This window comes from Pelobates fuscus, chromosome 10 (genome assembly GCF_036172605.1).
Source record: "Pelobates fuscus isolate aPelFus1 chromosome 10, aPelFus1.pri, whole genome shotgun sequence".
NCBI lineage: Eukaryota > Metazoa > Chordata > Amphibia > Anura > Pelobatidae > Pelobates > Pelobates fuscus.
The window spans coordinates 74,206,218-74,276,785 of NC_086326.1; the positions used below are offsets into that span (position 1 = coordinate 74,206,218).

The 70,568-nt window shown below is 44.1% G+C and overlaps 1 protein-coding gene across 2 annotated transcripts; it reads left to right on the forward strand.

Moving 5' to 3' along the window:
- The first annotated feature begins 8,810 nt into the window (after nucleotides 1-8,810).
- Nucleotides 8,811-45,928, forward strand: ANXA7 (annexin A7). 2 transcript variants are annotated; one of them, XM_063434326.1, is made up of 14 exons: nucleotides 8,811-8,920; nucleotides 22,632-22,677; nucleotides 27,382-27,553; nucleotides 27,709-28,050; nucleotides 29,729-29,769; nucleotides 30,941-30,958; nucleotides 37,179-37,284; nucleotides 37,362-37,456; nucleotides 37,737-37,850; nucleotides 38,522-38,692; nucleotides 40,187-40,357; nucleotides 41,140-41,215; nucleotides 44,494-44,606; nucleotides 45,384-45,928. In XM_063434326.1, the coding sequence occupies exons 2-14, from the start codon at nucleotides 22,633-22,635 to the stop codon at nucleotides 45,504-45,506; spliced, it is 1,587 nt and encodes a 528-aa protein (XP_063290396.1). In that variant the 5' UTR covers nucleotides 8,811-8,920; nucleotide 22,632; the 3' UTR covers nucleotides 45,507-45,928. The 2 variants fall into 2 exon arrangements, with proteins under 2 accessions (XP_063290396.1, XP_063290397.1); XM_063434327.1 differs by lacking the exon at nucleotides 30,941-30,958.
- Nucleotides 45,929-70,568: the final 24,640 nt, after the last annotated feature.

Here is a 70,568-nt window from a genome sequence, read left to right on the forward strand (position 1 = left end):
CAGACAGGCAGACAGACAGACATACAGGCAGACAGACAGACAGGCAGGCAGGCACACAGACAGACATTCAGGCAGGCAGACAGACAGACATCCAGGCAGGCACACAGACAGACAGGCAGACAGACAGACAGTTAGGCTCACAGACAGGCAAGCACACGACAGACAGACGGACATTCAGGCATATCCAACCTCCCTGTAAGAGTTGATCATATTGTTCACCCATGTAGAATAGAAAGGTTACAATGTCCTACTCCATTAAGACCCACGGCTTCTTCTGCAATTGCTTCCTTTTTAGCTACTTCTGAAGAACCATGCAGATAGAGGTGGTCCGTTGCCCACTTTTGGAAGAAGAATGAAATAAGCATTGCTCCCAAGGGCTCTGTCTCTACTGGGGAAGAGAGGACCAGCTTTTGTGTAACTGTCCTATTCGTCAGGCTTCACCATCCATTAAGACAAAAGTTGCAGCAATTATGGCATTTCCTAACACAAAGGAAACCTTATCCTCTTCTGCTATATGTGGTTGATAGGACTCCTCATAAAATGGGAACATCATAACTTAAAACTGACTCTGTCTGCCTCCTAATTGACCAACATACAGAAACAATTTGTCTAGACAAGTGATGGCGAACCTATGGCATCGCCCACTCTGCCATACCACGCATGGAGATCGGCTGATTCCAGCCTCCGACTCACCGTCTAAGTAGAGATTTTCTCTGTTAAGCCATAAACCCCAAATGATTGTCGCACAGAACTCAGTGTGCTGCAATGCCCGAAATGCCAGGTCGACCACCAGTGGTCCCATTAGTTGAGAAATACTAGAGTATGTCATACCGTTACGTTAGTTATGTTTTAGTTTTTTATAACAACTTATATTAGTTATGTTCTTTTTAACAGTTAGCATGAGACACGAGTCTAACTAATAAGCTATTACAGCCTGAATACTAGCATATCTGCATATCTTGATAATAATCTCTCCTCTGACAAACTATACACAGTCTAACGTTTAGACATGCATGATCATCCTGAATGTTACTAACCCCACACTTATGCAATTGCATCACTAATGTTACCAAAAGCTAATCCATTTTTTTTACCTTACTTTAACAAAAAATAGTGCAAAGTATCTCCTTGCCATGACTATGTACTACTACGTATGTTCAAATATGTCTGTTGATGCTGTTGTGGCAACACAAACTTGCTTGCAACTTCCCGCACTGCAAAAATAAAAAAAATCAATGATTCTAACTGTGCTATATATAATAAAATAGTGTACTAGATAATATACGTGTGTCAGATGTGAATGACAAAACATTAATAGTAAAAAAACGATTTAAAATTAAATAAGTATTAAAGTGCTAATTATATATTTTTTATGTGAAGCAGAGATAATTGCAACTAGCCATCACTTTAGGTGACAAATATCAATGTATAAAGTGAACCTAATAGTAAAGTGTAATAATTAGCTAATAAAAGTGGCAGTGCCAAAATAACAGACAATACCATGCAAAAATATCTCATAAATGTGAAGAAAACATAATAAAGTGCTAATTACGTACAAGAAAGTGCAATTACTTAGCATAAAATTAATGGGTCCAAGGACATGCAACCAAATCTTAATAGGGATTGATAAAGGAAGCATACATTACAAAAACATCCAGCCATTACTTACTTACTTTTTCCTCCGATTTCGGTACCTCCCCTTGCATAACGTCAGGTCCTACACACCTTTTCTCCATATCCACTGCCTCACCAGTTTCTATTTCTGAGAGATATAAAGACTTTCAAGATGTATTCAATGAAAATAGTGCAGATCAATTACACCCAAGACATTCGTATGACTGCCCGGATAAATTACTACTGTAGGTACTTACAGGAGTATATTCCTTTTTTGGATGCAGAACTGAGACACTTCATGGAATAAATTTCTGACAACCTGCCAAGGGAACATATCAGGCCCTCAACATCTCCAACAGGGGCAGATATTTTCTTCATTGGGAAGAAAGATGGTGGCCTCCACCTTGTGTGGATTATTGGGCCTTAAATAATATTACTATGAAAAAATGAAACTCTCTGCCATTGATCCCTAAGCTCCTAGAGAGGTCTAGACAAGCAAGCATGTTTACAAAGATCAACCTATCAGGAGCTTACTACATAGTCTGCATCTGCAAGGGAGACAAGTGAAAGATGGCTTTCATAACTAGATAATGGTATTTTGAGTACCTCATGCCCTTTAGGCTATGCAATGCCCCAGCCACTTTTCAGCAATTTTTAAATAATGTCTTCAGGGACATCCTGGTCACGTTACTTATCTACCTAGATGATATCCTGATCTTCTTTTCTTCCCCAAATGAACACTTTGACCATGTAAAAATAGTACTCCTTCTCTCTGCAAGCATGGTATTTATGCAAAATTGTAAAAATGCAGTTTTTAAGTGACATGCATGGAATTTGTAGGCTACCTACATCATAGTCCTTACCTGTTCCACAATACCCTTCTGGCAGGCCATGATGGGATTACACAGACATTAGAAGGGATCCATCACTACTTTTGGTGGCACACTCAATTGTGAGGTCTGTGCTCAAACCAAGACTCCAAGAACTAAACCGGATAGTCTCCTCCAGCCTTCATCTGTGTCGACGGTTTCTTGGTCAGGTATCGCCATAGATTTCATCCTGGAACTACCACAATCGCATAAACAAGATACCATTCTGGTCATCATGGATAAGTTCACCAAGATGGCTCACTTAGTACCCACCAATGGTCTTCCTACAGCAGCCAAGAAAACTTTCTTGTTCTTACATGAGGTCTACCATCTACATGGCACTCCACGATCCATCATCATCGACTGAGACTCTTCCTTCATATCTTGTTTCTGGTCTCATTTCTGTCGACATCTTAGAATCCAAAGTTATCCATCTTTGACATTCCACCCCTAAACTAACAGTCAAATGGAAGGCACTAATTAGACCTTAGAACAATACCTCTATTGTTTTACCACCTATTTACAAGATAATTGTTTGCCACTGCTTTCCAATGCAGAATGTTCATAGAACAATCATATACACCAATCAAATAAGTGCTATCCATTTGTTGCAAATTATGGTTATCACCCCAATGGCCTTCCTGACTTACCCTGTCCTAACACTGTATCTGATGTAGCTCAACAGTTGGATGAGCTCAGACAAGACATCTACTGCGCCAAATCATGGTGGATGTGCAACAAGATTACAAAGGACATGCCGACACCAAATGGCACCTTTCTATGTGTCTGGAGAGAAGATTTGCCTGTCCACAAACAACATTTTTGAGCCTACCTCTTATGGGGCTTTGTGCTTTGTCTTCCCTGGTTCCTGCCCTTCCTTCAGTATTATGACTTCCTGGCTTTTGACCTTTGACTTTCTCTGATTGTAATGCTAGTCTACTCCCGTATTGTCTTCTTTTTCTTCTATATTAAAGGCCCCCGAGCCCCATCGGTCCTTCAGGGGACTCCGTGTGCATCTAAGGGCCGTGACTGTAAGGAGTTTGCTGTTCCGCTGCAGTTGAGTTTATCCCTAAAACAAACTAACTGGTAGGTTGTTACAGACGGCAATGAGTCTAGGCACCGAAGCAGCAAAGTGTCCTTTAAAAGTAATTCTGTGCATTGTGAGTTATTCACTAAAGGATTACAACAAGCACCAGGACCACTTTAGTAATATGGAATGTTCTTGGTGCCTAAATTCTGTATGTGCAGCGATTAGCTGTGAAACGCTGCACATACTGAGTTTAACCACTTTGCAGCAATGCTTTCCTACAGGAACAGCCTAATGAGCTTGTGGCAGTTGCCACAAATGCACATTATTCCCCCTGATGACGTAGAAGGAGGCAGAGCACCGATGGAGTACAGAAAGGTTTTTATTTTAACACTTTCTGGGGGCATGTGGGAGCGGGGGCAGAGGAAACTATAGTGTAAGGCAAGGGTTCCCAATTATTTTCTTACATACCAACATTGTGGAACCCCCCCCCCCCCCCAAAATTTTTGACATACCGTAAACCTGTTTTATGGTATATATATATATATACTCATTTCTACAGATAGTAAACAGATTGTAGTACTTAGGAGCAGATGTGCTTTTGTTTGTAGAGTTGGTATTTGTATATAATTTTTTCATTTTAATACAGGGGTGTGTTTGTATGTAATGTTTGCATTTGCGTGCAGGGGTGTGTTTAGATGTAGTGTTGGCTTTTAAATGCGGCTGTACATTTGTGTGTAGCATTAGTGTTTGAGTGAAGGGTATGAGTATGAGTGTTTGTACATAAATTTGGAAATTTCATTCAGGGGTGTTTTTGTATGTAATGTTTGTGTTTGCATTGGTGTGTTTGCATGGTGTGTTGGTGTTTGATTGCAGGCATGTATGCACATGCACTGTACCACATACATACTTACACAGCTATACATACACATTAACACACATATAAACACAATGACACATACACACATACTCAGATACAAACAGTGAGAACATACACACACCCCGACACACAGATACACACACTGGCACATACACACACAACAATACACACATACAAACATATACACACACACACAGATACACACACGTGCACATATACACACACACCTTGACACAAAGATACACATACTGGCACATACACACAGGGCCGGACTGGCCCACCGGGATACCGGGAAATTTCCCGGTGGGCCGCGGCACCTGGGGGCTGCGCATATATGTGCCACCGGGTGGCCGGTCCGGTGGCACACTCATAGGGGGCCGGCCGCGTTTCAGGCTGGAGCCGCCGGGCTGAGTGGCAGCCTTGCCGGTCCGGCGGCACTTCTGTCATTGATGATGCTGAGGGTGGAGGAGCATGTCTACCATGCTCCCTCGCGGTACCCACAATCCCCAGCACATTATGCTGTATCAGTATGATGCTGTGCTGGGGATTGTGGGTACCGCGAGGGAGCATGGTAGACATGCTCCTCCCCCCTCAGCATCATCAATGACAGAAGTGCCGCCGGACCGGCGAGGCTGCCACCCGGCCCGGCGGCTCCAGCCTGAAATGCGGCCGGCCCCCTGTGACTTCTCTAGGTAAATGGGGATGGGGAATAGAGAGATGGTGGAGGGAGAGGCACAGGGAAAGTGGGGAGGAAGGGAGAGACACTGGGAAAGTGGGGAGGAGGGAGAGGCACAGGGAAAGTGGGGAGGAAGGGAGAGGCACAGGGAAAGTGGGGAGGAGGGAGAGGCACAGGGAAAGTGGGGAGGAAGTGAGAGACACTGGGAAAGTGGGGAGGAGGGAGAGGCACAGGGAAAGTGGGGAGGAGGGAGAGGCACAGGGAAAGTGGGGAGGAAGGGAGAGACACTGGGAAAGTGGGGAGGAGGGAGAGGCACAGGGAAAGTGGGGAGGAAGGGAGAGACACTGGGAAAGTGGGGAGGAGGGAGAGGCACAGGCAAAGTGGGGAGGAGGGAGAGGCACAGGGAAAGTGGGGAGGAAGGGAGAGACACAGGGAAAGTGGGGAGGAGGGAGAGGCACAGGGAAAGTGGGGAGGAAGTGAGAGACACTGGGAAAGTGGGGAGGAGGGAGAGGCACAGGGAAAGTGGGGAGGAGGGAGAGGCACAGGGAAAGTGGGGAGGAGGGAGAGGCACAGTGAAAGTGGGGAGGAAGGGAGAGGCACTGGGAAAGTGGGGAGGAGGGAGAGGCATAGGGAAAGTGGGGTGGAGAGAGAGGCACAGGGAAAGTGGGGAGAAGGGAGAGGCACAGGGAAAGTGGGGAGGAAGGGAGAGACACTGGGAAAGTGGGGAGGAGGGAGAGGCACAGGGAAAGTGGGGAGGAGGGAGAGGCACAGGGAAAGTGGGGAGGATGGGAGAGACACTGGGAAAGTGGGAAGGAAGAGAGGAGGGAGAGACACTGGGAAAGTGGGGAGGAAGGGAGGAGGGAGAGACACTGGGAAAGTGGGGAGGAAGAGAGGTGTGGAGGAGGGAGAGGCACTGGGAAAGTGGGGAGGAAGAGAGGTGTGGAGGAGGGAGAGACAAAGAGGGAGAAATGAGGGAGACACACGAGGGAGGGGGAGAAAGAGGCAGAGGGGGGAGAGAGAGACTGGGAAGGAGAGGGGAGACATTGACACAGTGGAGCAGTGAGGGGGAGAAAAACATACAGAGTGACTGGGGGGAGACAAAAAGGCACACAGAGGGGCTGGAGATAAAAAGAGACACACATAGCACATAGGGGCTGTATATATCACTGGTGGATGGGGGGGCAACGAGGCAATTCCCCCCCCCCCCCACAAGGCTTTCCCCTGCCGGCCGATCTCCCTCCCCGTTCCGCAGGCACCGTGCGGGCAGCCGGCAGGGGAGGGAGGAAGAGAGGACCCGGGGAGCTCTAGCAGCCCCCTGGGTCCTTCTCGCGTGAGCACAGAGCGTTGCCGCAGTTTCCACGGCAACGCTCCAGCTCTCACGAGGGTGAACTCTAGCCCTGGAGCTACGGGCTAGAGTTCACTCTCAGCACTGCGACCACCAGGGATTCACATCTGCTTAAAATAAATCTGCACTTTTGTTTATTTTGAGGCCTATGAGTGCGCTTTTTACTTTATTTTTTTTATTTCAAGTTATCTGTTCTAACACTGTATCTGCACACTATGCTGGCGCAACGCATTATGGGGCTGGTAAATATTTTTTTTCCAGTGCTGCTTTTAATTCCCAGTCCGGCCCTGCATACACACACATACTGACACACACAGATACACTCAGTGACACAAACACCTTGATACACATACTGACACACACACAATCTGACATACATGTAGTTTTTATATTTGCAGCCACCCTCCTGTTAGCTAACCTGTTGTGTCCAGGAGTGTGGCTTGCTTGGGATCCTGGTGACGTTGGCTGAGGCTAATGGGAGTAAGTATGCAGCTAACTGCCTTTTCAGCCCCTTGAATTTGTTTTAAACACTGCCTTTTCAGACCCTTTATTTTTTTCCCTACTATTACTCTTTTGTCTTCTTGTTTTATGAAAGCATTTAGCGGTAACATCATTGAGGATACAAAAAAGTGCAAAAATTAAGAAAATTAAATGCGTCAAAAAGACAGATTATTTGGGGGCACTATTTTCTTTTTTATGTTTTTTTTTATAGGGACTTAATTTATAGATGCCTTTATAGTATTCATAGGAGATTATATTTGTGGTGTATAGGATCTACTTGTTTCGTAGTCTACCTTTGGATTTCCTATTGATATACTGTGATGATTGTTGTGCTGTACTGTTTTTGTATTCTATTACATGTATACTATTGGTTATATACTTGATGTGTTTTATATAGTGCATAATAAAGTTTATATTTTTATATTTCTGTGCGCTCCTGTACATAATACGTACTTCCAGTATAAGTATTTGTATTGCTCTTTGGAAAAGCAGTTTTATGCAGTTGAACACGTTATAGATACTTGATTTAGTTAAAGGGAAACTCCAGTGCCAGAAAAACGATCCGTTTTTCTGGCACTGGAGGGTCCCTCTCCCTCCCACCCACCAATCCCCGGTTACTGAAGGGGTGAAAACCCCTTCAGTGACTTACCTGGGACAGCAGTGATGTCCCTCGCCGCTGTCTCCGCCTCCGCGACGCTCCTCCTAGTGTTTACGTCGGCCGGTGGGCGAGACTAATCTCGCTCACCGGCCGAGGAGACCTAATGCGCATGCGCGGAAATTCCGCGCATGCGCATTACGTCTCCCCATAGGAAAGCATTGAAAAATCATTTCAATGCTTTGCTATGGGGTTTTGAGCGACGCTGGAGGTCCTCACACAGCGTGAGGACGTCCAGCGACGCTCTAGCACAGGAAACCTGTGCTACAACCCAGGAAGTGACCTCTAGTGGCTGTCTAATAGACAGCCACTAGAGGTGGAGTTAACCCTGCAATGTAAATATTGCAGTTTATGAAAAACTGCAATAATTACACTTGCAGGGTTAAGGGTAGTGGGAGTTGGCACCCAGACCACTCCAATAGGCAGAAGTGGTCTGGGTGCCTGGAGTGTCCCTTTAACTTTTTCTAGTTTGCCCTCCTTTTACAAATTTGTCACATTCAATGTATAAAACGTATAAAAAAACAGATGCAAACGTTTCCAACACAATTTTCTACCACTGTTAGAGTGGCGGATTTACCGTGACAGGCGAAAGTGCTCCTTTTTTTTGTTTTAATGCGCAAAAAAAAAATAATAATAATAATTCAAATTGTGAATGTACCTTTCTTTTCTAGTGATATTATTAGTTTATGTTGTGAATGTCCTAAATGTAAAAATATATTCAGAAATCTTCTGATTGACAGCCAATTTCTATGGTAATCTGAAAAACAGAATTTTTTGCATTAACTCGGGTATCCGCTCCAGGCTGGAGTTTCCCTTTAAGGCAGGCTTCCCCAAACCCCGGCCCTCCAGATGTTGCTGAACTACAACTCCCATGATTCTATGAATGAAATAGATAGGCTGAGAATCATGGGAGTTGTAGTTCAGCAACATCTGGAGGGCCGGAATTTCGGGGGGAGCCTGCTTTAAGGTGTTTGCGTGTCTCTTTAAATGTAAACACATAACCAATATTAGGAGCTCTGATTCCCTATCTTTCCTGCGGTGCAGCCACATCCCTCCCCCTGGGGCTCCGCGCCCCACACGTTTCCATGGTTACCACCCTCCCTGCCCTCAGCACCTATACCGCCCACACCCTGCCAACAGCTCAGTAACAGCCCTCCAGTAAGCCACGCCCCTACGAGCCTGCACGAACGCGACGTCACTAGTGGGCGGTGTCTTGTTATGGGCGAGCCCGGCCCCTCCCCTTTCCTAGCCCCAGGGGCATTCTATATTGCAAACTCCATCTTGGCAGAACCTGTCTCCGGAGCCTCGTCCTTGCATTGCGGCATCTGTCAGTGACGCACGACACCCCACCAGGTGAGGTTCCCCCCACTATCCCTCTGCGGGTCCGCTTCTAATATAAAATGGGTGGTGGTGGGCCAGAGATTGACCAATAGCTAGACACATTTTCCTTTATGGAACTACAACTCCCATGATGCTCTCCCAGCCAGAGTAGTGCATTATGGGAGTAGTACTTTTACAGCAGTTGTGGGTATAACTTTTTGGCCTGATTTAGCTTTGGTCCAATCCACTGTGATGGTGACAGGAGTGTGAAGGCAACTTTACTGCCCCTTTTTACTTCTATAACTACAACTCCCATGATGCCCGTTCCTCAAGACAGGGATCAGAGCATCAAGGGAACTGTAGTTCTGTTATATAACTTTTTTGGCTAGCCCTTGTCCAGTGTGACCCACTGTAGTGCAGGAAAGAAGAAGTGAGATTCTAGCTTTATCTGGTTTGCTGTTTTCAGATAAATCTCCAGAACAGTTTTAGTTTAACATTCCTATTTTTTGTTTTTACTGCATTCCTGCCTGGCTACCAAAGGAAATGTAATTTACAACAGCCAGTGGTTAGTTTAAGGGAGGGGGGTCATCTGGTATAAAACTACAGATACCTTGTCTGCTTGTATTATTGTTATTGTTGCTATTAGATTTTATTTTTAGCAATTGTTCCAACTTATTCTGCAGCGGCTTACAATTGGAGGAAAACAGGCGTGTAAGATACACATGCCATTATTATTAGTACTTCTATAGAACCAACATATTACTCGTCTCTTTACAATTTATATAGTGGGGCTATTATAACAAGTAACTTTTATTTTATTTTTTTATTGCTATTTATAAAGCGCCAACAGATTCCGCAGCGCTGTACAATTAGTGGAGAAACGTACAATATACACAGACAAATACAAGAGGTAATTGATTGGAAAAACCATGTTGACAGACTCTGGGTGTGAAGAGAAACATGGTAAACAAGCTTACAATATGGAAAGATTAACAAAAGAACATGGCGCACGTGTAAATTCAGCAATTCCTGCGCTTTTATACAAAGTACTTAGATCGCTCGTGAGCTTACAATCTAAAGGTAATAATGGGGAGTAGAGAAAATAGGTTGCAAGGGGTGTTTTGAAGGTGAGGACCATAGATTAGAGGGCATATGCAAATACCATGTTAACCATGTTAAATCTAGGAATAGTAGCTGGAGATTGACTCTCATTCCTACCCAGTGTTTGTGTTGTCCAATGTTATGCCATGGTCAAGTATCCTGTTGTAAAAAGTGGAGGGAGTTGCAGCGTTAAGTTTGTGCAATAGTTGTCAGGGTTTCCGTCAGCTTATTTCCAGTCATGCCTAACCACACCCAAAAGGTTACACTGATTCCCCTAGGGTGGATCGAAGTTGTGGAACGTGTTTCTGTGGGTCTGCTCTTTGGAATTACAGCCCCTATTATTATTATTATTATTATTAATATTTTTTTTTGCATTTATATCATAAATTGATGATATACATTCCTGACATGAATGTTGTTTATTCACTTAAATGAAATGAGAAGAATTGATGAGAACTATGAAATTTAAGAAAACCATAACAAGGCTGAAAAATAGCCAAGCTTGGGAATGTCTTTTTTTTTCTTTTCACATTGGTTATTTTGGCATGCGATTTGTAAATGTATAATGAATTAAAAGATAAACTCCTGTCACCTTTTTGTGATTCCATTTAATTCCTCTTAAACTCATGTGAATTAGCACTGCATGTTTATTACAGTGTATAAATACATTCTTCTGTTTGACTTTTAGATTCTACTCTGACTCTAAACAAATACATTGCCATGGCATTTGATAACTCACACATGTACCATTTTTCTGCATATCCCAAATAACCTTAATTATCTTGTTTTTCTGTTTTTCTTTCATTACGCTTTAACATCTATTCCTTGATTTTTAGCACAAACAATTGGCTAATCTTTATGAAATACTCATATTGACTATGCTGTTGTTCTACAGAGATTCTAACAGTCAAAAAATATACTGAGACAAATTAGTCAGGCTTAACCTGCCTCTTGTGCCTTTAGTAGCTGTCCATATGAAAGTCACAACTACACAAATGGTGTACTAAAACTCCATTATTTCTATTAGATGGCATCAGAGAGGCAGTTTGGTTGTTGCAGTGCTGTCTTTCAGCACATGTGCACTGGCCTTTCAGTACTTTTCTAGGGGGAAAACATTGGATTGGCTGAACCCCGCAATCTCGATGTTTCTCAGCCAAGAAGGTGGGACCAGCTGTCGACAGCGCAGCGTGGGATGCAAGGTGAGTTAACTTAAAGGGACACTGTAGTCACTATAACCATTTAATCTCTTTGAATTGGTTATAGTGCCTGGAGTGCCCTGGCACTGTCCCTTCATTCAGTGTTGTACAATGTCTGTGCAGTATGCCACAAAATAATAGTCCCTGGCCACCCACAGTCCCGCCCCTTCTTTATGTGCAGCTAAGGCAGAGATTACACTACCTTGTTGTCATACCCATTCATACCGTCAGTTGGATGTCTGACAGGCTAAAAGCAGACAGCTGCCCATTGCTGCTCAGGCGAATACTTCATTATTAGCCAAAGCAGCACAGAGGGGACGGACTGCCAGGGACTCTTGTTTAGCATTAAAACATTAAAAACTGTTTAATGCTGAAAGAAATGATGGTACCAGACACTATAACCAGTTTAATGAGATGAAGCAGATACAGTGTCAACGGTATCCCTTTAACTCTCATGGGTAAGGCCAAGTCACCTAAATGGTGACTAAGACACTATGCTGCTAGGAATACACATTGGTATTCTTGACACTGTAGTGTTCCTTTTAAATACGCTTTTAATGGCTGTTTTACAGAGTCTAGCTTAGTTCTCACAGCTAACATCCATTTCATTGGAAGAGTATAGCACTGGAATTGCATGTGCTTTTTGTCCCCAATGCTCCTCTATGAGGGCAGTGATACCTCAAAGCAGAAGTGCAGTGGAGGTAACCACCACCTCTTTAATTTCTTGCCTTCACTGCATAATTCTCCTCTGTATTTGCTGAGATGCTATTTACTAGGGTGAAGGAACGAGGAGTGGAAGTTTCTTGTCCCTTCACCCGGGTAAACACTGTCGAAGCACTTACTAGAGTTAATGCTGCAGCAGAGACAAGTTAAAAACACATTGCCTTCCCTCCAGTTCAGGGTGATGTCAATGTCCCATGATGCTCGGATCTGCACTGAAATGCTGCATGAGTTCATATGTGCTCAAACACTTCTTCCATAGTGTCATGTGTATACATGTCCTTTAGTACAGCATTTTGATGGTTTAAACTAATTTGCATGGAGGCTCTGGCTGTGCTGGAACAGCAAGGCAAGTTTTGTTTGTGTATGTAGATATAGAGAGAGAATTTCTGAAAATCGATGTCACAGCCCATAGTTAAATTATGCAATATTCTCTAATGATGATGTTTTAATAAGGACAATACTATACCAGATTGGCAAGGAAAAAAAACATGGAGCCATACATTGCAATATGTTAAAGGAACACTATAGGGTCAGGAACACAAACATGTATTCCTGACCCTGTAGTGTTAAAACCACCATTATGCTGTCTGCATAATATGGCCATGACTGGCAGGCGGCCTGACTTGCATTCATGCCAGGCTGACCTTCTCCTCTGGCAGATTTTTTGGGGGGCATGTTTGCCTCTTTGGGCGGTTTTGGTTATGTGATTCGCATCAGTGGCCCACCCTTTCACCACACCCACCAATATCCTGGTTCACCGGACCTGCTGTTAAGGGGTATGGATTTACTTGAAAGATGAAAGTGAGACTTAAGCAGAGATTATGTATCTTTCTTACAGCTATATCCTGTGAGTTTCTCTCCAGCACCAACAGATACATGACGATTTTGAGGTATAACTGTTTTAGTGTATTCTGTAGATCCAATTCTATAATTAGGCCCACCATAATTATCAGCACCAAGCCCAATGGGCTCTTAATCTGGCACTGCCTTAGAGAGTAATGCAAACACTGACATTTTTCATAAATTGCAATGTGACTATAATTACCAGAACAACTACATTAAGCTGTAGCTGTTCTGGTGACTATAGTGTCCCTTTAAAAATTAAAAGAAAAGCACATTTTGTGTGCATGCTGGGAATCCTGGGGGCTGATTTATTACTGAGGTCATAACCTGCTGTAGAAACAGAAAAGGGGTGGGGTTTGAGAAAGATAGGCAAGTGATTTCTTCATAAAATTCAGGAATTTTAAAAAATATCCCAAAACTATAACACTAAAGTTGTATAACGACAAAAAGTTGTTTAGATCTTAAAGGAACACTATAGCATTAGCAATACAAATGTGTATTCCTAACGCATTGATTAGGTGAGTGGGCCCCTGCAGAGGTGACCCGTACCTCCTCTTTGGCTGAGATCATAGAGACCCCACCTAGAGTGTCTTCTTTTCCTTACTCATAGTGTGCTGACAGTGTGTAGTGTGTGTGGTGTGCTCTGGCTGTGTGTAGTATGTAGTGTGTTGGGGTGGAGGAAGTTTTGTGTTTGTGTATTGTTCATGTGTATGCCCCCTATCCTAGAATGCTGATGTATATTGGTTCCTCTGTAGCTATATACAGTACTTGCTAGTTCTAAAAAGTACAATATGCATTTATTTATAAAGCGCCAGCAAATACCATAGCGCTGTACAATGGGTGGACTAACACACACATTCCATTGTATTTTAATGTGAAATGTCATGAAATCACTGGGGTGTGTGTGTTTTGTGGTCCTTTCCTTTCCCCTCCCTTCCATTTTATTTTATTGTACTCCCAGGAGTTCTTACGCTGGGAAGGTTGCTTTTTGTTCCCACAGCCAAGATGGAACCAACCCACTGGCTAAATTGCTCTATGCAAAATGGGTAACATTTCACTGGTGCTTCCCCCTCCTAGAAAATGAGTTCTGGAACAGATGAACCAAAGGTAGCCACCTGCAGCTGCTAATCCTCTGCTAGAATATGATTGCTCACAGGTGTCATGAGTAGACAGCTGCAGGGCTACGTACCCTCTCTTTACATTTAAATGAGAACAGTAACTTTTCTTTATTTGTTTTTATTAAAATGAATGCTCTTCCCACCCTCCCCATGAGGTATGCAATGTTGTGGATGTTTGTGGGACATTTTGCTGCAGTTTGCTTCTTACCTGGGTCCTTGTTTGGGCCCATAGTGTCCTGGAATGGCCAGTGACAAGCATCAGAATCTGGCACCTGGTCCCAAAGTGAAGTAAAAAGCAAAGTCTAGCTGTCTTGCCACCCTGATTGAGATCAGTAAGATTTATGATTTTAATGTGTGGTAAATCATTGCACTGCACCAATCAAATGCTGTCCTGGAGCAACATTTGATTGAGGACCCATGTGACTTTTCACATGGGGAAGACAGCCACTAGAGCAGTGAAATTGCAAAACTGCTGTTTTGCAATGCAGGGTTAACACTCTAGTTAAAGTGGTGTGTGCCTTCAGTTGTCCTTTCATTTTATTTTCACACCTCAAATACATACGTTAAATATAGGGACCATTAAACCTATTAAAAATCAGTGAGATGTAGACAGTTGTCTGATTTAAAAATGGCATGTTGCTTATTAAAGAAAATGGTCGAGCTGCTTATTTAGGGATTTTGAGGAAACTTTGCATACTATTCAAATGATGATGTGCTGTAACATAAAGCTTTGGATGTCTCATTTCATATTCCAAGTCCAATTGGCAATGAGGATGAAAAAGCAAACTGTAGCCCGTCTTTGCTTTAATTAGCTTGAATCTCTAATCTAATCCTCTTTAAAAGCTGGTTCCTGGAGAGGGGGAAGTGCAAAGAATGCACAAGTCAATAGAACTGTTCTGGTCTTTTCTTGTGGTGGTTGGGGGAGGGAGGATAATGAAAGTAGAACGGGACATGTTTAAAGGGGCACTATAGGCGCCTAGACCACTTCAGCTCAATGTCCCTGTCCCCCCTTAGTCCTACAATGTAAATCATTGCAGTTTTAGAGAAAATGCAATAATTACATTACAGGACCAAGACTGCCTCTATTGGCTGTCAATCAGTATATTGGATCCCACACTGTAATTGTGAAGTGTGTACTGGTACGCAAGAGGTGGCTACTGCTGGACATCATGGTAGTGGGTGTTGGAATGCTAAAAGTGAGGCGGCATGTATGTGTTTTGTATCAACAAGCAAGAGAATATTGTGTGTGTTTCCCTGTAATCTAAATTTCACTCCATCTTTTTCAAGTTTATTATGAGATCCACCTGGTCTACACTGGTGTTTTACTGCACGGGGCTGTTATTTTAGTTCAAAATGTCAATTTGTTGTTGTTGTTTTCATAGACCCTGCATATTCAAATCAATAGAATATTATTTAGAATCCACATATTTATAGTTTTAGAAACACCATTTTAAAACTCAACTAAACTGTTCATTTGATTGGCAATATCTTTCTATTATTGGTATCTGCCAAACTTGGACACAAGCAGGCAATGTGTTGCATCTCCATTCTTTAATTGTGTGCACTAGAAAACTGGCCTGCAACTATTTATAGAACCATGATGAACCCGCAAGAGATTTCCATGTGTTTTGCAGTGAGAGATATAAATAGATAAAGGATTTGCAATGTAGGGGTCTGGATAAAGTTCTGTTCCTTAAAGGACCCCAGACCCATCTCAACGAAGTGGTTTAGCAGCATTGGCCTTGCCATTTTAGCCCTGCAATGTAAAACATTGCCATTTTGTAGATACGGCAATGTTTGATTGCAGAGCTAAACACACCTGACATCCACTAGAGCAGTGGTTCTCAACCCAGTCCTCAAGTACCCCATAACAATCCAGGATTTAGGGATTACCCAGTTGTGTCTAACCTGGACTGGTAGGGGGTACTTGAGGCCTGTTTTGGGAACCCCTACACTAGAGGGAGCTTCCGATGATACAACAGAGTTAGACTCTGGTATGTTACATTCAACGTCCTCGCGCATTGTATGAGGACATTGAACATTCTCTAATGTTGATCATAGGGAAGCATTGGATTCAGTGCTCTCCTACGAGAAGCATTTGATTGGTCGAGTGAAGTGCTTGCTGTGCACTAGCTTCTCGTCTCAAAAAGAAGCACTGGATTGGATGAGAAGACGAAGAGGAGACTGCCTGCAGAATAATGTCACCAGAGGTGGAGCGGGCAGATGCACGGGTGAGCATCAGAACTGGAAACAAAATAATAATAATAAAAAAAAATTGTATTATGAATTTAAATCAGAAATAGAACACTATAGTTTTAGGAATACATATCTTAATTTACTATGAAAACTTTTAATTATTGCCAGGTTTATGGTATAGACCAGGGGTAGGCAACCTTCGGCACTCCAGATGCTGTGTAGTCTAAAACAACTACAGTGCCGAAGGTTGCTTATCCCTGGTATAAACTCTGTAGAGCAAGCATGTCAAACTCGTTGCCCACAAGGGACATCCTTTGCGGCCCAGCGAGCTGCGAGTACATGCTCGGTGTTATAGCGGAGTAGGCACCGGCTTTCCCCATATTACAGGTGCCTACTCTGCTAAAACTTGCCGGGGAGGAGGGCCAGCGAGGGAGCTCAGTGTTCCTGCTCCTCACTGATCCTTCACGTGCACAGTCTGTAGTGAAGCCTGGCGCTGGAATATGACATCATATTCCGGCACCCAGCATTACTAAACTGCGCAAGGGAGCAGTGAGAAGCAGATAGGACCCCAGGGAGATGTCCCACATCAGCTCCAAAGGGTAGGGAGCAATAAAGTAAAGTGTTTGTTTGTTTGTGGTTTTGTTTGTTTGTGGTTTTGTTTGTTTGTGGTTTTGTTTGTTTGCGGTTTTGTTTGTTTGCGGTTTTGTTTGTTTGCGGTTTTGTTTGTTTGCGGTTTTGTTTGTTTGCGGTTTTGTTTGTTTGCGGTTTTGTTTGTTTGCGGTTTTGTTTGTTTGCGGTTTTGTTTGTTTGCGGTTTTGTTTGTTTGCGGTTTTGTTTGTTTGCGGTTTTGTTTGTTTGCGGTTTTGTTTGTTTGCGGTTTTGTTTGTTTGCGGTTTTGTTTGTTTGCGTGTGTGTTGCATTGGCTGCGACTGGACAGGTACTGGAGGTGCATGGAGGCACACAACGCCACGTCCTATTCTGACGTGACATCAGCGTGCTCCACCTTCACTGGGTTTTAATAAGTAACAGGAGGATCAGATTTGGCACAGGGTGCGGACGGCGCCATTTGGGGTATACCCAGAGGCCGAAGTCGCATACTGGCAGCGGCAATGTGAGTGGAGTCTGCTTGTTGGCTACAGGGGGGTGCTGGGCTTTAGTGGGGGACGACGACTGGGATTTAGTAGAGGGGGGGGATGCTGTGGTTTAGTAGAAGGGGGTGCTGTTTTTTTTTTGGTTTTTTTATACTGTAATTTTCAAAATAAACCTACGTTTTTATGAAAATGTAAGGCTTTTGTTTTTTTGCGGCCCGTGCTAGACTTTAAGTTTGACATGCTTGCTGTAAAGAGTACCCAAATACCTGTTATCTTCCAGCTAATCAGCTGCTCCTGGAACAGGTGGTGTGCATGTGGTCTGGGTGACAGGTCCCTTTAGTTTTAACCCTGCAGCTGAAAACCTACGGAGGGTTTCACTGAGGGTTAATCCAGCCTCTAGTGGCTGTCTCACTGCGTGTTCGGATCTGACGTCGGCAGGGGGTGGAGAGTTCCCCAGCATAGAGGGAGCCCTGCAATGGAGAAAGGCAAGTGGCCGATGGGACACACACACACACCCAAGTTATGAAGTTATGTACCCATATCAATAATGGGGAATACTTAATATTTAGTTATTTTGGTGAAAAAAAAAAATTGCAAAAATAAATTAAAGCTTCTAATATTGGACACACAGGACAACAATATGAAAATGTATACGAATTTAAAGGACCACTCTAGGCACCCAGACCACTTCAGCTTAATGAAGTGGTCTGGGTGCCAGGTCCTTCTAGGGTTAACCCATTTTTTCATAAACATAGCAGTTTCAGAGAAACTGCTATGTTTATGAATGGGTTAAGCCTTCCCCCTATGTCCTCTAGTGGCTGTCTCATTGACAGCCACTAGAGGCGCTTGCGTGCTTCTCACTGTGATTTTCACAGTGAGAGCACGCCAGCGTCCATAGGAAAGCATTATGAATGCTTTCCTATGTGACCGGCTGAATGCGCGCGCAGCTCTTGCCGCGCGTGCGCATTCAGCCGATGGGGGGGAGAAGAGGAGGATCGGAGGAGGAGAGCAGGAGGAGATCTCTCCGCCCAGCGCTGGAAAAAGGTAAGATTTAACCCCTTTCCTCTCCCCAGAGCCGGGCGGGAGGGGGTCCCTGAGGGTGGGGGCACCCTCAGGGCACTCTAGTGCCAGGAAAACGAGTATGCTTTCCTGGCACTAGAGTGGTCCTTTAAAGAAAGAAAAAAAATAAAAAACTTCAGCCTAGTATTAAACACCAATGTTGCCTTTTTGTATTTTTTTTTTAACTTTAAAGTTCAAACAGCCATTCCTTTTTCCTCCCCCCTCATATTGTGGCGCTGTCTTCCTTCTTTCTATTAGAATCTATTGTATGTTGTTTCCCTTTGCCATCTCAACAGTCAGCATGTCATTTGGGGACATCCCTAGTGGGAGTTAACAAACCTTCCTTCTTTTTTGTACACACTGGAGTCATGATTCAAAGATGCAAATAATTAAAATTAAAAAGGATGAGCTGCTGAAATTCCTCCAGCTTGCTTCTTATGCTTCTTCAGGAACTGGGAAGTAGTTGGAAATTTATGAGCCAATTCTGACCCCCTTGTTCTCATTTTATATACTGGCACAATACAGTGATTCAGTTTAACATTTGTGAGTTGACTAATACATCTTTTATTCTTGAATACATTTTTTTTTTTTATTTCCCCTTCACAGATTACTGCAGCTGTAAGCTATCCTGTTACCTGCACCATAACCTCTGCAAGAAGTAAATTTACTTAGGGTGCACAAAGGGACGTTTTTTTGTATTTTATTTCAGAAAGCATGATCTTTCTGAAAGAAATTATGTATCTAGGTGGAAGTAATGCTTAACAGGTTGGGGGGATGGAAGGAGGTGATTTTACTTTTCTTTTGGGTGATCGGAGAAATAAACAAATGCTGGAGGCTCTTTTGTCCCCTTGCATGCTCATTGTATGCATGGTGTGATGGGATTAAAAAGTGGAGTTCTGTGCCGTATCTAGAGATCTATTGCGATATTCCCCTTATACTCGTGTACTACATGTGATTGAGTGTTTGTAGAGTAATAGTGGCTGGCCTTTTGTGTTCAACTGCTTCTTCCTCTTTTAAACGCATATAGAGTTTATAATAGTGCCCATCTTCGCTTGTTACAGTGTCTATGGATGTGTAGTTCCCCTGTTACTTTGTGGTCAGAGAGCTATTGGCTGGCTCTCATACTTGTCATATAGTTTCTAACCCAGCTCTGCATAGATGTGCAGGAAGGGAACACTGTCTGTCATCGACACTTACAAGTGAATTATGAGGGCCAGAAGCCCCCCATCTCTCTCGGACAGTAGACCAGAAGCACACATTTACATATGGGGCTCCCTATCTGAAAAGGGTGGACTTGCTGGATCCAACTCTTCTATGCTTTCGTTGGGCATCTGCAGTGATTACAGGACTGCACCTGAGAAGGACACCTCCAGCCGGTGAGGAGGCTGCCAGGATGGTGTCTCTCCATAGGGAAGGAATAAAGTGAAGAGCTATTTCTTACACATTGAGAATAATTCATTTTGTTAGTTGTACTATGAAGACTTAAAAGGACACTATGGTAACTAGAACAACTAGTGGTTAAATGTAGCTGTTCTGGTGAGTATAGTCAGTCCCTGTTGACATTTTAGTGTAAGCACTGCCTTTTCAGAGAAAAGACTGTTTATATTACTGCCTAGTAACACCTCTAGATGCAATCACAGCTACTACAGATGCTTCCTGGGTTAGTGCTGCACACAAGTCCAAGCATATAGCATAGTAGAATGTCCAGAATGAAAATCACTTGGGTATAGAGAAATGGAAGTCAAATGTTTGTCACAAGTTACAATTCTATTATGTAGGCTGACTCCACAGCTTAAATGCACATTGACTGGAAAGTCCAGATAGTAGGACACCCTTGAACATCAGAACATGCCAGAAGTAGTGGGACATCATGTTCAGGGATTTCCCTTCTTGTTCTGGCATCAAGTGAAATATTGTGTGATGGATTAAACCTGGTACAATGGTCTAGGGCAGATGTAGGCAACCTTTGGCACTCCAGATGTTTCGGACTACTTCCCCCACAATGCTCTTATACCCATAATGCTGGCAAAGCATCATGGGAGCTGTAGTCCAAAACATCTGCAGTGCCGAAGGTTGCCTATGCCTGTAGGGACTGAAAAGACATTCCACTGGCTTATAAGACATTTGCAATACTCAGCTTTAATATTACATGGTGAATATAAGCCTAAGAGAGTAAACTTTATTGCAAAAATTTATTTAAAATGTCCCCTGACAAACAGGGGAATCCTTGGGAAATGCTGATCCTTAACCCTTTAAGAACCGATCCCTGATATACATTAAAGGGATTGCCGTACATGGTTCCAAGGGATCAAATAGCAGAATACTGAATATAACAAATATCATCTTCTCATATACTATCTTTAAGAAAATTCACTCCTTTCCAAAGGAATTTTTAAACCAACTCTAGTGCACAGAGTCTGAAACCTGGAAAAAAATTTTATAAACCAGACCAGGAGTAGTGAATTTTTAGAGTAGACCAAAATAAAAAAAAGGATTACAAAAGTTGTGACCTTAAATCAAAGTAAATTTTCCTTTGACGAAGTCAAATTGCCTGACTGTTCATTGGTGTGCTTTAGAGAGTTAAATGGAGACTATAGTCACCCAGACGACATCATCTCATTGAAGTGGTGTGGGTGCAGTATCCCAGTCCCGCTTAGTCCTGCAATGTCAATCGATGCAGTTTTAGAGTAACTGCAATAATTACACTGCAGGACTAAGACTGCCTCTAGTAGCCGTCAGACGGCCACTAGAGGCACTTCCTAGTGGCTAATGGACTTGGAGGAGGCCAAGTGCCGATCTCGTGCCGAAGGACAAAGGCGCTGGAATAGAGTAAATGACTAAAAGGTTTTTGTTTTAACCCTTTATGAGCCGGGGGCATGAGGGAGTGGCAGACCAGATGGCACTATAGTGTTAGGGATACAAATCTGTATTCCTAACACCAAATAATCCCTTTAACTGCTCATGGGAGCCAATAAATGGCCCACGCTACGCACCTTTGATTTGCAAGATTTACTAAGCTGTGCACCTGCAGTTGGCAATACAAACAAAGGTTAAACTCTGCCCTTTAACTTTAAAACATTTGTTGTCTTTATCAATGAGGAGATGGTACCTGGCAGAAGAAATACTGTTGGCAACTTCTCTCACTTATATGCATAGGTGTGCATGCATAAATCACTAACTGCTATTCAACATTACTAGCCTCCGTTTTGGAAATCTAGTATCCTTCTCTCCAGTGGGAGGGGTACCCAGACAGGTCCATCTAAAGTGGTTAATTGCTTATCCTGAAACGTTTGGGTGGAGAACTCTTAATGCAAAGGCAAAAGGCAGCATTTAGGAAACTAAAGTAGAGAATCAACCGTTTACAATATATACTTACCCAGTGAAACATAATTTGTTTTGGTGGAACTGGGCTATATTTCTTTTTAGCTCATACACAGATCATGTATCCCCATTAGTAAGCAATTGATTGGAGGATCTAAGGAGGAACAGTTGCCCTGCTAGTCTGCTTGCACAAACCCCTGTTGACAGCCATAGTTGGTTTTAAGCCCACCATGCACATTACCTTGTTGAAGAAATTGACTATTCAACATTTTTTAATGGGATTTCACACCTCATATTACTGTTGCAGCTCTATTGACTAGGAATTTGTGTATAGCATTATCCATAAATGCTGCTCAAGGCCTCACTATGTTGGTTCTGTGTTTTTAGCTGATATTTTTAAAGTATGCTCATGCATTCAATGCATTAGGCCTCCATATTAACCTTTTTTAGGTTAAAGGAACACTAAAGTGCCAGGAATACAAAAATTTATTCCTGACACTATAGTTCTAACAGCGTTATTTAGGCACCTCAGAAGAGTAAAAGGTGAGTTTACTCACATTTATTCCAGCGCCTTGCAGGTCTTGTCGCGGCTGGCCCTCCTCCGCCTCCTTGGTGGAGGTCATCAAATTTGATTCTCAGCCAATCCAATGCTTTCCCATAGGAAAGCATTAGGTGGCTTTTGCACATGCGGGGAAAAACGTTGCACTGCTCCAGTCAGCATCTCGACTTGAATCAATGCAGGTTATAGGAAAGGCATATTCCAGGAGCTACTGTTGGGAATAGGTCCATGCCAACCTTGCCTGATAGACCATTCATTCCTGACTAGAATGTGGTGGATGTGATCTGGTGACTTTAAGATATGAATTACTATGGATGTTAAATGAGTCAAACAGCATGCTCACAGAATGTTTAACCATTTAACAAGCATTACGAACTGTACAAGCCAAACTTTTCCTTCCAGATTTTTACAGGCTGCACTTTTCAGTCACTCCTGATGAATGGCGCAAACCAATAGACTGCATATGAATACATTGCTTGGCATGTCATAAAGTGTCTGCGTTCTATTTAATCTACGGTATTTTCTTTCTCTCTGCAGAATGTCGTTCCCATATCCTGGCTTCCAAGGATTCCCAGGGTATCCAGTGAGTATTTGTTACTTCAAATTGTTACACCTGCACTGTATGAGATTTGTCATGGGGTGTGTGTAGTGGTCTAGGACAACAACCAAAATAATGATGATTATTATTAGAATTATAAAGTTTAATGGTGAAGTCTATATATGTGTGTGTGTGTGTGTGTATATGTGTATGAGGGCAAAATATGTACTTGACATACTACAGTAATATACTTGAAAAGGAAATGTAACAATTCCCAGTCATGCTCACCATGAAACCCCAAATAAAAGAAAAATACAAGTTGGAGCAATACTAAAGCATGTTTATGGAATGTTGTGGAAATACAAGGTCCCATTGTAATACCTAGGTACTAGCTGTTCTCACCTATGCAAAGTAGTGAAGCAATTAAGCTACAATTGGTGACAATTAGAATATTGAGGCCCAGCGGTTATAGACCAGGAGTGGAAGACTGCTGTGGTGGTAGATGTGGCAATACCCATTGACTGTAAAATCAAAAAGAAAGAACATGAGCAGGCAGACAAATGCCAAGGACTTAAAGAATAACTAGAAAGATGTTCTAGCCATCATTTTGGCCGTGGGGTGTTTGCCACAGAAAGTAGCGGAAATATGTTGGCCTCTTGGTAACAGTAAAAGGTTCAAAATAGAATGGCAGAGTCCCTGAGTAGATTGCCCAGGAAGGGCATTGAAGTAAGGCACTAGCTATTATTTGGGATGCGGGAGTTGACCTTACCAGACAGCTGCCTAAAGTCTCGAGAAACTGCTAATAATAACCTAAAGTCAGACCATTATAATTGGGATGCTCTATACGAGCTTGTATGGGTCGATCGGTTGGGGAGATTTTTCAGTAATGATGCAAAAAAGTATGTTTTTTTGTTTTGTTTTTTTTTAATTCTTTATTTTTGTTGTGCAGGTGATTACAGAGCATAATCATACGCCACAACAGCGTGCTTTTGTATGTAAACATAGGGTAAACAGTGACATGAAAGGTTTTGCACATTTTTGTTGTAAAAAAAAAAAACATAAGTAAGACAGGTAGATATGTCTAGTCGAGTGTAAATTATTTGCATTAACTGCAATGGGTTATTACCAATAGCATCGTTGTCGTCAGGATGCCACAACAGCATGTTCAGACAGGTACATTTAGTTTAGGTAGTGGCATGTATTTTTTATATGCTTAAGTTTGCGTGCATTATATTACCAGACTGCCTGTACCGCCACAACAACTGATACAGACGCAAGGTGTGTATGATAAAGAATGACATGGCAGGTAGAGTCCGGCACTTCTATGGAATTAGTATAATATGGCTAGTGTGGCCTTGGTTTAGGGCAATAGGTGTGCCTGGTAACGAAGTCTCCAGGGGCTCAAGGCTGTACTAGCAGGTGATTGTGGCATGAACGTTACGTGTGAGACACATGTAAGGGGGTCTCAGTGAGTTCCCTCATGTGAATAAGTAGGCTTGTGTGTTAAAGTCCCTACATGTGTGAGTAGATAGGTCCCCTTCCTGGGTCAAGGTGGAGGTGAGGTGGCTTTTTTGTTTGGTTAGGGAGGGGAGGGGGGGTGGTCTCTATTGTAGTTCTTGGTCTGGTCCCCTATTACTGCGGGTACCTTGTGGGTCTAAATGGTGGGTCTGAAATGGGCACGACCGTATATAGCAAGTTGTGTGGTGGAGGGGCGTATTGAAACTATAGTGGTGAGGTGCATCAAAAACGCCCGGATCGAGATCTTGTCTTGTAGCGATTGAAACCTGATGATCAGGTATGCCGACGCCTCCGCTGGTGCGGTAGTTGGCTTCGATAGTCGGAACATGCCCTCGGGCTTGATCGCCTTGGCCTGTTTTGGCGGCAGCAGGGTATTAAGCAGGCGTCTTATATAGTGTGGTAAATCGGTCGGGCTCACAGAGTCTGGGATGCCCCATAATTTCAGATTGGTGCGCCTCCTGTGTTCTTCCTGGGCTTCCATTCTGTCCGCTGTGGCTTTTTGCCTCTGTTGTAGCTCCGCCAGTGCATGTTCCACAGCCGTAAGTCGTGAGTCCTGTGTGTCTGTCTTTACCTCCAGGAAGGTTATTTTTTGCACCGCGCCGTCTACGGCGTCTTTATATTGGGCCATATCTGCCGCTATATTCGCTCTCAGTTCCGAGAGCATGTCCTTAAGTTGAACAGCTGTGACCGGGTCACCGGCAGCCGGAGGTCTGACTTTTGGCTCCAATGGCTGGATTTTCGAGGTCCCCACCCCAGGGATGTAAGCGAGATCTTCAGAGGAATATGAGGAGCCTTCGTCTCCCGACGCCATTTTGTCCCATGTTTGTCGTTGAGGGCCTTGCAGCATCTCACCGATATCATGGCAAAAGGGGCCTCTATCCGCCCTCTGTTTTTTGTTTTTCCGACCCATCACACACTTATGTAGGTATGTGATAGCTTGGTGCCGGTTCTTGGCTCTTTTCCGATCTTTTATTGCTGTAGTTTAGTTAGGAGCTCGGGGAAAGTGCGACCGCTCTGTTCGGCTGCTAGCTCCGCCTCCTCCAAAAAAGTATGTTTTTGACAATATTGTTATTATTACCACTTATACAGCGCCAACAGATTCCGTAGCGCTTTACAAAATTATAAAGGGGGGGAAGGGTTATCTATAAATAGGACAATTACAAGAAAACTTGTAGGAACGATAGGTTGAAGAGTACCCTGCTCAAACGAGCTTACAGTCTATAGGAGGTGGGGTGTAAAACACAATCGGATAGGGAATAGCAAAATAGAAGAGAGTGAAGCATAGCTGGAGGAGAGAGTATAGTACTGCCCTTCAGGAGAGAGCAAGAGACACGTGTGTAAGGTAGAGGTTACTCTGGGAGGCCATACGCTTTCCTAAAAGATGGGTTTTAAGGCACGATTGAAGACTAGGGGAAAGTCTTATGGCGGTAGGCAGGCTGTTCCATAGGAAAGGATCCGCCCGTGAGAAGTCCTGCATGTGTGAGTTGGTTGTACGGGTGCGAATAGCGGACAGGAGAAGGTCATGGGCGGAGCGGAGAGACCGAAAAGGGGCATACCTATGGATCTGTGAAGAGATATGAGGGGCTAGAATTGGTCAATGCTTTATAGGTATGGGGTAGCATTTTAGATTGACTCCTATAGGATACAGGAAGCCAATGTAAGGACTGACAGAGGGGTGAGGTGTGAGAGGACCAACTAGAGAGGAAAATCAGTCTGGCGGCAGCATTCATTGCAGACTGTAGCGGAGTAATACGGTTTTTGGGAAGACCAATTAGGAGAGGGTTACAATAATCCATGCAGGAAATTACTAGAGCATGGACAAGCTCTTTTGTACCATCTTGTGTAAGAAAGGGGTGGATGTGGGCTATGTTTTTAAGATGGAATCTACAGGATTTGGTAACATTCTGGATGTGAGGCTAGACTCAAATATGACAGCAAGACAGCGTGCTTGCAAGGATGGACTGATGTGGATACCACTGACTTAAAGGGAGAGCGAAAGAAGAGAATTAGTATGAGAGGAGAAGGAAAGACAAGGCGTTCAGTTTTAGAGAGATTTAGTTAAAGAAAGCCGGAGGACATCCATTCAGAGATGGAGGAAAGGCAAGCAGTGACACGTTGCAGGACGGCAGGGGAGAGGTCTGGGGAGGAGAGAGCGTACAGGTGGTACAAATGAAGCAATACGTTTGCCAAGAGAGGCAGTATAAAGATAAAATAGAAGACCAAGGACAGAGCCTTGGTGGACTCCAACAGAGACAGGATGACGAGGTATCATTAGAAAAGGAGACACTGAATGAGCGTTGGGAGAGATAAGCGGAAAACCACGAGAGGACAGAGTCACAGAGACCAAGCAATTGAATAGTTTGAAGAAGGAGAGCATGATCAACGGTGTCAAAGGCAGCAGAGAAGTCAAGAAGTATTAATATGGAGAAGGGGCCTTTGAATTTGGCTGCGATTGAGTCAGTAGTAACTTTGATAAGAGCTGTCTCCGTAGAGTGGAGGGGGCGGAAGCCAGATTGAAGAGGGTCAAGGAGAGAGTTGGAATTGAGGAAGTGAGACATATGGGTAAAGACAAGTCTTACCAGAAGCTTTTGAGGAAAAAGGGAGCAGGGATATGGGACGATAGTTAGAGGGGGTGGATGGGTCGAGGGATGTGTTTTTGTTTTTGTTTTTCCAGCATAGGTACTACAGTAGCATGTTTAAGGACAGCAGGGGCAACACCAGAAGATAGAGAGCAGTTGAACATTTGTGTTAAGGAAGGAACCAGACAAGGGTAGAGAGATCTGATAAGATGAGATGGGACCGGATCAAGCGGGCAAGTGGTGGGGCGAGAGGAAAGGAGAAGTGCAGCCACCTATTCAGTAGCCGGGAGAAAGTCTGAAGGGTAGGAAAGTCATGATCTACGTGTGGTTGAGAAAGGCGGGGTGGGGAGAATTCTTTCCTTAGCTGTTCAATCTTGTCGGTTAAGTAGCATGCAAAGCTGTAAGGTTAGTTTGAGGGGTGGCCACAACAGGGTGAAGAAGAGAGTTAAAGGTGTCAGAGATGCCTGGGATTGCGGGAGCATGAACGATGATTGACATTCATATAATATAGTGTTGTGTGTTGATAACCATGAAATGTAACAATGAGTATATTGAACTGACATATTAATAACCTGTACAGCACAATGATGCATAAAGATAAATTTAACACTTTCCTTCAAGCATAATTTGTTTCCTGATTTTTTTTCTTTAGGGTGGAGACCCTTCCTTCCCACCAGGTGGTCAGCAACAGCCTTTCCCTGGTGGGCAGTTTCCTGCTGCAGGAGGTGGTGCTTACCCACCAGCATCTGGTGGGGGGTTTCCAGCGGCAGGTGGATACCCAGCTCCTGGTGGCTATCCTGGGGGCATGCCTTCTTACCCTGGAGGTAGGTTGCTTTTTAACAATTTATATTTAATTTTGTGTCTTAATATTGTGTCCAGTGTGTGTGTGTGTGTGTGTGTGGGGGGGGGGGGGGGGGGGGGTGATTTTTAAATTTTATTTAATATTTGAACTATTTGTGAGTAATGTTTGTTTCTTCAGCTCAAGGTTTTGGGGCACCTGCTGGAGCTCCAGGATATGGTGCTCCTGGCGCACCTGGCTATGGAGCACCCCAGGCAGGTAGTGGATTTGGTGCACCTGGATATGGGGCCCCTGCAGGAGGCTTTGGAGCTCCTCAAGCTGGTGGATATGGAGCACCTGCTGCCGGAGGTTATGGAGCACCTGCTGCCGGAGGTTATGGAGCACCTGCTGCCGGAGGTTATGGAGCACCTGCTGCCGGAGGTTATGGAGCACCAGGTGCACCTGGTGGGGCACCAGGATATGGAGGATACCAACAACCTGGTGTACAAAGCTATGGTGGTGGAGGACCCGGACAAATGCCAGGTTAGTTTCGGAGTAGAGTGTCCTTGTGTGTGTTTCCTCTGTTGAAATTTCCCATCCCTGCTACATGCTTATAAAGTTAGATGTATTTTATTTTTCGGAATATAGGAAGCATTTTTTTTTATTTTTTTTTTTTTAACCCTAGAATATGGGGACAAAAAAGCGTTATGCCTCCATCCTTAATTGTGCTGCATTTTGTAAACAAATTGCATGATTGTCGAATGTAGAATTATCACGTAATGACAGGTGCCAATAATTCTATTGGCCTTTCCTTTGTTTTTACGTCTCCATTTGTATTTAATTTTTATTTTTTTCATTTTTTATTGCATAGGTTTCAACAGCCCAGCTTTCAATGCATTAAGCTGTTTATCCTAATAGTCTTCACATAATTATATTAGTCTTCCTAGTTAGTTCATGATTCACCTGTTTCTGTTCAGCTGACGTTTACTTATCCGTCTACATTGCAATGTAACCCCTAAGAAACCCTCTTTAAACTGATTTTTTTTACTTAAAGCGGCACTGTCATGGCTGAATCCAGTTTTTTTTTTTTTTTTTTTTTTTAAACCCCCTCCCGACTCCACTACATGTAATTGTCCCCCTAGTCATCCCCAAATGCCCCATAGGCCCCTATATTACCTTTATTTTATCTTTTTTTTGAGCCCGGCCTGCGTCCTATATTCCCAGTGTCATCTGGCACAAGGTCTAGTTGTCCAGAGGAAAGGGGAGCACAGTATTCCCACTCACTCTGTGTAGGATGGCCTTGTAAACAGTGGTATGGGGATCTTCTTTACCCTGTCTGACAAAGTTGCTCACTGTGGGTTTAAGAGACACTAAGGGTGGGATAAGACGTTCAATTGATTATTTTTTCTTCTAAATTTCTAGTTAAAATACATGGGCAGTTCTTCTGTTAATTTCCATTGTGAAGTCTAAAAATTATGGTACAAATATTAATGTGTGTGACTAAACTTTAAAACATAATGTGTTCTGGGGGCTTATTTTTGCTACCTATCCAGACATTGGCCTTTTAACAGTAAAGCGTGTTTGTGTGTTGGGTTATAAATATGCTATGTGTATATTTAAGCAAAGTGTTAGTGTGTATATGAGGATGTGGTAAAGCATACCCATTTGTTTCTTTATTCCATTTCCTTGTCACTCACTTGCCTAAAGTGGTGCAACAAATAAAGGACAAAAAAAACAGCTGTACATTTCCCATATGTACCTGCTGGATAGGGGTTTGTTACAGGTTCCTCTTCCCCCCCACCCCCTTTATGGGAAAGTATAGAATAATCTGCAAATGCACAAGCATACCTATTATATTTTAGAGGCATTAATCTACCCATAAGTGTTCCTTTTATTTTAAGCTATGTTATTTAGCATGTTATTTTTCGCAATACAGATTGTATAGTGCAATGTGCATACAATTGAAGGTTATTACAAATCTAAAGTTACAGACCATAAAACCGTTCCAGTAACACATGATCTATCTGCTCACCCACTTGGTGTGAAAGAATCAGAATTATGCTGCACAAGTGTAGGATGGAAGGAGGGAACGTTAAACTTTGACGAAGAGAAGTGTGTAAACATTCCAATGTATGGATGCAGAGCTGTCTTGCAAGCTTGGGGGGAATCTGCTAATATTAAAAATAAATATCAAGAGCCAATTTTTCTTTCTTCTTTACAGGTGGTTATCCAACCGGGCCGGCTCCAGGCCAGGCTCCTACGGTAGGTTCCTTCTTTTAGATGAATGAATATATATAATCTCTTAGTACAGTTTTGACAAAGAATGACAAAGCACTTCAGGGTGCACAGGTAGTGCGTTCTTTGCACAGGTCTAATTGAAGTACAGGTCTTTGCCCACCTGAAGTTTGTTCTGGGAGGTGTCACAAAGGGTAGTTCAGAATGACCTGTATAAAATGCTGTGGAGCCTTCAGATCCAGACAGACAAGTTGGTACTTGCCAACCATAATTGTGGTGATAGACCAGGAATGAAAGACTGCTGTGGTGGTAGATGTGGCAATACCCATTGGCTGTAAAATAAAAAAGAAAGAACATGAGCAGGCAGACAAATGCCAAGGACTTAAAGAATAGCTAGAAGGATGTCGATAGTGAAGGCCGTAGTGGTCCCAGTTATGAACACCTAAGCTGGGAAAATTACTTCAGCAAATTCCTGGTGGCCTCTGTGATATCTGTCCAGAAGAGTACAGTTCTATAATCTGCAAAATCATGTGCAGAACCCTGAAACATTAAGTATTTTTAGCAAGAGTATTATATACTTTGCAGGAACCAAGTGAATCTTCTTATTGTGCTGATTGTACCTGTGGGGGACATCTTTCCACATAACGTGATGTCATCAGTTAGCCTTAATAGAGCAAGATCTGATCAGTAATTTGCTTGCTTGAAAGCCTGCCAATTACTGTGCAGAGGATGGGGGGCCACGGATCGGTTTTGCAACGGGGCCCCATGGATTGTGTGTATACCACTGCATCTCATCAGAAGTCTGGAGATACTTTCCCACCAGGAACTGTTCAGGAAAAGAAAGGAAGAGGCAGCCAGGACAGGCTTTAATGGTGTGGAACCTCATTCCTGTACTGAAATCATACCTAATCCCCCTGGTGGCCATAGATATCAGTGGTGCACCCACTGTTAGAGTAACAACCATTGAAGATCTTCACTGGAAGAAGGGGCCATGGCACACCTGCCAGGGTTGAATTTCCAATTACTAGTGGGTTTGTCGAAGCATTGAGATTGATAACAGAAAAGCTTTATAAATCTGTATAGTGGGGTTTCTTCTCAATGTATTTTTTTCTTCTTACATTGTGCCTGTTGGTATAACTTCATTACAGTTTGTTTCTCGACAGTGTAAATCCTAATCCATTAGTTTTCTGTATTGTAGGTTAGTGTGCAGCATCAGGTATGTTCTTGCATTGAGCTTTATTCTGAAGCTGCTGTGTATAACACCAATAACGCACAGTGGTGTGTGCCTGCCTGTGCTGTGACTTTTTAATTTTTTTTTATTTTTGAAAAGCTTTATGCCTCCATCCTTAATTGTGCTGCATTTTGTAAACAAATTGCATGATTGTCGAATGTAGAATTATCACATGTAATGACAGGTGCCAATAATTCTATTGGCCTTTCCTTTGTTTTTACGTCTCCATTTGTATTTCATTTTTATTTTTTTATTTTTATTGCATATGTTTCTACACCCCAGCTTTCAATGCATTATGCTGTTTATCCTAATAGTCTTCACATAATTATTTTAGTCTTCCTAGTTAGTTCATGATTCACCTGTTTCTGTTCAGCTGACTTTTACTTATCCGTCTACATTGCAATGTAACCCCTAAGAAAAACCCTCTTTAAACGGATTGTTTTACTTAAAGCGGCACTGTCATGGCTGAATCCAGTTTTTTTTTTTTTTTTTTAAACCCCCTCCTGACTCACTACATCGAATTGTCCCCCTAGTCACCCCCAAATTCCCCGAAGACCCCCATATTACCTCTCTTTTTTTTTTTTTTTTATCTTTATTTTGTGCCTGGACCTAGGTCCTGGGCGCCGACATCTTTGTGTGGGTAGATGACATCCCTGTGGGACACGTTATTTGCCCACACTAGATAGCATTGTGAAATTCCCGCGTAAAACACTTGGGCATTCGAACAGTAATTTTATCCATTCGTTCGTCAGAAAGACAAATGACTAGAAATTTCAAACGAATGAACAAAGACCTCTTCGTTTGTTTTATTACAAGGAGGAAGCTGGCTCGCAGCTCCCTCCTTGTAAAATGTAAAAATAGAAGCAGTAGGCAGCAGTGCTCCCTGCCACTTCCTACGCCCCCCATGTCCTCCCTCACTCTTTGGGGGTCAATATGACCCCCATATTAGCATAAGGGAGATTAAAATCTCCCGAATGCCCCTACTCGCTAAGCTGCGAGTAGGGACATGTCTACTAAACTGTTGAAAAATAAACCCCCCCCTTCCAACAAATGGCCCCATGGCGGGGCATCTATTAACTAGCACGGGGGACATAGTGTTGCGCCCCCACCCATGGCCTGCGAGTGGGGGCTATTAAACTAAACTGGTGACATATGGTCCCCCTTCACCCCCACCCATGAGCGGTGGGTGTAGGCACTACATGAAAATGGGGGGGGGGGGGGGGGAGAGAGAGAGAGAGAAACACTCCTATTGTGCTCCACCCAGCCCCCACCCACAAGCGGCTGGTGGGGGCCCTAAATGACAATGGGGGGGTGACGACCTATTGTTCCCCCAGCCCCCACCTATGAGCGCCGGTTGGGGGCCCTCAATGACAATGGAGGGCTCCCTATTGCCTTCCTTCCTCCCTGGCTTCACCCTTGAGCACACTTTGCTCCTCCGCTGGTCAAAGCTGGCCTCACCCTTGAGCACACCTTGCTCCTCCGCTGGTCAAAGCTGGTCAAGCATAGGAAATATACATACGACAAAGTAGTCTTATGTTTTAAAGAAAAGTAGAGCAGACTGGAAGAAATGAAGAACAGATCCCAAGAGAGGAATCTATTGGCGAAAGGTAAGTTCAGCATCACAGTGCCGCTTTAAAATATGAATCAATATAATTTTTTTTTTTTTTTAATTCTTTATTTTATTTGTGCAAAGGTGAAACAAGTGGTTTGGTACTGCCACAACAGCAGGTGCAACCCGGTGACATACATAAGATAACATATGGCAATAGAGATTAACATTGCACATTTTTTAAAGGCAAATTAGCAAACAGGCTTATGTCTAAATCGTTAATAAATGAGAGATATGCATATATATTAATACAAGCTAGGCGCAAGCTGGGTGACTATATTTGTCATAAGGAATTAATTTGTCGGTTATTAACAGTAGCTTATAGATAGTGATTATGTAGAGTGTCATCGCTTAATCATCAAGATGTTTTCTGTGTCACTGTCATGTGTAAAGTCGATTTTCTGCGCTTAGTAGTTTAGTTAGAGCGCTTATACAGTCGCTTTTCTAAGCTTAGTAGTTTAGTTAGGACGCTTATACCGTCGCTTACTTGAAATTAGTAGTTTAGTTAGGGCGCTTATACAGTCGCTTACTTGAAATTAGTAGTTTAGTTAGGGCGCTTATACAGTCGCTTACTTGAAATTAGTAGGTTAGTTAGGGCGCTTATACAGTCGCTTTTCTAAGCTTAGTAGTTTAGTTAGGATGCCTAAACATTCGTTTTTCTGAGATTAGTAGTTTAGTTAGAGTAGAGTAGTGTCGTATCAAGACATGCGGGTTCAGCTGTATATTCGCACTCCGCTTAACGCTACTGAGGTGCTCGGTGTACGTGCAGACCGTACAAGGCGGGCGTTCTAGTGTAACATGAGCTTTCATAACATTATATACAACCTAACACGTAAAACATCATTGCTAACATTTGCAATAGAATTAAGGCGAAACAATAATCATTAGAATCAATATAATTTTAAAATGAATATTTTGTTTTTTAACTGGCAACTAAAAGACCATTTAAACACGATTTCTGATTTTTAGCTTTCCTAATTTTGTCTTGTCTCTTCTTTGCAATTTTAACAATTGGTATAAATAGCCTGTTGTATCAAGGTGATTGCATGTGTGTGGATTTGTTTGGCTTGGAAAAATTTTAACTGCACGTGTATTTATCTGCAATATAGCTGACTTGTTTATAGGTTTTTATATTTGCTGTCAATGTTTGTGTGATGATACTTTGGTTAAGGTATTTGGATTGTCCCTCTAAAACAAGCAGAATAACATTGGCACCCTCCAGTGTAAGTAATCAAACCTCTTTCCATTAGTTTGACTTCTCACTTGGGGTCCCTTGCAGCAGGAGCTCATCCCTGCACATTCAGGCTTGGCTCTCCTCACTGAGCTGAGCCTGAATGTGCAGGGATGAGCTTATTGGTAGAGAATTATCAATTCTAGGAGTTTTGAGCTCTCTTTGAGCTGTGAGGAGTGGAGGCCACCAGGTAAGAAGTCAAACTGTTAGAAAATGGTTTGATTACTTCCATTGGGAGGTTTTTGACCATGTGTTGTAGTGGTTATGGTGCTTGGAGCTTTCCTTTAATGGGGTCTATATACTGACGAGCGTAAGAAATGTATTTGAAACCATAAAGGCATATATGTTAATTAAAAACATGCAGACTGGGTAGAGGCAAAATCTAATTTGGGTGTACCGGTAATTCCTAGCAAGTCTAATATTATCCCCCCATTATACCAGGTTTTGTGTTTTTTTTTTTTTTTTTTTTTTTCCCTGAGAAACGGAATTTCTTTTTATTTTTCTTGTGCATAGATTGGCATTAAGCGTGAAGAGTCACAATAGTATCAACAAGCTTGACCATAACATTACAGATTGTGACAGATTAGCTGGCACTTTGATATTTTCATGTAAAAAAAAAAAAAAAAAAAAAAAAAGAGTAGGCATCAAATAAACACATTGTTTAAGAGTAATAAACTAGCAGAGTCAAGTTATGTCAGATAGTGGGATGACAGTTAACACATTTTAGACATATTGAGTAGGCTGACAATAACGCTGTCAAGGAAGAGGTCTCGTAACATGCTAAACTATACTTATTAATACTGTAGCTTAATATGAGCACAATTTTATAAATTTTGCAATAGCTTGACTTTCCAGATTAGACTAATAGCAAAACTAAACTAGTGTGACATATATGCGTAAAACAGTTGTATGTTAAACTAAGGAGAGCATATGTTGGTGAACTCTCGTGTGACATGTTCACTATTGTAGTATGTAAAAACTTGGTATAGCATTGCTAGCAGGTGCTATCTCAACGAGGGTTGCATTAATTTAGCGTTTAACCAGGATAAGCAACATTAGTATAATCACGTTTATCTAGGCGTGCTAGATTTAGTCTGTTTCAGAGCGGTAAAGCTTGAATAGATTGCGGAACATAGCCTTCCAAGACTGCATGGACTTGGTGGTGTGGCAGCAGTCCAGGCTGCAGTGCTGCCGTGGGCTCCTTTGGCCGCCCATCCCCTGCCAGTCCTCCCTAGGTCAGGTCCAGCCTACCTGCGTGGCGTTCTGCGGCACTGTGGGCACTCAGAGTCCGGATCAGTCCATTAGACCCCCCCCCACACAAGAATCCATGCTCCAACCGTCTCCTGCACCTCCCCAGCAGCGCACACGCTTTCGTGAAGCTTTTGGACCCACTTGTCCCACTGAGCACCGGCCACATACTTGGGACTGGGGCACACTCCCCACGGCGACCGGTATACCGGAAGGGTTGGTGCATTCCGTCCCACAGGACTCACGGTGTCGGGGACTGGTTTCCTCTAGGCCACCCCCTAACCCAAAGGCAGGGCCCATGACTTCTCCAGGAGGCCGGATGCCCAGGAGTTCTCCCGCAGGACACCGCCTTCCGGATCCCCAGGGCATTGTAAGGGTGGTTCCTCGCAGTACGGCATATCCCCCTCCATACAAGTGTCCATGTCTGCTAGCAGGCTGTTCCTCAGGCAGCCTTTGTCAGTTCAGGCGAGCCACCGTCATGCGGCCGGGATAACCCCCGCCAGCCAGGGGGGGCGTGGGGCCGTGCCCCGAGCCGGGTTTCTCTCCACACTCGGAGGGATCTCTTGTGATGTGTCTGTCCTCCAGCCGGTTTATCACGAAGCCGTGTCCTCTTGTCATCCTGTTGGTCTCTGCGGCTGCGTGATGCAAGCTTGTGGCGGTTAGTAGGCCGAGGGTATCTGCTTCAGCTCGTCTGGGATGCAATTGACTGCCTTCTGGTATCGAGGTGAAGCTGGGATTATTCTCCATTTGATGACATCGGGGAATTGGGCTTTGGAGCAGTCGGTACCTTAATTTTCTGTCATTCCCCAGAGCTCAGAGCTGGAGCCCCGGGCAGATGGCTTCCAGTCGGCTCGGCGGCCCGGCCCCGCCCCCGAATTTCTTTTTAGATGGTTATTAACTGTAAAATATCTATGTAACACTACATCTATTTTAAGTAGGAGGCTCTGGAGACATTTAAACAGAAACATTTACACTGTCAAAAAGACCAGTATCAGATTCATGTGATTGAAGACACTGGTCCTTTCGCTACATAACACAAATACTGAGTTGTTGTTTAGTTGGCCTTTCAAGAAACATGCTGTCTGGTGGCTGCGACTCTGAACCACTTCCTTCTGTTATGTTCTCTCCAAGCTGTGTTTTTGTTTTTATATAAGAAAGCATGCAAAAGAAAATATCTTGTTTCTTAGCCCACACATCTGCACATAATTGCGTGATAGAATTCACTTCTTACACGTCCTGCTATGTTATATGCATGGAATTGTGGTTTTGACAACTTTACTAATTGCTGTCCACCAGTTTTGGTGCTCGTTGGAGTACTGCAATCATTTTGCTGAAAGCTGCAGAATGAAAACCTCCATGCTATTCTGTTGGGTCTCTATCAAATCATATTACTTACCCCAGTTATGGCTAACACTTGGCACTTTAGCTGTTGTGGTTGAAGGTTCACTTGATTATCAAGCAGAATTGTAAAAGTGATCATAAGTTACCAGAACATCAAACAGACAAACAAAGACACTTTTGATAGCGGTAGGGGGTATCATAGTTTTGGGGCAAAACACCACTGGAAATATTTAGGTGAAATATGCATTTTCATCTTTTTAGATTAATATGGATGTACATCCATAAAAAAAAAGTTTGCATACTTAAAGGACCACTATAGGCACCCAGACCACTTTAGCTCAATGAAGTGGTCTGGGTGCCAGGTCCCCCTGGTTTTAACCCTGCAGCTAAAAACATAGCAGTTTCTAGTGGCTGTCTACCTGACTGCCACTAGAGGCCACTTCCGCAAATCTCTGTGTGAAAATCACACTGAGATGATGCTAATGTACATTGGAAAGCATTGAGTAATGCTTTCCTATGGGTGGTTTTAATGCACACGCGGCTCTGGCATTTAAGGTAAGTGGCTGGAAGGGTTTTAACCTAACCCTATAGAGCTAGGAAAACGAGTTTGTTTTCCTGGCACTATAGTGCTCCTCGAAGATGTAGAACAGGGGTTAACTGGTCACATGTTGCTCCTATAATGAATGTATATGGAATTTGAAAATTAGTTTCCAGTGATACTGTTTGCATGTGGCATTCCATTATACTCCATTAATGCTTCTCTGTTTGTTCTTCAGCCTTATGCTGCAGCCATGACTGCCACTCAAGGCACCATCAGACCTGCAGCCAATTTTGATGCATTGGGTGATGCTGAAAAGCTGCGTAAAGCAATGAAAGGATTTGGTAAGGAGATTGAATTAGTTTAACTATACAGCATGTATTTGTGTAATTGTTTGATGCCTACACGTCTTGTTTAATAGGAACTGATGAGCAAGCCATAATTGATGTTGTGTCTAACCGTTCCAATGACCAGAGGCAGAAGATAAAGGCTGCGTTCAAGACTGCTTATGGAAAGGTACGTGAGTTACTGTGGGATTAGCTTTATTTATTTATTTTTAATATAATTTCCTAATAATGGAAGACCTCTACATAGAGATATTATCTAAATTTTTAACCCTCTGCTGTGAAAACCTGTGTAATTAAACTGGAAAGATAAAAATCAGAATGAATAAATTGAACATTTTACCAATACCAGTTTTTGTTTTTGCTAGTGAGGTTGGATTTGTGTGACTAAACAATTAAAATACAAAATAAACCAAATTCTAACTTTACGGTAATCCATTTATTTTATGCAGGATTTAATTAAAGACTTGAAGTCTGAATTGAATGGTAATGTTGAAGAGCTCATCGTTTCTCTGTTCATGCCTCCCACTTACTATGATGCATGGAGTTTGTATCACGCCATGAAGGTAAGATTAAAAAATAAAAAAACAACTCTCAAAAGAATATATTTTTTTGTAACCTTTTTCATTTAGATTCTGAAGCCACTGCTTCTGTTGCACTGACAGCGTAAAATGTGGCTACGTGACTTTGCAGGATGTACTGCTTTCCTGTGAGGAGCATGAGGTGACCATACAGCACAGCCAGCGCTCAATGTCCTTCTAGAGACATATAGGAATTAGCTTTTTAGCCTGCACTACTACAACTTAAAGGAACACTTCACACTCCTAAAGCACTCTACTTCTCTATTTTTTTTTTTATTTTACAAAGTGCAATTTTTAAACAAAGTTGGCCTTTTTTTTTTTTTTTTTTAAATTAACATCCCTGGCTGTTAGACAACCCGATCTGTTAGATCCTGGTTTGTTTAGCTCAGGGGTGCTAAGAGGCAGTCAATTGCTCAGAGCACCTGCCTTGCAAAGACTTCTCATTGAGCTGCATTTGGAAGTCTGTGATTGGACAGTCACGGAAAGTCTGGGCTGGGTTAGAAGGGGAGGGCTTGCAAAGGCTGCAGACAATTAAAAATGCATAAATGTTTTCATTGGGGATATGTCTGTTAAAACTAAGGTGTGCGTTTATTTTTTAATTTTTTTAGTAGGGTCTCTTTTTAACGTTTTATTCTTTGCTCTGATTTCTTTTTCAGGGGGCAGGTACTCAGGAGCGAGTACTGATTGAGATTCTGTGCACCAGAACAAACATTGAAATAAAAAATATTGTTGCATGTTACAAGTCTGAATTTGGGAGAGACATTGAGAAGGACATCCGATCAGACACTTCGGGTCACTTTGAAAGACTGCTTGTATCAATGTGCCAGGTCAGTCATCCATAAGTGTTTTTTAAATGTTTCATGTACCTCAGAGGAAATCAAACCCACTGTTTTTTTTTTTTAATTTTATTTTTATTTGATGGTTGTTTAGTTGATGTACAAAGCTTCTTCCACTTGTGAAAATATTTAGAGAACACTACACACAGAATGGAGACAAATATCGGGACAGTGCATTTACAGGCAAACAATGACGGACTTAAATCCGAATGTGAGGGGTCCTTGTTAGATATGTGGTCAAATTTTATTTATACTTTTTTCTCCCAGGTGACATTTGACTTGTAACCTCAAAACATTCATATCGACCTAAATCAGGGGTTCCCAACGCAGTCCTCCATAACCCCTAACAGTCCAGGATTAAGGGATTATCCTGTGTCTAAAAACGAAAAAAAAAATAAAAAAACACTTTAGACACAACAGGATAATCCCTAAATCCTGGACTGTTGGGGTGGTACTTGAGTACTGGGTTGGGAACCACTGACCTAAATAATGCTCAAAAATAGTGGTAAATCATGAGGGTTTTTTTTTTATTATTCTCTGCCCTCAGACACTTCAGAAATACTGATATACTTCAGAAATAACTGGATATATAAAGTGTGTGTGTGTGTGTGTGTGTGTGTGTGTATATATATATATATATATATATCGCTACACAGTCAAAGAAGAAACATTGTGTGTATGTATGTTGTATAGGGTTATTGCAGTGGTACCTATTAATTTGGTTTTCTGGACTAACTTTTTTTTTTATCTGTTTTAAGTCTAACTGCATACTGTATTCTATAACACATGTATTCCAATATGCAAGCATAGATTTTAACACCTATATTAATCTGTGTAGCCATTCCATTATTTCCATCCTCTGGATCCAAAGCTGTTGCTTAATGACAAAAATGACTTCCAAATAGGATCGCAAGTAAGGTTGCTGGTAATGTGCTATTATTGTCCTAACTTTGCTCGCCAGTTGACATCTAATTATAGGCCGAGGGGTAAATCCAAACTCCGAGAGGATTTTGTAAACTTTGCAAGAAGTTTACAGTATGCCTGGAGAAAAGTTACTTATTCCAATCAAACCACTGGTGTCTTCTGCAATAGATAACTAAAATACTATAACCACTACAGCTTATTGTTGCAGTTGTGTTTTAAGTAACTTTATGAGTGTGGTTTTTTTTTTTTTTTGAGCATTTTGAATTGGGAAGGAAAAGATCCATTATCTGTCCAACCTTAGCTAGCGTAGCATCAATTGTGAATATTGCCCAGCAGAAAGTGTGATGGGTATAAAGACTAATCTTGGATCAGAAATAGCCTCTCTTGTTGCTGACTATAGGCAGACATGTAGAGTTCCAAATCGGTCTCTAACCTATGTTTTGTTTGTTTTGTATTCATGTTTAATGAGCACCTTAACGTTTTTTATAGAGATCACTGATCCCTGATGTCAACCATTTGAGAGGATATATCTTTATTAGATTTTCTTTTTCTTAAATACAGGGAAATCGTGATGAGAGTCAAAATGTTAACCTTCAGCAAGCTGAACAAGATGCCCAGCGCCTCTACCAGGCTGGAGAAGGAAAGCTTGGCACAGATGAGTCCTCCTTCAATTTGGTGTTGGCAAGCCGGAGCTTTCCCCAACTGAAAGCCGTGACTGAGGCATACGCCAGGGTGAGGGTTTGATATATGGAATAAATCATATGTCAAGTGCAATAAATCACAAATGTTATTAGGTTGTTTTTACTGCATCTCTTTAATATGTTGTAACCATCTTTCCCCTTGCAGAACGTCTCCTACTCACATTCTGTAGGCTATCTTTTGGCTATAAAACTTCAGACTTCTGCCCAAATTGTGATAGTCTTTCTAATACATGGCAGTGTGCTTTAAAAAAAAAAAAAAAAAAAAAAAATGTTGTTTCATGTCTGCCTAGCTAAGTATGTTTTTAAAACAAAAATGTGCAAAAATGTTCCATACCACTGTTTAACCTATCCATGTTTAACCAAAAATGTACGCTGTTGTGGTGTATGAATACGCCGTGTACTCTCCTTCACAACAAAAATAAAGAATTAAAAAAATAATTTTTACAAAAAATGTAGTTTATGTAAATGTTGGTGCACTATACAAACAACCCATAGCAATAATGTAACATGTCATGCATTAATTTCAAACTAGTTAAGCAAATTTGTCTCAAATCACAATTAAACTAATGGGAAAGTCATTTAACAAGTGTGTTTGTTATTCCAGAATGCTGGAACGTGTAAATTTCATTATAAAAGCAAACCCCTTTTAGATGTGGGAGTAGAACATCCGGCACATTCTAGTAATATGACAAAGGCATTTGTATATCTGACCCTAAATGTCACTTGATCTGATTTGGTTAATTGTGATGTAAAGCTCTTGGGATCAATGGTGTTGCTTGTCTATATTTCCATAACTTCTGTAATGTTTTCCAGATTTCCAAGCGAGACTTGCTCAGTACCATTGGCAGAGAATTCTCTGGTTATATAGAAGATGGTCTAAAAGCCGTTTGTAAGTATCTTCTATTGACTACATGGGCATTTTACATTCTACTAGAATATCAGTGGTGTTGGCAATCAGTTTGCGTATTGGAAGCGTAGCATCCCTGTATATGATCAAATATGCATTGTAGTTAAAATGCATGAGGGAAAACATAAGGTTTGCATAAGCCAAGGATGTATATTCGTTATCTGCATTTCAGGACCTGAAACAGTGGTGTTCAGTAAAAGCACTTGATAAATTAACAATTTACTTATGCGAAACCTTATATATTCCCTCTGAATTTGATTTATCCGGTCCACTTACATCGTACTATAGAGTGGAAAACTTGTCCATAAAGTTCATCCTTTCTGTAATGTAATTTAAAATAATTTTCCAATTTTGACTCGAAGAATCTAAAAAAAGACTTGGGCAGCGAATTCACCATTTTTGTTGGTCTTGCTGTTCCTTCATAGCAGGTGGAACCTTCAAGTCTTCTAGCCTTTCTTTAGAACTAAAATATCATATTTCCCTTATTAATGTTTCGTATCCTGCTTGGCACTTACTAGTTTCAGAACATCTGTGCCCAAAATCGCACTGCACATTTAAGGTGGCGTGAACTTGCTATTGATTTTATAAAAAAGGCAAAATGTATATATTTATTAGTACTTCCCAGTGCTCCTCCTTTTCTCTAACTCCGTATTGTTTACAGTGGTTCTAAACCAGTCCTCATTGCCCATCAAGAGTCCAGGATTTATGCATTTGCTTTTTCAATTCAAATGGAGATACTGACAAAACAGGATTGTTGGTGGGCCATTGGTTTAGGGCAGTGGTTCCCAACCCATTCCTCAAGTACCCCCTACCGGTCCAGGATTTAGAGATTACCCAGTTGTGTCTAAGGTGTTCTTAGATAAAAAAAAAAACCACTTTAGACACAACAGGGTAATTCCTAAATCCTGGTACTTGAGCCAATGGTTTAGGGTATGTGTAGCTTGTGCATTTTCAACCCAAAATGCATAATTTTCCATGTACTTTAAATCTCATTTATCACTTGGTTGCCCTTTCCCCTAATTTTTACCCAATCTCTTAATAAACATCCTGCATTATGACCAAGTTACTACATAAATGAATAAATGTCTGAGGCGGACCATGACCGCAGAACGGAGCAGACTCCATACTGCTGTGCTCCTGCAACACTGCACAGAATCAGACAAATATCAACCGAATCCCACATCTGTACCAGATGAAAAGGTGCCAGACTGCTACTGGACACCTCAACTTCCTGATCCGTGCCCTTTTTATTCAACACTGGCATGAAACGGCGCTACAAGGTAGGGGCCTACCTCTCCCCATACTTCTTCGGGTCAGGAACCCGTATAGTTCCAACGGAGACCGGGGGAAACACCACTCAGCCTGAGACCTCGCAAAGGTGCCCACAAGACACCACACAAATGGGATGCAGGTCACAGAAACCCACAGTGCTGGCACCTACCAACAATAGGGACATTGGCACCCTGCTGCAGCAGCAGGCGCCAGCCAATATGACCGCCAGGGACGGCCATGAGGTCTGCCATGGGCCCCCAGAGGCCAGCAGCCCAATTCAACAGCCGGCATCACAACCACCAGGGGCCGTCATAGCACCTTTAGGGACCCTTGAGGTGGCAAACCAGGCAACCAAAGAAGACATTCAAGCCCTATATCAAAACCTAAAAAAACTATTTGCCGCAGACATAGCAGTGGTCAAAACAGAAATTTCAAGCGGTCACAGACCGGGTCAAAGCCACAAAAGAAGACGTTCTGGATCTGCAGACAGGCCTAGCATCTGTACAGGAATCCCTTCAAAGCCTCCACCAATCCCAAACCTCTAGAACCGCCCAAATGGCACTCTTAGACAAATCATGTGCTTCAACATTCAGATTCAGGGCGTCTCTGACACGATCCCTGCAGAGGAATTAACCCATTACCTCAGGCGCCTAATGTCCACTCTCCTTCCTCCAACCTAAGCCAATAGGATCTTATTTGATGGAGTATACCGCATAATAAGTCTCCACAGGTACCAGCCACAGCGACACGAGACCGAATAGCACGATGCTCATCTCATCATGAACGCTCTACAATGGCGCATAACTGCAGGCATACCCTACCGCTGGACAACACTGCGGTTCCTCTTGGTCACACTTAATGGAACTGTACTGAGGATCACATACTCTCTTCCTTGGTGCTCTAGGTCTTGCCCCACCACCGCCAGATAACTTGACTGTCCCTCAACCCAGCTTGGGATCCCAATACTGTCATGCCTATTATACCAGGCAGGAGCTGGGACTCCGGAACATGCACCTAAACGCAATAACACTTCCCAGCAGACCCCTACCTGGCGCAGATGTTTACGGTTTCTTTGTTTTTCTATTTTATGTTTGAGTATGTGCAGTTAAGCTCTGTTATACATTTGTAACACAGGTTACACCATATACAGAAGATAGCTCCGCAGATGGATATGGTGCCATGAAGGACCATTGGCACGGCGCCACACATAGCTCTACCCGCCTAACCTCAACATTACTTGCCCCCATGGTTAGGGGTACTACTTCACCTGAGCCCATTCTGAATACACCCGGTTCCAAAAACCGACCATAACCCCACAAGAACCGAAGTTGCCCTCAGTCCACTCACCTCATAAGACACTCCCTGACATAGGAACACTTGCGCTACGACATACAGAGGGCATTACTCCCTACGGGGTCACACAGATTTTGGGAGAAAATCCCTATAACTCTGTATTGTCCAACACCAAATGACGAGTATCTAAGCCTTGACTACTAATGGTAACTCACACCCGAAAGACGTAACTATTCATGCACTGAAAGACCTAGATTACGATATTGTTTCTTTACTGTTGTTTCTCACTCTTTGAGCGATATAACTTGTGCCATCGTCCGCAATGTAAGTCTAACTTTCACAGCTTTGCCTAAAACAGAGTGCTCAGGGTAAATGTTTAGTTGTTACTGAATTATGTTTTATGTCTTGGAATTATACTCAAGCAATATAAATGGCTTTAGCATAACCTCTTTCACTATCATGCCTACGCATGGTCTATATTTCTCATTGTTATTGTTCCTGTTATTTAAAAAAAAAAAAAAAAAAAGTGCTGTATCTCTGACATTTTCCAACAATCTTGCTTTTAACCTCATGGTCTTATTTATTTATTTCATGTAAAAATGTAAGCCTGTTAACTAACCTAAGCACTGAAAAAATAAAGCATTATAAATAAAATAAATGTCTGTTAAATGTTTTAAATTTTTATTGTCTTACAGTGCAGTGTGCCATCAACCGTCCAGCTTTCTTTGCTGAAAGACTTTACCGTTCTATGAAGGGAGCGGGAACAGACGATTCTGCTTTAATTAGAATTATTGTCACCCGCAGTGAGGTAAGAGAGCTTTGGTACTCTTTCCCACCCAATAAAGCCTCCAACAATCTTTATTCAGTGTTTCCAGACTGTTGTCTGCTCCTTATTAAAGAAACCAAACAAATCCTGAAGTATGATTCGGTGGAAGCTTTCATTTATGTGTAACATTTGCTTTTTATAAAAAATAAATAAAATAGTACACTGGAATCTTGCAAACACATTGGTGTTTATTTTTACTGCTTGAGGCCTTATCAAAGAGGCCACTTATGCATTTGTAAAGATTTTATTTATATGAAAAGCTGCCAGTTTTTATATGAAGCTTCAGTGACCTAGAAAAAGCAAGGGTGTGCTTTTAGAAGGAAAAAAGCAAAAACATACAGCACTGTCCTTTTTTTTTATTTTTTTTATTTTTAGTTTTATTATTGTATTTTTATTTATGGTTCTTGCTGTACCTTGTGTATAAAGTCCTTTCTTTCTGAACTATTCACTAGATATTGAACAGTGATGCATCCATTACTTCCAGAAACTTATTGAAGATTACATCATGGTCGTGCCAAGCACTGGCTTACCATTTGTGTCTAATCTTGCTGTTCCTAAACATGTCATTTCGGCATTCAATAACTGTATCTCCAGTTAAATTTCTAACAGGGCAGAAATGTGATTAAAAAGATGGCATCCTTGATTGTCCTGTTAAATGCCACAGATATTAAATGTGTGTTTATTTTAAAATAACCTATTGGCAATAGGTAACTTTTAGTGCACCACTAATGCTTCATTTCCTTTTTGTTTTCTCCCCAGATTGACCTTGTGCAGATTAAACAAGCCTTCACACAAATGTACCAAAAAACACTTGCCACAATGGTTACAAGTGATACCACTGGCGACTACAGACGTCTGTTGTTAGCCATTTGTGGCCAGTAAGATCCATCCTGTGAATAAAGTGTGCTGAAGAATACTTTGTTTATAAATATATTTAGAAGGAAATTATACATTACATATGTTTAGAAATGGGTCCCAAGTGTCAATTTAAAGCTCCACTATAGCTTTCTAGTCCTGACCCTGTGTTGTGCATTTTTATATATACATGCCTTATTAAAAGTATTTTGTAAACCCATGAAATCAAATTTTAAAATACTTGGTGCGATGTGGCCCTGATATAACCTGTACATACAGATACAGTTCCATATTCTAGCTGTGCAACCAACGCCGCTACGTGTAAGAACACCGCCATCTTTTGGACACTGATGCGGAGATATCTGTGCCTAATATCTTGTTTCATGGATCGACATGTTAATGCACTTATAGCATGAATAAATGTATAATAGATTTTTCTAACAACGTTATTTGTGGTGTGTTTTTTTTTTTTTTTTTTGTTTAAATCATTATTACACCAGTCAAAATTTTGTTAGTGTGGTGTGAAGCAATTGTACATTGCTGCAAAATATGCTGACTCTTCATTCTTCTAGTCTGCAATGTTTTATATATAAAGTCTAAACACTTACCTTCTGTGTAATTACACCTCATTTACTTAGAATTGCAAATAAGCCAAGTTTGCAGAATGGTAGATAAAGTACACACTTGTTTATGAATTGCTATTACTTTTTATAAATCGAATAAGAAGTTAAATAGGGTTGGTGTAGATGATGATATTGTGCCTACTCCGACACTTCTTGGTTCAAGGCTTTGACTGCAGCGGTGGTAGTAGCTGGGCAGAGCTGATGGGTGCTGGATTCAAGACGTTGTGGTTAAACTGTTAATGTTTTTACCCTTTAGGGTAAGCAGGGACCTACTCACAGTATCATAACCTGATTCTGAAGGGGAACTGTCACTTGTCTGAAACTTACACCATTGAGTAAAACCTTAAAAATAACCTATGGCTTGGGTTAATTTTGTGTCTTTTTGTTAAAGGGATACTATAGGCTGTACAGGAAGTCAAAGAAAATTAATGGATGGAATCGGCAGGGCTGCTGGTAGGGAGAAGACTGGTACATATCCCCTGCAAGGAGAGTTTTATATTATGTCTATTGCCAGCCTGCAGTGCACATTGACAAGTCTTAATTTGTTCCAGGCTGCCCAATGTCCATTCTGCTGCATATTTTACTAAAGTTAAAACACTGAACAACATAAAGCAGAAGTGGTCATGGTGGTTTGAGTAGCCCTTTTAGAGACCAGGAGATAACTTTTAAAAGCAAGTTACATCGGATTGAAAAGGAAACATTTTTTATCAGTGCAGTCTCTGCTCAATTCTCTATGTAGGAGTTAAATATTTATTTATGTTTGTTTGTCAATGCAACCATACTCATACCTCACCTGACTGACTCACACAGCCTGCATGACAAAAAAATGTTTCCTTTTCAATCCGATGTAACTTGCTTTTAAAAGTTATCTCCTGGTCTCTAAAATGTAACTTTAATCACACAAAGGAGGCTCTAGCACAGCAATGGCGAGCCCTCTGTGGGCATGTGGCAGATCCGGAGGGACGATTGTGTCTTCCCCTCCCAAGAGTGAACTCTAGCCCAGAAGCTGCAGGCTAGAATTCACTCCCCACTAGAACTGCCAGGGATGTTCTACTGGACCACCAGGACTTCACAATCAATATCCCCCCTCTCTGGGCAAAGGTAAGAAGGGAGGGGGGATATAAAGCACATTTTTTAAATTTAAATACATAAACACTTGTTTTAATTTGCCCACACTGCACCCTCATACACACACTGGCCCCATACAGTGTTCCAACTGCACCCCATGTATACACTGCACCCCTAGTTCGGACAACTGTATGAGTTGTTTTTTCTTAACTTAAACCACAGGCACCAGGGAAGCCAGAGGCACCAGCAATACCAGGAGTACCAGTGGGGCCAGCTTGACCGGGTTCACCACGAGCACCTTGGGGTGAACCCCTGCTCTCCACAATTAAAACAATTAAAACAGTGCTGAAGTTGCCACCTCTACAAAAGTTAGACCCTTTGATCAAATTCTCTACCTCTGTCTCTAAACAGTTTCGTGTATAGCTGAATTAACCCCAACAACTATTCAGGTTTAATTGCCATGTTGGCAATTTGAGGGAAAAAAAGTTGGCTTGTATTGCGATTTTGGCACTCTGATTCAAAACTGTTCGCCATGACTGCTTTAGCAGGAGAAGATTAATTCTAAATGAAACAGACTGTGCAATAAAGTACATTTTAGGGGGGCGGAGCCTGTGCCTGAACAGGAGCAGACGCAAGTCACACCAGCTCTGATGTAAACCAGCGAAAAATCCCCCCCAAATCACCCATACACACACGGGCGAGCCACCTGTCAGCATCGAGGAAGAGACCCGGACACACCACATGCCGTTCTTCCAGGCGGCCAAGACGCCAAGAAAAAAAAAAACTGAAAACCGGGGCCTACCCCACCACCCAAAGCCTGGACCTGGCGGCTCTGTTTAGCGCCTTCACACTGTCGGGTAGGTCCGGAGAGCAGACGGCACAGCAGAATACAACAGCCGCCGAGATGGGACACATGTCCCACAAATCACCTGCACACACACCATCAGAGGTGCAGAACATTGAACCATGCAAATGTTTTATGGCGGAGCAGAGTATTATGCTGGTCGTTACCAATAATATGCACAACAAAAATAAAGAATTATAAATAAAAAAGTACATTTTAGATTAGATTTCATTTTATAGGAAGTGTTCAGGCTGCAGGGGCATGATCTAGACATCAAAACTGCTTCGATAAGTTAAAGTTGTTTTTAGGACTATAGGATCTTAGCTTGTTTTGTAGCCAAGATTGAGCTACCTAGTTGCAGGATTAAAAGGGTTTTTTTTTTTTGCCTTTTTATTTTTCACACATCATACACTTTTTGTAAATTATAATCATACGTAAACATGCTGTTTAAAATCCTGGGAAGGAACTATTCCCTTTTAAATATTTACAGTTAGGTGTATAATATAGGAAAGGGTTATTTAGGCTCTGTATTGGGCATAATATTTAGGTCTGGCAAACCAAATTAAAATAGCTAGTATCTCAAAGGAACATGATAGTCCCCTAAACAACTTTAGCTTAATGAAGCAGTTTTGGTGTATAGATCATGCTTCTCAGGTTTCATTGCTCAATTCTCTGCCATTTAGGAGTTAGATCACTTTGTTTCTGTTTATGCAGCCCTTGTCACACCTCCCCTGAATCTGATTGACACAGCCTGCATGAAAAAAACTGGTTTCACTTTCAATCAGATGTAATTTACCTTACACATTTGTATCTATCTATTTCTCTGTAAATTGAACTTTAATCACATACAGGAGGCTCTTGCAGGGTTTAGCAAGCTATTAACATAGCAGGGGATCAGCAAATCTAAATTAAACAGAACTTGCAATCAAGGAAGGATAAACTGTAGATGACTCGTTACAGGAAGTGTTTAGGAAGGCTGTGCAAGTCACATGCAGGGAGTTGTGACAAGGGTTCATAAACAAAGGGATTTAACTCCTAAATGGCAGAGGATTGAGCAGTGAGGCTGCAGGGGCATGATCTATACACCAAAACTGCTTCATTAAGCTAAAGTTGTGTTGATTATAGTTTCCCTTTAAGGTTTGGTTTAGGCATAGAATTTAGAAGAACCTTGAAGGGGAAACAGAAAAAATATGAAATCACGAAGAGAGATTAAGAGAACACTAAAAACAAGGGAGAGAGATGAAGAGGGGTAAGAGCAATGGGGGAATAAAGGGAGAGTGATGAAGCGAGAGCATTGGGAAGAAGTAAAGACAGATTAATGAAGAGGCAGGAACAGAACAGTTTCCAGGAGTAAGCATAGAAAGGAAAATTGAAAGAACAAGAGATCGGAAGACCATGAAATGTCAAGAGCAAAAAAGGCACAAAAATGACTGTTTTTGTTTGTTTTGAATTAGACATTCTTTTACGAATTGGTGTGAACACTTACTACTGAATAATAAACCTTAACAGCCTTTACAAAGCTATGCGGCTGGTTACATCCAGCTGTACGCCCACTTGAAACTTTCCCAGAAACCATGTAGCAGAAGGAGTCAACCCTATCGCCAGATGAAACTCCTTACATCTGTCTGAGAGTAAATAATTTGCAAACTTACCTGTTAGCCACCTGACCAAAACTGGACAGCATGTAAACCATGGAACTGTGGCAATGATTAAAACAAATCCACCAAAACACTTGATGTATCTGCGAAGGTGCATACATTTCTTTAAATGAAACAGGAGAAAATGTCATCTATACGGGGTGGGGGAGGGGGAATAATCTGATTTATATCCTTATTTCCAAAAGGTACACCACTAGAGTGCAGCACATAAATATAGTGCTGCCTTTTATTACGTTTAAAAGATAAATAAAAAAAAATGGCATGAAAGGCTGACTCAAGCCCAGCTAATTGCAACATCATCTCCTTAGTTTGTAAGGTATCAAATATGGAAATAACACAGTCTTGCTTAATCAACATAAAGGCACAGCTTGAGGAGTGCAACTACTGTCAATGAGGGGCCTGGGTATCTGTTTTGGGGGAGAACCAAATGGTTTTACCTGAAACTGGGGGGATGGCACGCTGAGACACGTTATTTATACGCTTAACGCCAACATATTCTGCAGCACTCTACAATAATATGAAGGTGGAAATTTAACAAAGATAAAATTACAAAATGTAACAGGAACAATAGGTTGTAGAGGACCCTGCTCAAAAGTGCTTATATTGTAAAGTACTGCAGTATAAATTAGCGCTATATAAATACCAATAATAATAATCATCTAAAAGAGTTGAGGTACAAAAACAATAGAAAGGGTAGCAGAATTATAAGAAGAGAGTGGAGTGTGGCTTGTGTGAAATACAGCCTGTATTCTGACGAGATGGGTTTTAAGGAACTTCTTAAATGGTTGAAGAGAAGGGGAGAGCCTGATAAGGGTACGCAGGCTGTACTAAAGGAGATGAGCCACCTGCGAGATGTCTTACAAGGGCAAGTTAGCAGTAAGAGCAGCAGTTCGTAGAAGGTCACCAGCTTAGCGGAGAGACAGAAGTGGCATACCTATGAATTAGTGACCTAATGTACTGGGTGGGTGAGTTGTTCAGACATTTATAGGTAAGGGTTAGTATTTTTAATTGAATCCTACAGTGTGCAGGGAGCCAATGTAAGGATTGACAGAGGGGTGAGGTGTTGCCCCATATTAAGGACTGGCAGTGGACATTTTCCCTCAAATATTTCAGATACGTACGGAAACCGTTAAAGGGTTTCTCCAAGCACCATAATAACTTCAGTAATCGCCTGGAATCTGTATGTGCAGTGTTTCACTGCATATATGAACCTAAAAACCTTTGCTACTGGAAGTGTAACTGTATCATTAAGGTGGCATTAGATTGCCAAGAACAAGAGTTCGAGGCTGGCTAATATCAATTCTGTGCACATGATCACAACAGGCATCCAATAATGGCACAGCACTCCCCTCAGTGGAGGGAAGAACTTGGCCTTGGTGCTGTAACAGAGGTTTTATGCTTGATGTTTAAAGATGTGGAGGGAGGGAGGGGGTTGACATGGGACTTAAAATACATAGTTATTGCACTCTCTAAGTGCTCACTAAGTTAGCTTGGTCTACGTGGAGAATGCCGTTTTTGTTGTGCATTTTCTGATTACTACTAACATTTAATTGTGCATGGGAATAGAGCTTCCCCACCTTTCGCTGCCGTTTCAACAATTATATTTTTTCATTTGGAATCAACTATTAACTGGTCTAATATGCCTTAATTTCTACTAGTACAGGCAAAAATGCTAAATGCACACAAACCCCTCTCCCCCACACAAAATTAAGTTTAAACATATATCATGGAGTCACTTTAATAGATTGTTTTCATCTACAAATTGTGCTGTCCAACATATGTAGGACATCCACACATTAATAATTTTCAAAATGTTGTCAAACTGGCAATCAGCCTTAGTTGGAGGGGTGATGGATAATTGATTATGTTGTTGCTGCCCTGCTAGCCTGCCCTAGATGGTCAGTGATTATAGTCTGAGAGCATGGGCTAATAGATTCTCCAGGCAATTTTATCTGCACATTGTGCTGGCGATTTTGCCAGCAAATGTATAGATTTTTCAATATTTTATCTCCCGGCCTCAATGGTAGACTTATCAGCTTTTAGTCACTGACGAAATCTGGCTGCAGGTTAGTCCGCCTACAAAATTGCCAATTCTCAGCCTCAGCAAAGAGAGGCAGACAGTGTTGAGGGGATGTCTTACTGCCTATCAAGGCAGGCTAATGGCAACCCCCTGGAACATTTGGAGAAGAGGCGAGTATCCTTGAAAACCAGATGAACCTTCAGTAGAAAGAGAAAAATAAAATAAAAAATAATTAAATTAAATTAAATTTATTTGGCTAAAGTTCTAAACTGGACCACAGGTTCACTTTAAGTTAACTGATGAAACATGCACGTAAGCTTAGCTGAAGAAGTCCCAGCCAGCCTTTTTTCTTTGCAGTGACTCTTTACGAACTGTGACATTTTACAAGCAACATACATTCCTTAAAACAGAGCTTGGAGGCAGGATCTGTATTCACCAGAAAGACTTCTCATTGTCAAACTTCACAGCTGTACAATCCTTGCACAATTACAGAACACACACCCTACTGCCCAAATCTCTGTAATCCATGTAAATACTCACCTTTAACTCAACTATAGATCTGACAAAATACTCTCTACCATTCAACATTGTTACTACTTTCTTAAATAAAAAAAAAGTTAAAAAGTAACTAGTAATTCAATGAAGTTGTTTGGTATTGCAACAACCTGTGTATATCTATAGAGAGCTCCTTAATTCTTACATATTTAACCCCTTAAGGACCGCGGACATACTAGGTACGGCACATTTTCTCCAATTTTTTTTTTGGGCTAAAACAGTTGCATCAAAGGCATCAAAACACTCCATATACAATACCTTGGATTGTCAACTTTTCAAATATATGCACGCTCATGGCACGAAAATAAATTGGGGTTTGTAAAAAGGCCCCCAAAAAGAAGATAGGCAAAGAAGATATGTCAAATTTGAAAAACACATTTCAGAAGTTTGGCATTGCACCCCCCAAACCTATGCATGGGTGGGATCACTGTACTCAGGAGATGATGCTGAACACATATTGGGGTGTTCTTTGTTAGTAACACATAACAGGAACTGAGAATCCATGCCTAAAGTACAATGTGAGAGAAAAATAACAAAGAAATGACTACCCTAATCTTATTTGTTTATTTTATGTTCTCTCTAAGTTTTTTTTTTTTTGTCAATCTGATTTTTATTAAGGCATATAGTATGGGGTACAAAAGAGAAGACGGAGGAAACGTTAAAGCGAGTTACATTATAGGGTTGGTACAACAATACACAGAGTTAACGTACATTTCCAGATTTTCAATGCCTAATTTTTTTTTTTTTATGTAACGTAGAGCATCATGTAAACAGTGTTATCCAAGCGAGGTTAATAAAATAAAAATTAAAATGATAGGCATTTGTCGCTTAAACCGTTGTCGCTTATATAGTTGTCGCTTACACAATTGTCGCTTACACTATTGTCGCTTACACAATTGTCACTTACACCATTGTCGCTTACACAATTGTCGCTTACACAATTGTCGCTTACACAATTGTCGCTTACACAGTTGTCGCTTACACAGTTGTCGCTTACACAGTTGTCGCTTACACAGTTGTCGCTTACACAGTTGTCGTTTACACAGTTGTCGCTTACACAGGTGTCGCTTACACAGGTGTCGCTTAAATAGTTGTCGCTCAATCAGTAGTCGCTTAATCAATTGTCGCCGAAACAGTCGTCGCTTAAGAGAGAGTACATAAGAAAAGCAAATAGGTCAAGGTGATGAACCTGCAATGTGGTAGACATGGCCTAATAACATTTGTTCTCAACAGTAACAGGCGAGCGATTAGTATGATATAGCTTAGATTAAACTCGTGAACCCTGTACCACATGTTTAGTAACAGGAAAAAGGGCATAACTGGCTATTAAAAATGTAAGAACACGCATAAAAAAATTTTTTTACGGTGAGTAAACAAACGTAAATCAAATGTGATACCATCTATGTTTGCCATTGCGAAGCTAGGTATAGTAAGTAGTTTGGTCAAGGTATTTCACAGAGTAACTTTTGTAGAGCAGTCATTGGACTTATTAAGGAGACATATGTTAATTCGCTGAAGTATAGGGCAGTGTGCATGGTAACTGCCTGGATTAGTAATGTCCCGTCTGTTACTGCATATTGTCCAGTGGCATATGCCTGCTGTGTTTCAGGGTATACAGGTTCTGTCCGCTGAGCCGTGGATCAAGTGTGGCCAGGCCGTCAGGCAGTCCAGAGCAGCCCACAGATGGGTACCTGTAGGCGGTATCAAGGTTGTGTGGCCCAGGACATGGGTAAGCTTTCAGGAAGTCCATTAATGGTGGTCGGTGTGTCCGGTCATCTCGTTCATATCTCCCGCTGGGTGTGTCGTGTTCCCAGCGTTGTGACAGTGCCAGCACCATGGGTCACCAGCCTTCGGCCTGAGGCCTTCGCAGGCGCTCGTGCCCCTGTGCCATTGATCCCATCAACAGGATCGTGGGCCCCGGGTCCCGCCGGATTGCGGTCTGTCCCCAGGGGATATGGCAGGCTGTAGAGGAGATCCTCTCAGTGAGCGCCCAGCCCAGAAGAGGGGTGTGTGGTCCCACAGGCGGCTCCGTCTATGGGAGTAAAGTAATGCGTTTCGGTGTGTTACCGGAATTAGGTGTTGCTGTACGGCATGGGTCGTCACAGGTTTGCAGCTTGGCGAGCCATTTCGGGTCCTGTCTGCAGTCTGCCCCGGGATCTGCCGGACTGGCCTCGCACACGTGGGCGCCGCCATCTTGACTGCGGGTCTCAGGCCTTCTTGGTGGTTAGGTAAAGCCTCCGAGTGCGGTCGTGAGGCTTGGACCGGGATCACCCCCCCGGTCCGGTGGGGGGGGGACAGGACCGGGCCGGCCGATGTGCTGTGCGCATGTTCGGCTCCGTCGGGCAGGATAGCGAGGTGGCGGCCGTCCACCTCACTCACCGCCAGGTCGGGTCCCGCTAGACGCTGCAGGGATCCCGCCTCCGGGGGACTGGAACTTCGGGAGCGAGCCTCACCCCGGCTCCGGTAGCCCGCATACAGTGCGGATCGAGGTTGTTGGTCGCTGGATGCCTTGTATATCGCGGGTTTTAGCGTATATGGATCTCATTCCACGGGAGCTGTTCTTCCCTGCGACCGCTCGGCTTGGCGGCCCGGCCCCGCCCCTTCTCTCTAAGTTTAACCTTGCCTCCAGCGACGGGTGTTCCGCTCACACATAGGTCTACTCGGCTGCCCTAGTTGTACTTTTACCACATATGTGGCGCTCTGTCTTACACACACTCACATCGCCCCCTCCATTTCCAGTCCACTACTGACAATAAGACTCGTTATATTTTGTACACTGGAGAGGGATGAACTCCCTTACTGCCACGGCACACTTAACTATATTAGCACCCTCCGACCCACGTAGGGGATACTCAATTAATATTGTAACTGGCATTACAGTTGTACTGTACTTTTTTTTGTTTAAAAAAAAAACATCACACTGCATGTTTCCTACTTTGCTCTGGGGCCCCTGCGAGGCACTACTCTGTGGTAACCCCATTGTTCAGCGCTACGGAATGTGATGAAGCTATATAAATAAAATAGGGCGGAGCCTAGCGCTTGAACGAAATGGCCGCAACATACTGAAGCTCCTGAACAGGGGAACAAAAGCCGACATAATTCTGACCCTAAACCACACCATCAAAGGTGTAAAAACACCCACTTCGACACCTCCGGAGGTGAGCCACACACAGATGCCTTTACTATTCCCGCAATCCAGCAGGAAAACCCGTAGGAAATCTGGGGCCTACCCTGAGACGCGCATCATGCGGGCAACGCTGTAAATACCGGAGTGGCCGGAGACATACCTGTACTCCCCTCCATACCAGACCACGGACCCCCCGTGGGTCACGGACACCATGGGCAGAAGAACCCAAAAGCCTCCATTAAGCGCAAGCAAAGACACCAGGATATGCTACACCGCCCAACCACCGCAAAGATGAGCCAGACCAAAATGGAGGCTCGGACAGCCATGAGGGATCCACAGAGGGGCCCACAGAAACCTCACACACCCGACCGCACCAGGCAGAACCAGCACAGGGACCTAACCTGACCCCAGCTACAAGACAAGACATTGCAGACTTACTGCAAGAAATAAGACAGCTGCACGCCGCAGACTTGGACCTACTTAAAAATGAAATTATGGCAGTCACGGCACGAACACAGTAGAGGACATCTTGGATTTGTGGCAGGAGGTCCAAGGTCTAAAAGAATCCATACACCAATTACAGAACTCTCAGGCCACTCTGACTACCAGGGTGGACCAGGCAGAGGACCGCCACAGGCGGGTAAACATAAAGATCCGGAGCATACCCGACTCTGTGAGCTTAACAGAACTATGGGGCCAGTGACCAGCCAGCTATGCAACACGGGCATCGAGTACTGGTGGGCACTACCACGCACCATGCTTGTCACCAGAGAGGGGAGCACGAAGAGACTGTCCACGCCGGAGGATGCAGACGCCTACCTCCAAACCCTGGGGATCCCCGCGACAGAAGCGATGACAGCAACTACACCAAGCTCACAAACCTGGGATCCGGAGAGAACTATGCCCTTTATCCCTGAAGGGAGCAAACACCCAATAGCCCAGACCTGAAAGAACTATGCAAACCCGAAAGATGTCAGGCCACACAGTGTTCACACTGACTTTCTGACTTCGGTTTGTCGTTTAAAGGCTTTGTTTTGATATGTTCTACACTACTAACGTACACAGGCTCCCACACAAAAAATATACACCCACCAGGCACGGGACACACAACAGGCACCAACCTCTCCGTTCACCATCGTACATTAAACACCCAACTAGCACTCTTACCCCACTACAGAAGGACTTCCACACCCAACCAGGACGCACCCATTAAACAAACACCAAGACTCGCAGCGACACCAACCCTCCCCCCCCCCCCGGTACTACCCCGAGGTTAGGGAAGCAACACACACAACCTGATGCACCACAACTACCAGACCCTTGCGGGGCCTCAGCTACCTGCAACAAGATAGCCCCTAAACCCGGCCACCCAGGCACATATATAGCTGTCGCACGACAACACACTCATGTCTCAAGCACAAAGGTAGTGTATTAACCCCTGAGGTGCGCCTCAATCACCCTTAACTGGACACCGTCTGGAGATAGGGCTTCAGAGTAGGCACCCCACACACTCGACACCTAAAAACGAGCACACCTCTCTAATGGACGACACTGCAGTAGACTTCCGGTACCTACCCGGACGACTGACTACCCAACTTCACTCTTTGCCACAGAGAAGTGACAAACCGGTTTGGATAGACATACGACCCACAGACGGCACTCACACACCATCACTTGGCAATCGACCAAACAATCAGCATCACTCATCTAATATATAAAAATACGTGCTTTGAAAATAACTACTTTTAATGTGTATCTGCAAACTGACACTACAGGACACTACAGGTGATACTAGAAAAGTTAGAATATTGTGCAAAAGTTCATTTATTTCAGTAATGCAACATAAAAGGGGAAACTAATATATGAGATAAACGCATTACGTGCAAAGCAAGATAGTTCAAGCCGTGATTTGTCATAAGTGCTTACAGCTCATAAAAAAACACAAATCCACAATCTCTGTAAATTAGAATATTGTGAAAAGGTGCAATATTCTAGGCTCACAGTGTCCCACTCTAATCAGCTAAGTAAGCCATAACACCTGCAAAGGGTTTCTGAGCCTTGAAATGATCTCAGAGTCTGGTTCAGTAGGAATCCCAATCATGGGGAATACAGTTGTGCAGAAAACCATCATTGACACCCTCCATAAGGAGGGAAAGCCTCAAAAGGTAATTGCGAAGGAAGTTGGATGTCCCCAAAGTGCTGTATCAAAGCACATTAATAGAAAGTTATGTGGAAGGGAAAAGTGTGGAAGAAAAAGGTGCACAAGCAGCAGGGATGACCGGAGCCTGGAGAGGATTGTCAGGAAAAGGCCATTCAAAAGTTTTGGGGACTTTCTCAAGGAGTGGACTGAGGCTGGAGTCAGTGCATCAAGAGTCCCCACACACAGACAGAACCTGGACATGGGCTTCAGATGTCCTATTCCTCTTGTCAAGCCGCTCTTGGACACAAACAACGTCAGAAACGTCTTACCTGGGCTAAAGAAAAACAGACCTGGTCTGTTGCTCAGTGTTCCAAAGTCCTCTTTTCTTTTTTTTTTTTTTTAATTCTTTATTTTGTTGTGCATTAATAAGACAAGGTACATTTTATACTAGCAATGCCACAATAGCAAATGCCAGAGTTTTCATAAGCATAAATGTACAATCATTTGGCATGGATAGACTGTGCACATTTATGTTATATAAGAGTAGACAACAGTATAATGCTGAGCTTAACGTGTATATAAAAAAATTAAACAGGCTTATCTCCAAGTTATGCAATATAAGAGTGTTGTAAATGCTTGTCTGAGAGTGCTAAGGTAGATGCTTGTTCCCGAGGGGACTATCACTTTGCTCAGTTTAATTATTAGGCAGTTAAACAGTAAAACATGAAACTTAGTACTATTTCACCATGTTCAGTGACGATTAAGTACAGGTAAATATTGTCTGACCTATCAAAAGTTATATATTAGACATATTAACATAATTGCCCGTGTTTGGCTCTGTCTTCAAGAGTGGTGCTGTCAAGGCTGGTAGTAAAATGCCGCTTAGTTATGTTAGCCTGATATCGCTGTATAGTAATGAACTGCCTAATTTCCTAGCAGTTAAAACATAAAGGCTAAAAAATATATGGGTATGTGCTCAAGATTGCCTATGCGTAGCATGGTTAAGTAAACAAGATAATGTGGACGCTTGTGTTTCATAGTATGCATGATGTACAGTGGTAGTAAGCCTGATCCAGCAATTATATACCAACAGTTCCTGCCGATTTTAGACAGTAGATCAAGCAAACTAAACGTAAAACAGGCTTAGAGAACAGGCTTGTGATACAGGCTTACAAGAATATTAATACAAGAAAAGTAAATGTTAATCTCAAACCAGCACTATGTACATTATAGAGTCTATTTTGCTTGGTTAATCATCAGTGAGTATGTGAGTATGTCGGCATGAATACTATAGGACCATGTGTTGTCCCTTCATAAGTACAGTCCACCACAGGTGCCTGGTATCCCAGTCAGCCGACGCCCACTCTTGAGGCTCGACAAGTGGGCCATGGGTACTTGCGGTGTCTGTTGGGGCCGAGAGTTCAGTCAGCCGATGCCTTCCAAAGGGGCTCTGCAGTCCCGCAGCTCTGAGGGGCACAGTGAGCCTCTGATTCTGACGGACGACAGGTGGGGTCGGTCTGCTGCTGGCGCAGTGAGCAGGCAGATAGCGATATTTGATAGTCCACTGGTCGTAGGATCTGGGAACCCGGTGCAGCCACTGCAAGGCCTCTGGTGTCTTGATCTTAAGTCCGCCACGGTCTGTGTCGGGTCTAGGGCTGGAGGGTTGTGAGTTAGGCTCCTGATATCGTGCCCTCCGCATTGCGGCCCTGTCGTTCTGCCACAGCGGGTAGAGAGGGGAGAGTGCATGGTAGCGGTGTGGCTAATTACTCTGCTTCCCGCAGTTGCGGCCCGGGGGGTGAGTCTCTGCTGTGGTTTCAAGCGACTCACCAGTGGGCGAGGATTGGGGCGCCGCTGCTTGCGCCACGATCTTTGTTTCGCTGCGTAGGGGCCCCTTCTGTGCGGCTCGTTTGTGGTGCTTCGTTTGGGCCGTGTATAAGGGTGGCCGGGCGGTGGGTTTGATCGTAGCGTGGACTGCATTGTTTGCCGGTGTTGGGCCCTTGGTGTCTCTAGAGGCCTCTTCTCCCTCTGTGGTGCCGGTCGGTCGTCAGGGTGTTGGGGCGCCCGTCGGCTTTTTAATTGTAGCTTCTGCTCTGGGGGGTTTTCCCCTTGGAAAGGAGATGATTGCCATAGTCTGCGTTCCAGCTCCCTCCAAAGCTTCACGAACTGCCTGTTCAGCCTTATGTGATAGTCTTGTATAGCCTCGTTGTGGTGCTCTGTATCTGCAGATTCGGCCTCTTGGGTGAGGCCTTGCGCTTTCTCTTTACCCCTGAGGCAGTCTGCTCTGCTACAGCATGCCTGGGATAGCCTCCGCTGTGCGGACCGGGATCTCCCCCACCGGTCCAAAGGGGGGGGGCAACGGGGCTCGCTCTCTTTGAACGTGTCGGCAGAGTACCTCCAGGACGGGAGAGCGGCCGCCTCTCCCGCCTGTCGTGTGCTAGGCCACACCGCCGGTCCCGGTGTCAGCGGGTCTCTAGCGGGTCTCCCAGGCTCCCACTTCACGCCCACTGTTGCGGGGTGTTTACAGGTATGCGGTACCGCTGTTTCTCCCCTGGGATGTTGCCTTATGTCGCTTGCGCTGTCGGAGTTGAGCAGGAGCTCCTGAGACACACGTCTGGTCGCCATGTTAGTTAGGCCCCGCCCCCCCCAAAGTCCTCTTTTCTGATGAGAGCAACTTTGCATCTCATTTGGAAACCAAGGACCCAGAGTCTGGAGGAAGAATGGAGAGGCACACACTGCAAGATGCTTGAAGTCCAGTGTGAAGTTTCCACAGTATGTGTTGATTTGGGGATCCATGTCATCTGCTGGTGTTGGTCCACTGTGCTTCATTAAATCCAGGGTCAACGCAGCCGTCTACCAGGAGATTTTGGAGCACTTCATGCTTCCTTCCGCAGATGAGCTTTATAAGGATGCTGACTTCATTTTCCAGCTGGACTTGGCACATGCCCACAGTGCCAAAAGCACCGAAGCCTGGTTCAGTGACCGTGGGATTACTGTGCTTGATTGGCCAGCAAACTTGCCTAACCTGAACCCCATAGAGAATCTATGGGGCATTGCCAAGAGAAAGATGATAGACGAAACCGAACAATGCAGAAGAGCTGAAGGCAGCTATTGAAGCATCCTGGTCTTCCATAACACCTCAGCAGTGCCACAGGCTGATAGCTTCCATGTCACGCCGCATTGAGGCAGTAATTGCTGCAAAAGGGGCCCAAACCAAGTACTGAGTCCATATGCATGCTTATACTTGTCAGAGGTCCGATATTGTTCTATGTACACTCCTTGTTTTATTGATTGCATGTAATATTCTAATTTACTGAGATTGTGGATTTGGGGTTTTCATGAGCTGTAAGCAGGGGCGTATTTGCCGCGAGGCAAACAAGGCATTTGCCTTGGGCGGCATTTTCCAGGGGGCGGCAAAAAAAGCCGCCCCCAAACGCCCAGGGCAAATGCCTTGTTAGCCTTGCGGCTAACAGACATCCTGGGCTGGTGGCTGCTGGGCTGGTTGCTGGGCGGGCGGCTGGCGAGGGAGCACTTCCTCTGAGCTGTCTGCTCAGCTCCCTCGCGCGCCGCAGAGTGAGGCTGGGAGCCGGAATATGACGTCATATTCCGGCTCCGCCTCCCAGCCTCACACTGCGGCGCGCGAGGGAGCTGAGCAGACAGCTCAGAGGAAGTGCTCCCTCGCCAGCCGCCCGCCCAGCAACCAGCCCAGCAGCCCGACCGGCAGCCCCACTAGACCCCAGGGAGAGGGAGAACCCCCCCAGCATTCCCAAAGGTAAGGAGGCTGGGGGGGTAAATAAAAAAAAAATGAGTTAATGTGAGTGAGTGTGTCTGTTAGTGAGTGTGTCTGTTAGTGTGTGTGTGTGTGTCTGTTAGTGTGTGTGAGTGTGTCTGACTGTGTGTGTCTGTTAGTGTGTGAGAGTGTGTCTGTTAGAGTGTGTGTGTGTGTCTGACTGTGTGTGTCTGTTAGTGTGTGTATGTCAGTGTGTGTGAGTGTGTCTGTTAGTGAGTGTGTGAGTGTGTCTGTTAGCAGCTAACAGACACACTCACACACTCACTAACAGACACTCACACACACTGACATACACACACTAACAGACACACACACTAACAGACACACTCACTAACAGACACACTCACTAACAGACACACTCACACTCACTAACAGACACACTCACACACAGACACACTCATACACTCACACACACACACACTGACAGATACGCATCCATTAGCTAATGGATGCGTATCTGTCAGTGTGTGTGTATTTAGAAGGCGGGGGAAGGGTTGGGTGGGGGTGGCGGGGGGGGGGGGGGTGAGGGGGGCGTCTGAGTTTTGTCCTGCCTAGGGCAGCACAAAACCAGGATACACCCCTGGCTGTAAGCCATAATCATCGCACTTATGACCAGTGGTGTATCCTGGTTTTGTGCTGCCCTAGGCAGGACAAAACTCAGGCACCCCCCCCCTCCCCATCCCCACCCAACCCTTCCACGCGCCACCCCCACCCAACCCTTCCACCCTGCCCTGCATTCTAAATACACACACACACACACACATGCACTGACAGAAACACATACTCACTAACAGACACTCATTCACTAACAGGCAAACACACTCACACTCACTAACAGACACACACTAACAGACAGGCACACACTGACAGACAGACAGACACACTAACAGACAGACACACACTAAGAGACAGACACTAAGAGGCAGACACTAACAGACGCACACTAACAGACGCACACTAACAGACACTAACACTAGGAGACAGACACTAAGAGACAGACACTAAGAGACAGACACACACACTAACAGACACACACTAAGAGACAGACTAACAGACAGACACACACACTAAGAGACAGACACACACACTAGCAGACAAACACACTCACTCACATTAACACTCACTTTTTTATTTTATTTATTTAACAACCCCCCCAGCCTCCTTACCTTTAGGAATGCTGGGGGGGGGGGGGGGTTCTCCCTCTTCCTGGGGCTGTCGGTCGGGCTGCTGGGCTGGCTGTTAGGCGCGGGCGGCACTGGCGAGGGAGCACTTTCCCCTGAGCTCTCTGCTCAGCTCCCTCGCGCGCCGCCCGCAGAGTGAGGCTGGGAGGCGGAGCCAGAATATGACGTCATATTCCGGCTCCCAGCCTCACTCTGCGGGCGGCGCGCGAGGGAGCTGAGCAGAGAGCTTAGGGGAAAGTGCTCCCTCGCCAGTGCCGCCCGCGCCTAACAGCCAGCCCATCCAGCATGTCTGTTAGCCGCAAGGCTAACAAGACATTTGCCCTGGGCGTTTGGGGGCGGCTTTTTTTGCCGCCCCCTGGAAAATGCCGCCCAAGGCAAATGCCTTGTTTGCCTCGCGGCTAATACACCCCTGCTTATGACAAATCACGGCTTGAATTATCTTGCTTTGCATGTAATGCGTCTATCTCATATATTAGTTTCCCCTTTTACGTTGCATTACTGAAATAAATTAACTTTTGCACGATATTCTAATATTTTGAGTATCACCTTTATATTTAAGTGCATTGAGAATGTAACCATTTAGCCTACTGTTGCACAATGCACGTGAAAAATATAGAATAAAAAAATAATAATAACATGTTTCAAGCGATGCTGGATTGTGCACTCTCCATGCAGTGTGAAGAAAATTAAAGAATAAAAAAAAAAAAAGTGACTACCCAAAAATTTGACAAACACTAGTGGTCGAATTTGTGCATGGAAAGTATTAAAATACCACCATTTGAAATACCCTAGGGTGTCTACTTTTCAAAAATACATGGTTTAATGGGGGTAAATTACATTGTCCGGCTTCAAAAATGTCCCAAATAAGACAAGGGTGCATGATGACCAGCTGTGAAAATTCCAAGTTGGAAAACTGGAATGCGCACCCTCCAAATAAGGTATTTTAGCCCCCAGATTACCTGACACACCTATACATGGGTGGTATCCCTGTACTCAGGAGATGATGCTGAACACATATTGGGGTGTTCGTTGGCAGTAACCCTTAAAGTTCTCAGTACATGTATTCTTAAATCACCAATTATTATTTTTTTTTAAATTTGCCATAGATTGGTGGTAAAATGGTTGCATGAAAAGAGTCAAAATACCCCAAGTTTAATACCTTGTGAAGGGTTATTCAGGGATTTCTAACCGATATCAGTGTTACAATATAACTTGTTAATTTTTTTGGGGAAAAAATGGTTTGTACTTATTGCCCTATAACTTGAAAAAAAAAAAAAAAAAAAAACGCTAAGAACATGTTAAAGGGACACTATAGTCACCTGAACAACTTCAGCTTAATGAGGTTGTTCAGGTGAGTGCTACAGCTACCCGGAGCCTTTTTCTTGTAAGCACTGTATTTTCTGAGAAAATGCAGTGTTTACATTGGAAGCTTGGAACACCTCTTGTTGCAGTCAATCAGACGGCCACCAGAGGGACTTCCGAGTTCAGAGGCCCTAAAAAGGCCTCTCGTCCGATGCATTCTGGGTGAATGCATCAGACGGGCTATCAGCACACAAAGCACTGTGAACGCGCTTTGTGTGCTGATAGCCTGTCAGCACTGCTGTGGGCGTGGCTTCAGCTGACAGCTTCAGCTTCAGCTGACAGCTGAAGCCCGAACCCACAGGGACGCTTACTGTCCACAATAGTGGTTGAAGGGGGGGGGGGGGAGACCTACTGGGGGCCCTAAAATTATCAATAAGGGGGGGACCTATTGTCCCCCCCCGGCCCCCACCCCTGTGCGGCGGGTGGGGGCCCTAAAATTATCAATAAGGGGGGGGGACCTATTGTCCCCCCCCGGCCCCCACCCCTGAGCGGTGGGTGGGGGCCCTAAAATTATCGATAGGGGGGGGGCCTACTGTCCCCCCCCGGCCCCCACCCCTGTGCGGCGGGTGGGGGCCCTAAAATTATCAATAAGGGGGGGACCCACTGTCCCCCCCCGGCCCCCACCCCTGTGCGGCGGGTGGGGGCCCTAAAATTATCAATAAGGGGGGGACCTATTGTCCCCCCCCGGCCCCCACCCCTGTGTGGCGGGTGGGGGCCCTAAAATTATCAATAAGGGGGGGACCTATGTCCCCCCCCGGCCCCCACCCCTGTGCGGCGGGTGGGTGCCCTAAAATTATCGATAAGGGGGGGGGGGGTACTGTCCCCCCCCGGCCCCCACCCCTGTGCGGCGGGTGGGGGCCCTAAAATTATCAATAAGGGGGGGACCTACTGTCCCCCCCCGGCCCCCACCCCTGTGCGGCGGGTGGGGGCCCTAAAATTATCAATAAGGGGGGCCCCCACCCCTGTGCGGTGGGTGGGGGCCCTAAAATTATCGATAAGGGGGGGGACCTACTGTCCCCCCCGGCCCCCACTCCTGTGCGGCGGGTGGGGGCCCTAAAATTATCAATAAGGGGGGGACCTACTATCCCCCCCGGCCCCCACCCCTGAGCGGTGGGTGGGTGGGGGCCCTAAAATTATCGATAAGGGGGGGGGGGGTACTGTCCCCCCCCGGCCCCCACCCCTGTGCGGCGGGTGGGGGCCCTAAAATTATCAATAAGGGGGGACCTACTGTCCCCCCCCGGCCCCCACCCCTGTGCGGCGGGTGGGGGCCCTAAAATTATCAATAAGGGGAGCCCCCACCCCTGTGCGGTGGGTGGGGGCCCTAAAATTATCGATAAGGGGGGGGACCTACTGTCCCCCCCCGGCCCCCACTCCTGTGCGGCGGGTGGGGGCCCTAAAATTATCAATAAGGGGGGGACCTACTGTCCCCCCCCGGCCCCCACCCCTGTGCGGCGGGTGGGGGCCCTAAAATTATCAATAAGGGGGGGACCTACTGTCCCCCCCGGCCCCCACCCCTGAGCGGCGGGTGGGGGCCCTAAAATGATCAATAAGGGGGGGACCTACTGTCCCCCCCGGCCCCCACCCCTGAGCGGTGGGTGGGGGCCCAAAATACAAAGGGAGGGGGGGACCCTAGTTAACCCTCCCCCCCCCCCCAAAAAAAAAATATCTCACTACCTACCCCCCTCACCCTAAAAATAATGAGGGGGGGAACATTAACTAAAAACCTGTAAAAAAAAAAAAAAATAAAAAGAGATAAAAAAAACTTACCATTCGATGTTTTCTTTCTTCTAAAATCTTCTTTCTTCAGCCCAAAAAAGGCCAAATAAAAATCCATAATAACCGACGCAATTAAAAAAAAAACAAACAAAAAAAAAAAACCGAGCGCAAAAAAAATAATCCATCTTCACCCATGGAGGGCTCCGCGCACACTGAGCTCCGCAGGGTGGGGAAGGCTTATAAAGCCTTGCCCCGCCCTGCAATTAGGCTAAGAACACTCTGATTGGTGGGTTTAAACCAATCAGAGTGCTCTTTGTCATTTTACAAGCGTGGGAAAGTTCTTTGGAATTTTCCCACGCTTGTAAAATGACACAGAGCACTGTGATTGGATGGATTTCAAGCCATCCAATCACAGTGCTCTGTGTCATTTTACAAGCGTGGGAAAGTTCTTTGGAATTTTCCCACGCTTGTAAAATGACACAGAGCACTGTGATTGGATGGCTTGAAACCCATCCAATCACAGTGCTCTGTGTCATTTTACAAGCGTGGGGAAATTCCAAAGAACTTTCCCACGCTTGTAAAATGACACAGAGCACTGTGATTGGATGGCTTGAAATCCATCCAATCACAGTGCTCTGTGTCATTTTACAAGCGTGGGAAAATTCCAAAGAACTTTCCCACGCTTGTAAAATGACAAAGAGCACTGTGATTGGATGGCTTGAAATCCATCCAATCACAGTGCTCTGTGTCATTTTACAAGCGTGGGAAAATTCCAAAGAACTTTCCCACGCTTGTAAAATGACACAGAGCACTGTGATTGGATGGCTTGAAATCCATCCAATCACAGTGCTCTGTGTCATTTTACAAGCGTGGGAAAATTCCAAAGAACTTTCCCACGCTTGTAAAATGACAAAGAGCACTCTGATTGGCTCAAACCCACCAATCAGAGTGTTCTTAGCCTAATTGCAGGGCGGGGCAAGGCTTTATAAGCCTTCCCCACCCTGCGGAGCTCAGTCTGCGCGGAGCCCTCCATGGGTGAAGATGGATTATTTTTTTTTGCGCTCGTTTTTTTTTTTTTTTTTTTTTTAATTGCGTCGGTTATTATGGATTTTTATTTGCCCTTTTTTGGGGCTGAAGAAAGAAGATTTTAGAAGAAAGAAAACATCGAATGGTAAGTTGATTTTATCTCATTTTTTCTTTTTTACAGGTTTTTAGTTAATGGTTTTAGGGTGAGGGGGGTAGGTAGGGAGATATTTTTTTTGGGGGGGGGGGGGGGAGGGTTAACTAGGGTCCCCCCCCTTTGTATTTAGGGCCCCCACCCACCGCTCAGGGGTGGGGGCCGGGGGGGACAATAGGTCCCCCCCCTTATTGATAATTTTAGGGCCCCCACCCGCCGCACAGGGGTGGGGGCCGGGGGGGGACAATAGGTCCCCCCCCTTATTGATCATTTTAGGGCCCCCACCCGCCGCTCAGGGGTGGGGGCCGGGGGGGGGGACAGTAGGTCCCCCCCCTCATTGATAATTTTAGGGCCCCCACCCGCCGCACAGGGGTGGGGGCCGGGGGGGGACAGTAGGTCCCCCCCCTTATTGATAATTTTAGAGCCCCCACCCGCCGCACAGGGGTGGGGGCCGGGGGGGGACAGTAGGTCCCCCCCTTATTGATAATTGTAGGGCCCCCACCCGCCGCTCAGGGGTGGGGGCCGGGGGGGGACAGTAGGTCCCCCCCTCATTGATAATTTTAGGGCCCCCACCCGCCGCTCAGGGGTGGGGGCCAGGGGGGGACAGTAGGTCCCCCCCCTTATTGATAATTTTAGGGCCCCCACCCGCCGCACAGGGGTGGGGGCCGGGGGAGGGACAGTAGGTCCCCCCCCTTATTGATAATTTTAGGGCCCCCACCCGCCGCTCAGGGGTGGGGGCCGGGGGGGGCAGTAGGTCCCCCCCTCATTGATAATTTTAGGGCCCCCACCCGCCGCACAGGGGTGAGGGCCGGGGGGGGGACAGTAGGTCCCCCCCCTTATTGATAATTTTAGGGCCCCCACCCGCCGCACAGGGGTGGGGGCCAGGGGGGGACAGTAGGTCCCCCCCTTATTGATAATTGTAGGGCCCCCACCCGCCGCTCAGGGGTGGGGGCCGGGGGGGACAGTAGGTCCCCCCTTATTGATAATTTTAGGGCCCCCACCCGCCGCTCAGGGGTGGGGGCCGGGGGGGGGACAGTAGGTCCCCCCCTCATTGATCATTTAAGGGCCCCCACCCGCCGCTCAGGGGTGGGGGCCGGGGGGGGGACAGTAGGTCCCCCCCTCATTGATCATTTAAGGGCCCCCACCCGCCGCACAGGGGTGGGGGCCGGGGGGGGACAGTAGGTCCCCCCCCTTATTGATAATTTTAGGGCCCCCACTGGCCGCTCAGGGGTGGGGGCCGGGGGGGGCAGTAGGTCCCCCCCCTCATTGATAATTTTAGGGCCCCCACCCGCCGCACAGGGGTGGGGGCCGGGGGGGGGACAGTAGGTCCCCCCCCTCATTGATAATTTTAGGGCCCCCACCCGCCGCACAGGGGTGGGGGCCGGGGGGGACAGTAGGTCCCCCCCTCATTGATAATTTTAGGGCCCTCACCCGCCGCACAGGGGTGGGGGCCGGGGGGGGGGACAGTAGGTCCCCCCCTTATTGATAATTTTAGGGCCCCCACCCGCCGCTCAGGGGTGGGGGCCGGGGGGGGCAGTAGGTCCCCCCCCTCATTGATAATTTTAGGGCCCCCACCCGCCGCACAGGGGTGGGGGCCGGGGGGGGGACAGTAGGTCCCCCCCGTTATTGATAATTTTAGAAAGCGAGCTGAGCTGTCAGTCAGACAGCTCAGCTCGCGAACGCGCATTCCGCGCACATGCGCGGTAAAGCGCTCAGGTTCTTCATAGGGCGGCATTCAATGCCGCTCTATGAAGAACGCGATTGGTCCAGCGCAAAGCCGTCCCATTGGGCCCCGCGATTTCGTCATTTTGACGAAAAAGGGGGCGCAGCCTAGCGGGGAGCTCGGCGCTGGAACGGAGGTAAGTTTTTAATATAAAAACACCGAATTTTTTTTTTTAATTAATGAAAGTTCATATAAAAGCAAGAAGGAAGGCTGGGGGACCTGTCTTTCTTGCTTTTATATGGTGACTATAGAGTCCCTTTAACACTATTTCTAAACTCAGGACAAAATTTAGAAAGTATTTAGCACGGGTGTTTTTTGGTGGCTGTAGACGCGTAACAAATTTTGGGGGTCAAAGTTAGAAAAAGTGTGTTTTTCATCATATTTTATAAAAAAAAATTATAGTAAATTATACTGTGTGATGAAAATCATGGTATTTTTTAGAAAGACCATTTAATCACGAGAAAAACTGTATATTATATGTGTGGGTACAGTAAATGGGTAAGAGGAAAATTACAGCTAAACACAAACATCGCAGAAATTTAAAAACAGCCCTGGTCCTTAACGGTAAGAAAATTGAAAAATGGTCTGGTCACTAAGGGGTTAATTCATGTGAACATGTAAGCCCATATTGGTAAGTATACATTCAAGAAGACAATTCAGATGTACAGTGCAATTCACAATGTGGCAGATATAAAGTTTGCTAGGTTTATTTTATGCGCCAAAAATACAAGAATAATAAGTTATAAAGACACCAACATGAAGACAGTGTAGATGTACAGTGCAATTCACAATGTGGTAAATGTAAAGTTTGGTAGCTTTATTTTATGCGCCAAAATACACAACATTTATGTAAAATGTAATAATTTTAGAAGACTGCAAAAAAAAGTTATTATGGTGCTGTAATATTATTGAGAATACTCCAATTGTAATTATAAATATATATTTAAACAAGGAGTGTCTACATTTCACTACAGATCATAAAATTCGTTGTTCAAAGGTAATTAATGATTCACCAATAAATATCACAACTGGTTACTAATAGTATTTTTTATTGTGACATGAACATAATGATCATGCGTTAGACCAGTGCAATGTTAGACCAGTGCAATGCAAACATGATGGAAAATGGCAATACAGCAAATTAATCAATTAGATTAAACCAACCAATTTAATTAAATTAATCAATTAGGTTAAACCAACATTTATTTAATTGAATGTTGCAATGCAGTAATTAAAGCAGCACTTTCATGTTGAACTTTCATTTCCCCAATTGCTTCCTCTCTCAGGATCTGTTCTTCATTTCATGATATCTGATCTAGTTTTCTTTAAAACGTAAGACAAAGTAGGGGCTATTTTGACTTATGTATTTTTCCTACACTTGACCAGCTTTGTCAAAGCAATTTTCCCACATTACTCACCTCTCCTCCTGTGTTCTTGTGTTAATTCATTTGCCGAATTTCGTCATAACAAAATGAGACCAGTTTGTCCATTCGTGTCAGGACGCAATCCGGTACTTTTTGTTTGGATGAAATGTCATTAGAATGAATTAAATTCCGATCCTATGCCTTAAGTAACGGGGGGTGGACCTATTGTCCTGTCCCTCCCGGTGTCACGGTTCCGGAACCAGACATATGGACAGATCACAGTAAGAGAAATTGCAATAACGTTACTTAGCGTGGTCGGGCTATGCAAAAGGAGAGAGGTCAGTGTACTAGCCAAAGTCAAGGAGTATAGAGATACGGAACAACGATAGGACAAGCCGAGGTCAAGAAGAGAAGACAGAGTAAACGAGAGACAGAGCCAAAATTCGGTAACCAACGATCAGACAGAGTAAACGCGCTATTGGGTTATCAAAAGACCACAACAGGGCAACAAGGCACGGAGGAGGTAAGTTTAAATATGCTTAGACTACTTCTGATTGGATTGTTTCCACTTAGAATTAATTACAACAAGTGGAAGTTATTTGACCCCTGACATCATTATGCGCAGTGTCAGGTTGCTGACTTGGGCACATATTTAAGCACGCTGCACGCAGAAGGAATGCAGACAGGACCTGCCACGAGCTACGAAGGGGCCTGATGGGACGAGTGCCGGCGAGACCCGCGGCA

Excerpts from the sequence above, each read along its gene's own strand:
- ANXA7 (XM_063434326.1), top strand. The coding sequence starts at position 22,633 with ATGTCGTTCCCATATCCTGGCTTCCAAGGATTCCCAGGGTATCCA. Across the intron at positions 41,216-44,493 it reads AGATGGTCTAAAAGCCGTTT|TGCAGTGTGCCATCAACCGT; the intron begins GTAAGTATCTTC and ends ATTGTCTTACAG. Across the intron at positions 44,607-45,383 it reads TTATTGTCACCCGCAGTGAG|ATTGACCTTGTGCAGATTAA; the intron begins GTAAGAGAGCTT and ends TTTTCTCCCCAG.